The sequence below is a fragment of the Leopardus geoffroyi genome, chromosome C3 (assembly GCF_018350155.1).
Source record: "Leopardus geoffroyi isolate Oge1 chromosome C3, O.geoffroyi_Oge1_pat1.0, whole genome shotgun sequence".
Taxonomy (NCBI): domain Eukaryota; kingdom Metazoa; phylum Chordata; class Mammalia; order Carnivora; family Felidae; genus Leopardus; species Leopardus geoffroyi.
In genome coordinates, this window is record NC_059338.1 from 31,933,164 (window position 1) to 32,005,252 (window position 72,089).

General features: G+C 38.8%; 1 protein-coding gene and 1 long non-coding RNA gene across 3 annotated transcripts; one reads left to right on the forward strand and one right to left on the reverse strand.

Moving 5' to 3' along the window:
- The first annotated feature begins 13,507 nt into the window (after window positions 1-13,507).
- Window positions 13,508-38,984, forward strand: ATP6V1G3 (ATPase H+ transporting V1 subunit G3). Of its 2 annotated transcripts, none has more exons than XM_045456649.1 (4): window positions 13,508-13,660; window positions 26,488-26,588; window positions 33,555-33,754; window positions 35,044-35,285. In XM_045456649.1, exons 1-3 carry the CDS (start codon window positions 13,579-13,581, stop codon window positions 33,726-33,728), a joined length of 357 nt encoding a protein of 118 aa, XP_045312605.1. In that variant the 5' UTR covers window positions 13,508-13,578; the 3' UTR covers window positions 33,729-33,754; window positions 35,044-35,285. The 2 variants fall into 2 exon arrangements, with proteins under 2 accessions (XP_045312605.1, XP_045312604.1); XM_045456648.1 differs by lacking the exon at window positions 35,044-35,285 and adding an exon at window positions 38,869-38,984 and having other exon boundaries at window positions 13,514-13,660.
- LOC123586971 lies at window positions 37,362-43,348 on the reverse strand. The gene is made up of 2 exons (XR_006707046.1): window positions 42,684-43,348; window positions 37,362-38,916 (listed from the first exon to the last, which is right to left on the reverse strand). It is a non-coding gene; the product is annotated as an uncharacterized LOC123586971 (long non-coding RNA).
- Window positions 43,349-72,089: the final 28,741 nt, after the last annotated feature.

The window sequence follows — 72,089 nt, forward strand, 5'->3', positions numbered from 1 at the left end:
TGATTTTCTTGAATAAGAGAGAACCTCCTCAGGGGTCCTTGGTGGCTCAGTCGGTTGAGCGTCCCACTCTTGGTTTTGGCTCAGGTCTTGATCTTACAGTTTGTGAGTCGGAGCCCTGCAATGGGCTCTGTGCTGACAGTGGGGAGCCTGCTTCGGATTCTCTCTCTCTCTCCATCTTTCTCTACCCCTTCCCTGCTCATTCTCTCTCTCTCTCAAAATAGATAAATAAACTTAAGAAAGAAAGAAAGAAAGAAAGAAAGAAAGAAAGAAAGAAAGAAAAGAGGAAGGAGGGAGGGAGGAAGAACCTCCCCGGGTCATTTGCAAGCCCAGACCAGCTGAGACTCCTAGGATCATTCTCCCAGCCTGGGTCTGAATCTGAATCTGAATCAGGAGGAGGAGGAGGAGGAGGAGGAGGAGGAGGAGGAGGAGGAGGAGGAGGGAAAGAGAAAGAAAGAAAGAAAGAAAGAAAGAAAGAAAGAAAGAAAGAGGGAGGGAGGAAGAAAGGAAAGAAGGAAGGAAGGAAGGAAGGAAGGAAGGAAGGAAGGAAGGAAGGAAGGAAAATGAAACAAGAATTAGTTGAATTCTTGGAGGAGAGACCAAAAGAAAAATCTGTTAATGCTCACCTTGTGGTATGCTATAGTTCTGTATTACACATCCAATGAAACCACTAAATTGTAGACACAAATCTCTCCAATAAAATTAATTTTTCTATTAAATTTAGACTTCAATAGTCTTTCAAAGTTATCAAACAAAATTTTCTAATTGAGCTAAAGCACTAGAATCTGTTTTTGATCATATATATTTTTTAATTTTTTTTAAGTTTAATGTCTATTTTTTTGTGAAAGAGAGAGAGACAGAGCATGAGCGGGAGAGGAGCAGAGAGAGAGAGGGAGACACAGAATCTGAAGCAGACTCCAGGCTCCAAGCTGTCAGCACACAGCCCAACGCAGGGCTGGAACGCATAAACCACAAGATCATGACCTTGTGAAGGTCATGAGCTGAAGTCCGAGGCTTAACTGACTGAGCCATCCAGGTGCTGTGATCATATATTTTTCAATGTTAACTCTCTCTCGCTCCTCCACGTTATTTTTTTTTTCTCCAGCTCTTCTTTTTCCTAAATTAAGAAAGTAAAACCTCTGTCAGAGAAAATAATCTCAGAAATAGCCCACCAGATAGACTCATATGAATAAGAAATCAAAGAGGGATATAAAAAGAAACTAAGAATACAATAATCTTGCCTTTGGATCTGCTGCTCTGACTTGCTGGTTTCGAGGACTCCTTGGTTTCTTTCAGAGCTTAGTTTTTGGATTTGGGCATACTGAATTTTCCAGATTGAGTGATGAAGGGTACCATGGGCTTCGGTTTGTCTCCCTGTTCCTATTGAGATCACAGTAGAGAGAAGAGAAACACAATGAAGGTAAAAGAAATTAAAGTCCATTCTGGCAACAGGCCCAGAAGTTGCAAATGACCTAGGTGTGTGAACGCAAAACCACTGATGCATAAACTGCAATCAGGAAATCTGCTTTCTTCTGATTAAATATTTAGCTTTCCTTAATAAAGCTAAATTCTAAAAAGCAATAGATTGCAGAAAGGGCTAAGGTATATTTTTTCGGCCAATCCTAATGCTAGTAATTTCAGGCAGAACAGTCTGGAAACTCTTTCGAGTCAGCTGAGCTTTTGAACACTGGAAGCTCGGGGCCAACGGGGAGAGTTCTAAAGCACGGACCCAAATCCCTAAGTCAGTCTTGAGACTACACTGTTTTTATGAATGCTTCAGCTTGTAGATTGGTAGACAGGATCATCTTCATTTCCAATACTCTATATTAGATAGGTGTTTACTGGTCCATAGCAGCAGCCCTGGGAATCGGCTTCCAGAAATGGGAGACAGAGCATCATTTATAGGCTAGTAATCTTACTTAAAACTATACAGTCTTATATTGACAACGATCCTGTTCACTGTTACATTCTTAACATCTAGAATAGTGTTTATCGTGTAGTCATAGATAGTTGTCAAATGAATGAATGAATGTAGTGCTTGCATTGTGATAGACCCCTAGCTTTACTTTTTGTACATCATTGCATTAAATTTACAACCTTAATGCCCTGCAGGGCATTAAGTATTACTGTTCCTATTTTACAAACAAGAAGATGAACTTCAGAAAGGTTAGGCAACTTGCCCAAGCTAGACACAGCTGTCTGATTCTAAAACTCCTATAGCAATGCACCACCATCCCATCTCACCTTCAGTCTTACAATCAAGAATAATTGATGAACCATTTGATACTGGCCCTTATGGCAACAAAATAATTACCTTAAATTATTCTAAAGTATCCTTTCAAGAAAGTCAAATTTTCCTATGTTTATTCATGCATTGAGGCAACAAGTATGTGTTAAGTACCTACTGCTATATGGCAAAGACATTGCCAGGTTCTGAGGTGGTATAGACAACGAAGCCTTGAGTCCCCTGTCCTTGGAGATCTGAAGATACCCGCACATAAGTTGAAAATCTTGATGCAGAGAGCTGAGCACCATTTTTAAGAGGTGCATAAGGTATTGCAAGCATGCAGAAGAAGGAGATCTATATCCCCCTTCCTTAAAAATGTCCCCCCAAAATGACATCAATTAAAGCAGCACAAGGCTGAAAGTACTCTGGTAGATTCTCAGGCAGAGATTTGATTGAGATTATCACATGATAATGCCTGTATCTGTGTGTTACCCTTAATGCCCCAGTCTCATCGGTCATTTCCAATTTTGGTAAATTGTCACTTATCCTTCTTCCAGTTTGAAAACTCTGTGTTATTTTTTTAAGGGTTAAAAACTCTGTGGTAAAATACTCGGTTCTCAGATACTTCGTTTTCTAATCTTTTGATCATGTTTGCTGTTCTCTCTATATCCATCACATTCATTTTAAATTATGGAGCCAAAACTTAAAATCATTCCCCTAAAAAGCACTGGAGCAATAATACATATCACATAAAAGAGGAACTCTCCTACTATTCTACTCTTGTTTATATATCCCAGGGTTATGTGGATAGATTTCTATTTGTGAAAGCAATTCTTGAATAACATATCATATTCTTGATATCCTATCGAGTCCCTTAAACTACACCAAGCACAATTTTCCTATTTCCTCTTTTCCTTTTTAATCACACTTCTCCAATCCCACCACAGCTTTTGGATTTTCCCTGTCTTTAGAAGTGTTCACATGTTGTGGGTTTTAGGTTCACTTCTAAGCAAATTAAAAGTAGTTGAAGAGACGAAACTAGCTAAAGCAATCACACAAATAATATGAAGATTCTAATTAAACAAGTCACTAATTCCAGTGTAATTTCTTCTTATTTGCAGTAAACAACCAAAAACATTTGTTTGTTTATACTAAAATATCCGCCCTACTTGATGGACCTTCCATTGTGTGTTTCCCATCATGATAGTCACAAAGCAAGAATGCGTTATGGGAGCTTACAGTTTTAAAAGACTGGAAACTATTTTGAAAAATGATTAAATTATGATTACTCCAACTGTCAGTAAAACACTTGAGATGTTTTTCATAGCTATAATAGTTAGCAGGAAATACAGAAATGCATCCCCATTCAACTCTTTCCTTAGGATTCATGTCTAATTTGTAATTGTAGTTCACTGAAACGCTAACAAAAAAGAAGATGGAGACAAAGACAAAAAGGAAAATTAAAGAAGAAAAAGAGAGAGAGAATGAGAGAGGGAGAGAAAACCAGAAATAAAATTATGATAAAAGCACTTTGTATTATTTAATGCTTCTGTCACATCCTGTGCTGCACATACAAATACACATTTATTTTAGGTGACAAAGTTAACAGCCAATATGTGATGATAGATGATAGGTAGTTAGATAGATAGGTAGATAGAAAGATAGATGGATGCCTAAATTATCTATATCCCAGATATTCTTCCAAATACTTTTCAGATATCTATTCATTTCATCTTCATAACTCAATCACTTTACTGTTGAAGAATTGGAGGTACAGAGAAGTTAACTAACTTCCCCAAGGATACACAGCAAATAAATGGCAGAATTAGGCTCAAGAGCAGCACTGCCCCATACAAATAAATTATGAGCCACCTATGTAGTTTTAAACTCTCTAGCAGTCACATTCAAAGAAGTAAAAAATAATGGATAAAATTAGTTTTTATGCATTTTATTTCACTTGCCCCATTCAAGATACTATTTCAACACGCAATTGATAAAAAATGAGATATTTACATTCTTTGATGCATATCAAATTTTCAAAATCCAGTATGTAGCTACATTTGTAGCATATCTCATTTGGGGGTAGAGTCACACTTTAAGATCTCAATAGGCAGGTGTGACAAGTAGCTGACATCTTACACAAGGAAGTTCTAGAGTCTGGACATTTTTTCACGCATGCTGTTGGCCAGTCTCAGTTTCATTTTGGGTATGTATATCCAACTTACATAAATATACATCAGTTCTAAATAGTAATGCAAGTATTTTATGTCTACTTTGACTTGAAAGGTACATGGTGGCCACACACTGAGAATTGAATGTTGCGTACATTTGAAGAGAATGGGAACCCGTTTCATGCAGATGAGCTCAGCCACTCACATTTCATCACATTCCTCAGTTCCACTCTGCAACATGAGGCCACCTTCTTTCTCCTTTTCCCACCATGATCCATTTCCTTCTGCGTGGGTGTGCAGCTTCTGCTCCACGTGGTTCTTCCAACCACCCCTCTTTCTCTGAGCTCTTCTTGGGTTTCAGTTGGTTCTTGCCGGCTCCCTAATATCTTTGAACTCTCCCGTGGTAATAACCTCTTATGTCTACCGCAGTCAGGTGCTTCTTTGGCCAGGGGGAGATGACATCTTTGGAGCCAGAGTCTCAGAGCTGAGAGCGTCCCAGAATACGGAAAGAGTGCATGGGGACAGAACCTGTCCGGGTGAAAAAAGTGCACTAGGCAGCTCTTTCTCTAGGTTTGGTACTTGGCCCTTTCTCTTTGATACCTCCCTTTTGTTGAGGTTTCTGACATTCTCCAGGGTCCCTCGTGAGTGGGTCCATGGGGGTTTCTTCTTTTCCTCTCATGTACCTACAAAGGGGAAACAAGGCTAAAGGAACATTTGGGACAGTCCTAGAAGATTAAAAGAAAAGGTCATAAAAGTGCAGCCTCGGGGAAGCTGAAAGGAAAGAGGAACACCCTCCCGCCTCCACATCTCTCTGACAGAAGCTTCTAGTGAGGGAGGTTATGGGCAGATGGTGTGCAAATCAGTGTTGGTTCTCTATAAGACAAGCTGAGAAACACCCTCTTCTCTCCAATCTTATGATGTCCTAAGTCTCCCAGGAGCAATTTTTACCCCAGCCAAGGACTTGGGGCCACCAAGGACAGCCTCGTCAATACTTGAACAATGGTTCAACATGAGGTGTCTCAATCCCACTTTACCTCAAAGTACTAGTGTGGAAGCTACTCATTTTCTGACTCCATCTCAAGCTTTTACCTGCAGCTTTCTTCATTTTGGTGAGGGTGGTGAAAGTTAGAGAAGACAACGACAGTGGCTGTTGATGGTGGCAGCTTACAAAATGTTTGGATATACTGCCCTCCTCCAGCCACCTCCAAACAATCCAACTTACCTGTAGAATACTCAAGCTTTTCCATGCAAATCCATGGGTATTTTTTAAATTCTTAAGTCTCTTAAGAGTATGATAAAATGTTAAGGAGGAAGAATATTAAGAGTCACACTAAATGTCAAATCCTGGCCCTAACTTGACCTTTTAAGAGTCATATGAGTTTGTCTCTCATTTTACAGGTGAAGAAACAGGCTCAGAGAGAGAAATGGCTGACTCCTGAACCCATGCTCTTAACTAGTTTCATGTGGTTTATTAGTGACAATGTATAATACCAGCTAGAATGTGAGGGCATGGAAATTAAGAATACTCACTTAATGACTTGCCCAATAATTTTGGAATATATTGTAGTATTGTTTAAACCTAACTGAACTTCTTTGCAAAGAATAAGTTATACAGAAAAATTTTTAAACATGCTTTTTCTCCCGGTAGTAGAAACCAACTAGTCGATTAAAAATAATTGATTGCTCTTTCTCTTCTTCTTTTCCTCAATTCCTTCTTTCTTTTCTTCCCTCTTTTCTGCCTCATTAAGCTTTAAGTATACATTTGATTAATATGTACAGGAAGGAGAGAAAAGAGGTAACATGGTGGTGAATGCACTGTAAGAAACAGATCTCCACAGACCTCTTACACACACATTCACATTTGTTACCAGATAGATTAGTTTCAGGGATCATACTCTCCCTGGTAGCCTCATATTCATCTGCTCATGCGACAATATCTGAACATTTACCGGGGACTGTTCCAGATGCTGCTCATAAGGGAATGAATTAAATAGGCAAAATCTAAGCCTTAGTGGAATATAGTATTCTGATGGAAAGAGGTAGAGTATGGTTACGGAGTAAAATAAATAAGGTAGTGAGTATCTGGGTAGGAGAGAGAGGATGAGTCTGTAAATTTAGATCGGGTGTTCAAAGAAGTCATCTCTGAATCAGAACATGAAGGCGAAGAAGCAAGCCACATGGATACCTAAGAGTAGCATTGCAGACAGAAAAGCAAGTATATGGGTTTTGAGGCAGCAGCATGTGGCACGCAGGAGCAGGGAGGTCAGGGAACTTGAGTGGAATGAATGGTGGAAACCTTTAGATGCCTAGATAAGAATCTGATTTTGACCCTAAATGCACTGGACAGTCATTATAAGGCCTTGAACAGAGGAATGAGATTGTCCTCACTGTTTTAATAGGATTATTCTCACCGCTATATTGAAAACACATTTAAGTGGGGTCAAGAATAAAAATAGAAGAACACTTAGTAGACTGTGACAAATCATCTACTCAGGAAATGATGTGGCTTTGACCAGAGCATTAGTGGGGAGATGGAAAGAGGTCAGATTCTGAATTTATTTTGAAGGGAGAGTCAACAGATGTATTGGAAGATTGGATATGGGGAATAAGAGAAAGAAAGACTCTGCTTTGAGCAAATATGTGAATGGAACTATCATTTTTTTAAATAAGGAAAAATATAGGAGAAGCAGGTTTGTTGGGGTTCAGGAACTCTGATAGGGCATGTTAAGTCCAAAATACTTTTAAGCACCTAAGTCAATATGAGGCTGACATTCAGAGGAAGGGTGAAAAGTAGGAATTTAATTTGTGAGTCATCAGAATATAGATGGCATTTAATCCCATGAGCCAAGATAAGATCACCCAGGGAGTGAATATAAATAAAAAAGGGAAATGGTCCAAAAACTGAATCCTGGGTAACTGCAACATTTGTAAGAAAGGAAGGTAGAAGGGGAGAGGGGGAGGGAGAGAGGGAGGGAAGGAGGCAGGGACAGAAGGAGGGGGAGAGAGAGAGAGAGAGACAGAGGGAAGGAGGGAGAGAGGAAGGAAAGAAGGGAAAGAAAGAAAGAAAGAAAGAAAGAAAGAAAGAAAGAAAGAGACAAGGAAGGAGGGAAGGAAAAGAAACAAAGAAAGAAAGAAAGAAAGAAAGAAAGAAAGAAAGAAGAAAGAAAAAGAAAGGGACAAGGAAGGAAGGGAAAGAAAGAAGAAAGAGAGAGAGACAAGGAAGGAAGGAAGGAAGGAAGGAAGGGGAAGGAAAATAAGAAGAAGCCAAATAAAGAAAAAGAGACTGAATGGGAGCATCCAGAAGTAGAAAAAAAATTAAAAATGTTGGTGTCCAAGGTATGTAAAAGAAGTATTTCAAGACATTCAACTATGAGAGCATCTGGGTAGCTCAGTCAGTTAAGCATCCGACTTTGGTTCATTTAAGGATCTTGGGATTTGTGGGTTCGAGCCCCGCATCGGGCTCTGTGCTGACAGCTCAGAGGCTGGAATCTGCTTTGGATTCTGTATTTCCCTCTCTCTCTGCCCCTCCCATGCCTATTCTTTCTGTCTTTCTCAGTCTCTCTCTCTTTCTCTCAAAAAAAATTAAATAAATAAACAAGCATTAAAAAAAATTTTTTAAAGAAAACATCCACTAAGAGTAATGGGATGGAGTAAAAGAAACTCCAAAGATGCCCATGCCTACCTATCAGAACAACATGGTTATTTTATCCTTAATCTGTTTGAATAAACACCCACATACTCCAGTGAAACGTACTATACCAGTATGTGGTAGAAGAGAGAGCTAGTGGGGAAGGGGGACAATTACACAACAATCTCAGAACTTCCTCAGACTAGAACTATCCAGATTTCCCAGAGAATCCATGTTGAGAAGTAGCATGAGCTTCACTAGAAATGGGGAAGCCATTTAACGTGGCATAATATTGTGCTCTGTAGAAGCACCCAGGCTAAGTCTTAGAGTTTTGCTTAACGATTGAAGTTGACAGCTTTGAAATACCTGGAAGCCCCAGGCCTTCAGGAAAGCAGGGGCTAATCTACTTTTCATTATTAATCAGATTCAGGGGCTAAACCGAAATGGGCAAAAGAGAGAAGGATCATATGATTAGTTGAAATATGCCGAGGTGATGATACAATGGATAATAAGAGGAAGTCTGAGTAGAAATGAAACGTCAAATAAGAAAAACCAAAAAAAATATGTATATATACTGAACACTTGCTAAATGTATAATTACCGCTATTCAAAATGTTTGATATTAAATTTTTTCCAGGTTAAGTGCAAGTAAAAATAAGAAGCATTTCACTGTAATCCTTCACTTTAATTCAACATTTAAAACTTTTCCGAAGGGCACAGATTTTGTTTTTAAGATTTTGTCATTTTTAATATATTTTTTTCATTTTTCACTAATAAAAAATAAGTATGAAAGTATTTAGAAAAAGTCATCAAAGAACAGTGACCTAAATATGTACTATACTGATTTTACACTTCCTTTTCACAAAGTTACTATGAGTGATATATCCATTTCTGTACTTCATCTGAAAAGCCTAATTCCTTCCATTCCTTGGAATTTTTATAAAAATGTTTAGCTAGTTACTTAATCTATCTTTGAAAATAATATTCGCTAATAAAATAAAATAATATAATATAATATAATATAATATAATAATAAGTAATAGTATCAGTAAATTGTGTTTCTTATATGGTCACTCATAAAAATCAACAATGTTAATATTCCATTAACATAGAAACCCCAAATGATTTATACCACTCAAATTAAAGAAAATTCTGTTATTTGGTTTAATTTCTAAGTATAAAAGAATAAAAAAAGAATATAATAAACCATAAGACCAGAGCAAGTGGTCCCAAATAAACAGAATAGGAAGAAGTCTAGTTGCTTAAAATGAGCATTCCTGGGATGCCTGGGTGGGTCCATTGTTCAGGCATTAGATTCTTGATTTTGGTGCAGTTTATGATCCCAGCATCATGGGTTTAAGCCTCACGTCAGGCTCTGCCCTCAGCATGGAGGCTGCTTAAAATTTTCTCTCTCCCTCTGCTCCCTCTCCCCCACTCGTGCTCTCTCTCTCTCTCTCTCATAAATAAAAAAAAATTAAATTAAAAATAGATAAATAAATTAAATTAAAAAAAAAAAAAGCATTCCTGAGGGGGAATCATTAACAAGCAAGACCTTGGTTAAGCCAAATAAATCTCACCTTGTTTTGATATTTTTATTATCAACTGTTTGAGCATCTAGCATTTTAATTGATTTGTATTTTAATAGTTTTTTATACAGAGGGAAAAGCCAACAGATATTCCTTATTTTCTGTTTATATTTTTCATCAAGAAAAATGAAATATGGAAGGAAAGTTTTTCTGAGAATAGAAAGAGCACTGTGCAGCAGGAAGATGATTGACCTTGAGATCAGTTCGGTCCTTCCACTTAGGAACTCTGACCTTGGGCCTGTTATTCATATTTTCTAAGCCAAAGTTTCTCAACCATTAGTCTTGCTTATTTGATAGAAGCTTTGGCCTCTCTATTGGTAAAGTCAATGTGATGTGTGATAACAATACCTGTGGCCAGTGCTACTGTGAGAATCAAATGAGCTAATGTATGGAAATATGCATTATAAATTGTAAACTATTAAACCCAGTTTTGAAACACAGTTGTACTTTATTAGTGAATACAAAAAGAAATGCTTGTCCACTGATACCTCAATGCTACAAAACCTTAAAAGCACAACTCAAAATCCAGGTCATTAGCAGATAAATTTTTTCAAAATATGATTATCCTTAAAGTGTAAATTTTATCAATAAATAGACATATCAGGAATTAGCTTTGCTTTAAAAAAGGGAATAATTCAGTTATAGTAAGTTAATAACATGTAGTAATAATATAATAATAATACAGTAAATAAATATGATAAAAAAATAACCCATTGCTTGCATGATAAAGTTTAAATTCCATTGCCAGGCATCTGACTCTATCTACCACTATACTGCCCACTTCTCCTTGACTTCACCTTCTCATTTCTTTTGCAATTTAGATTGTAATCTTCTGTTCAGGATGGCTTTATCTCTACGGAACACCCTGGTAATACAATTTCAAACCCACACATTTTTACTTGTTTTTTTCTTTTCACCTAGAGCCCAGAATGGAAAAGTAGCTTCCTTTCCATTTTTCTCTGTTATAGGTGGTTTTTTCCATCCCTCCTTTTCATTAGGAGGGTAATCCTTTGTGGGTCAAGAGAAAACAGAATCCATTCTAACTCCCTACTTTGAGTTATGCCCTAAGTCTTTATCTCCTCAATAGACACTCTCGGATATTCCACTTTGCATCTTTTCGTCAATAGAGATTATGCAATGTCCTGTCTATATTTTTGTGCCCAGCGGAGACATTTCCATTAAATAAAAGAAGAAAAAACTTCCACCATGAAATTAAAAATTGTGTGTTTTGATCACAAAGAAAACATGATTAAAATTTTCTGCCATTGATATGCTTACTGAGCATAACAGACATTTAGAAGGGGGTCTAACAATATTATTGTATTAGCAGCAACTACCAACAGGTGATTCTTTTGTTCCATTGAAGATCTAGGTTATTGAAAATTGTCATGACTGTTATCTGACATTACATGCAGGATTCTGATAGGAGTATGAGAACTTTGTCAGACTAAAACTTTTTTTGTTTTTATTTTTTGAGAGCTAGCATGCATATGCACACGAGTGGGAGAGGAGCAGAGGGAGACGGAGGGAGAGAATCTTAAGCAGGCTCCAAGCTCAGTGTGGAGCCCAACCCAGGGCTCATTCCCATGACTATGAAATCATGACCTGACTTGAAATCAAGAGTCCAATGCTTACCCAACCAATTTAACCCAGGCACCCTTGTCAGACTGAAATTTAATCAAGGTATTGCTGAGTTACAAGTGATTGAATTTGTTAGTAGTACAATTAGTCCCAGTGTGAATCACAGATGTACATTTCCTGGTGGTAGGGGCAGGAAGTGATGTTAAGTATCTTTTGCATTTCACATAATATATATTTTCGGTTCTAAGCAGATGTCTGAAAGTATAATGTCCTCTAAGATGACTTAAGATACATGCAGATTCATATGATATTATTTCTGCAAACTGATTCTAATGAAAAAAAATTAAGCCCACGGGAAAGGAATAAAACTAGGCCAGGCACGTGTTCATTGTGGACGCGGGAAGACGTTGCTGGTGAGAATTTCATTAAGTACCTTGTTCAGATTATGACAGTCATATCTGTCTCTTCAAGCTTTTAGGAAACGTTGTAGTTTCCTATGCCACATGAAGGATTACTTTTGTCACAAAATCCTTCCTACCTAACTCCACTCTAGTAATCTTACTCCATCTGAAGTATCCTTTCTCAGTAATTCAAGATTGGCCCTCGTTCAGGGAAATGCAGGCAGAAAATAGTTAATAAATTCTGTTAATACAAAAGTAAAGCAGGTTTCTTATCATAATCGCCACATACCTATTCACAGAAATCATTGAAAACCTCCATTCTCTCTGCTACTAAAAGAATCCTAACTGATGCCTAAGACAAGCCCAACCTGAAGGTAACGAACTCCAGTTTGCCTTCACATGTGCTCCTATGAGTTGAAATATGTTTTCCAGACCCGTATTTGTTCAAATATCTGTTTATTCCAGCTACACCAATCATTGTAACTATGCAATAAAAATTAGACTTTATAAACTGATTACATATGAATGCAAAAAGAAAGGCATTCCTGTGAAAAAGAGCTGTTCCTTTCAGAAAGATTTGCTAAAAACGACGTACACATAACATTGTGCTACAGGCATGGACAACGAGATAACTCTAGAGTATCAGGGGAAAGTTATCATTAAAACCTTAAAAGATTTAGCTCTCAGATTATTTTACAATTATTTTTAAATCCATGCGCCTCTTGAAAGAAATTTGACCTGGTGTTTATAAGTGAAGCAACAGAGGCGTAGTTAATGGAAGTAACAATATGTGAAATTCCAATCTACAGACCATTTCAGGAAAAAGAAAAGCCTTGGCCATAAGTCAACATATTAGCTTTTCATTCTTATATAACAATTTTAGATACATATGAATGATATTTCATAGTTTTCCATTTTGATTAACATTCTCACTTGTTCCAATCACTACTGGATTGAATCAAATCAAGGTGGATTTCACTGTACTTACTATGTTAGGACAACACCCAGTATAAGCACTGAGTAATATAAAATGCATGTTTAATTTATTTTAATTTAACCTCAAAACCTACAGTTATAATTTCCCTTTATCCTGATTTTGTCACCACACTGAGATCTCCCTGAAACTCTAGCATATAGCATTACTAACTAAAAAGCACTCAATGCCCCAAAGAAATCTTTTCATTATTATCACCTGAGGCCTACAAAACGAAAAGAATAGATTCCTAGTCTATTTTGTGTGCACAAAGCCAGGACATCTCCTTCTTAGCAAAAAGTTAATAAATTTACCCAAAACAGAAAATGTACCCGTAGAAACAAGTAAAACAAAAAAACCTCTAAAACCAGAACTGCATGGACAAGAACAAAGAAAGGTCTTTCAACTTGAAAGAAAAATTTTGTGGGGCGCCTGCATGGCTCAGTCTGTTTAGCATCCAACTTTGGTTCAGGTCATGATCTCATGATTCATGAGTTCGAGCCCTGCATCGGGATCTGCTGACCTCTCGGAGCCTGGAGCCTGCTTTGGATTCTGTGTCTCCCTCTCTCTCTCTGCCCCTCCCCCACTCGCCTCCCTTTCTCTCCCTCTCTCAAAAATGAATAAACATTTAAAAAAAAAAAGAAAAAAAATCACAAATAAGTCAATATTTCTTGGAAGAAAGAAGCTAATCTGCCAAAAGTTATCTTACTTGTTTTTTTTATAAGTAGACTCAATACCCCATGAAAATCTTATTTTGTATAGAAGACTGAAGTTAGCTGAAATGACAAGTTTTCAGCTTCCTCATTTTGACTGAACTTGTTTTTCTGGATTCCACCCTTGGGCTCTCCTTGGGGCCCAGCTATCTGGCCCAATCAGGCCATTTGGGAACAAACACCTGTGTTTAGAACTCGCTGTTGACACAACAATCTGAGTTATGTGGTGATTTCTTAAAGGATAAATAGATGTGCCACTTGCCAGATTTCACAGAAGCCACCTAACTCGAAGCAGGCTGCCATGACCAGCCAGTCTCAGGGGATCCACCAGCTCCTTCAGGCAGAAAAAAGGGCCAAGGACAAGCTAGAGGAAGCCAAGAAGAGTAAGTCTCCGTCCTGCTTACTTATAAGGGATTTGTCACAAAATGATTGAGGCGGGTGCAATGAAATGAGCATGGGCCTTTAGGGGCAGACAGACTGCTTCAAACCCTGTTTCCACCACACCCTCAGAAAGCTTGGCCAGTTCACTGAAACTACCCAGTCATATGTCCCTCTGGCTACCCAGAGGACGAAGTTCTCTAACCCAGATCCTCCAAAGAGGTCATGTGCTAAATGAAATGACAGTGGACATTGAGTTTACAAGGAGACAAGGCCTTGAGGCTTGTCTCTGCACCTTCCTTAATGTTGCCACGCCTCAGTTTCTCAATATTGTGAAACGGTTAAGAGATAGACAACTTCCAGACTGAATCTACTTGTGAGTGAACGTGAGCAAATTACTTACCCTCTGTAAGCATCAGCTTTCTGTTCCTATAAAATTGTGACAGTAACAGTTAACAGTTGGTTCCTATCCCTCTTTAATATTGGCTTTTAACTGCCAATATTTTTTTAAATATTTCCATTTTATTCTCATTTTCTAACTTTTTTTTATGTAGTCATGCATTTCTATATTAGTACAGAATGATCTCAGTAAATGTCAACCCCCTTCCTATGCTCTTTGATATTCACCACAACCATATGAATGAGATGTTACTATTATTTCCACATTATGTATGTAAAAACTGAGAATTCATCATTTGCCAAAGGTCATATTTTAAAGATAGAAAATATCACGCAGGCACCATGCTTAATTCTTACTTTATTTACTCACACCAACTCTTTTGGCAAAGAGGAGAAGTGATGCTCAGATAAATTAGGCAACTTGCCTAAAGTCACACATAGTACAAATAGTACAGAGAAGATCTTAACAACTGCACTATACAAAACTTTCATAATTTCATAATGAATAAACTAACATGTTGTCAATGAACAACTCAAATTTAGGAATAAGAACTATGCTTTTTCCACTATCCTGTTTCATATCACATTATTATTTAATCTATAATAATTTGTGTCTATTAGCTTCTTCCTAATGACATGTCTTGCCCCTGCAATTAGATTCAAAATTCAGTAAGAAGTGGCCCCGTCTTAAAAATGTTGATGCAACTCTTTGGGTGAATAGAGTGATAGGAACAGGGTACGTAGTGCAAAAGCTTGTTTAGATGTATGGAATGGGATGCTGTAACAGTGCATTATAATGCAAGAGAGGAGACCAGGAGCGAGACAGTACTCATTCCACAGGGTTTTTTGATCACAGGTAAAATCATTTTTCTTTCTTAAGTTGATCTCTTGAGCGGTGGGCAATGTAAGTACCAACAGCGGCAAAAGGAGGACTTCATCATGTGGAAGGTGCTCAAAGAGAAAAGGAAGGAGAAAAACTTAAGACAAACTTTACCTACTTCTCCATTTCTTTTTCTATAACAAACCATGCAAATGACTGCAAAATGGTATGAATGCAGAGTAATTTTATAGAAAACAAAGCAGTCAAGGACCTGCTGATCGAAGCAGTGTAGAAAACTTCCTTATCTTTTATGCAAATTTTTAACCACATTTAGAACTTCCAGAACAGAAGGCCAACTTATTTTAAGATGTTAGAATTGCATTACCTTTGCTTCCTCATCATGGAAAAAGCAAAATTACAATATTGAGCACATTAATACTATCATATGATTCAGTTGCTTTTTGCCAGTGTGTCTTTTGCAAAGCCGTTCGAGAAGAAAGGCTTTGTGAATCATGCAAGTTGTTTGGAGGAGAGGACCACTCAAAACTTTCTAGACACAGATTTCATAGTAAAAATAAAAGCCAACCTTGTTTGCCTTTCGGCGAGCGAATATGCTGTCCTTGGACAATCTTCCCCAGAAGGCAGTGTTGTAAACCACATATTATCTTATTTTCATACAAAACATTCATTTGATTTGCCAGTAACTTGAAGTACTTGTGTACTTTTTCCCTTGGTCTTCAATCATAAATATTCAAGCCAATATGCAACCAGTAATCATAAGTATGCAGGCCATAAAAACATTTTGGAAAATATTTTTTCAAATGTTCTTTCCACAACCAACCTTTGCGCTGTATTTTACAGAGAATGTCAGTCTGTCCTCTTTGCCTCAGAAAGCATAGGCTTTAAGGACAGTTTTCTCCAGATAGTAGCTGCTTTCTTACGTAGCTATCAGCAGGTAACAGTTTATGGCTACAACTTCAGTTACTGCGCCCGTCATACTGACTTCTCAAGCATTCTGTAGAAAATAAAATACTACCTTTTGTACCTGCTATTTTGCCACCTTTCTCATATTTCACTGGTTTTGTAATTTATTAATTTATTTAATTTAGTAAATATTTATTGAGTGCCTACTGTTTCCAAGCCATTTTGTTATATACACTAATGAGTAGACCTAGACTCTTCCGTAAACAATTCTAGTGAGACAAATGCATAAATGAACATAAAAAGGAGAAAGGAATAATGCCATGAGAGGTACAGATAGCCATCATTTTTGTAAACCCATATATTTCACTTTTTTCCCCCCAAAAAGCAATTCATTTGAATATCTGACAGAATAGTTTCAGATGAAAACCAATACATCGCAATAGTGGCCACCATCATGGGAAGTCTAGGATCACTTTCTCTTTGTTAAATCCATTTATGTGAAAGCTTCTCAGAAATCCGCACGTGGAAGGACTCCTTAATATATATGTAAAAGAAAGAAAGAGAAAAAGAGAGGGAGAGGGAGACAGGGAAGGACGGAGAGGGGGGAAAAAAACAATGGCCATTCACATGTTAATCATTTTAGAAAAATGCAAGATTAGTAAGGTAGTATATTTATATATAATGCTGCAAAAATATTAATATATTCCATTAAAAAGGACTGCCTTGGAGCTCAGTGAAGTTGCTGAGGTATAATACAATATGAGGTATAAATGCTTTGCCTTAAGGGATATAGATAAGAGTTTGTAGACTTGATGTATCAGGAATTCTCCTGAAGGTTGTTAGGTCTCTGGAAATGAAATATACAGGTCTCTGCTCTCAAGACACTCACCGATCACGAGAGAACATTGTGGCTGGGCTGATGTGAGGGAAAATGGTGAGCAGACTCAAAAAGTTGGGCTGTGAAACAACAGAGTAGAAAAAGCATTGGTTTTTTTCTTATGTTTCCACATCTCTGAGTTTGACTCTTTTTTAGATAGAAATACAAGATATATATATGAAATATATAAATATCAGATATATATATGTTTATATATATGCCATACGTATGATAGATAAATACATAGATAGATGATAGATAGATGGCCATGATGTTTTAAGGATCAGAAAACTATACCTAAGATAGAGTATAATCAAAATAGTTATTTTTATTTTTAACTAACATAATATGTATACTTATATATTACTATAAAGAATAAAAATAAGAGAATGGAATAAAAGATTAGGACGATCTAATTTTTTTTTTTAACAACTGCTGCTAGTTCTGGGTCAGCTTTTCCTGTAATGAGGGAGAGTTGGACTGCCTCTAGTAGATGGCTAGAAAAGCTCAGATATTGGCCTGTGTTTACTGATTATATTTATCAGTTAAGACACAAATTTTTACGTGCAAAATAGTCTTTCTGTTAGGTCGATTTTAGATGGAATCACAGTAGTTTGGCACTATTTTAAATTATCTTACTTGAAATTAACACCTTCTGCCTTAAAAATTGTGCATTAATCAAAACATAAAAGTGAGTGTGTGGGCCCAAGGCAAGTTACATATTTTACAACAGAACATCAGACCTGTCCTGGAGTTCCAGGTATGGGCAACTGAACTACTTTCAACAGAATTAGATTAGAAATTCAAGCTACCATCATCAATAGGAGGAAAAAAGACTTGTGTTCCTCTGAAATATATGGTATTTTTACTTGCAATTATGACTTGTTATGAGATCAGCATTTATTCCGTTTGCATCCATTGAAACTTGGAAAACTCTACAGCTCTTTTGAAATGCTCAAATACACGTGACTCAGCATCACATAGAGAATCCATAATCCCTAATTATTTCCAAAGATGAACCATAGCCTTTCTCACAAATAAACACTCAGTCTATCTACTTTGGCAGCTGACAAAAATAGTGTTTAACTCAAAATTAGAACTTGTATTACAGAATATAGATTGGAAGATGTGGTAAACAATGTAAATGTTCAAATCTGAACATGAGAGAAATTGAACAAGTAGGTATATTTAAAATGTTCTAAAAGCAATAGACAATCTTAATAAAAGTGAAGGACACACCTAGAATTTTCTGCCAAGATGGTGTGGTCAGTGCTCGCTTTCTGGATCTGGTCTGCCTGGTGGCAAATCCAGTTTTGCCTCCTACTGGGTGGGTGAATTGGCCAGATTATCTTTGAACCTCACTGTGTCTCAGTTTCCTTGGCCTCAAAATGGAGATAACACTATCTGCCTCATGGAATTTTCAAGATTGCCTGAGTTAATATGTATAAAGGACTTAAAACACTACTTGGCACATAGTAGGTGTTCAATAAATGTTAACTATGAATATTCTTCCACTACTTAATAAAAAGAATTCTGTCAAAAAGTACAGCAGAATAATAGAGCTCCACTGATCTCTGAAGCACAATCTTCTATGAGGGCCTCTCTGAATTATACTTTAGCGCAAAATAAATAGTTAAGACAATATTTTGACGATCTACTTTGATGATACATCAGCTAATATAATAATGCAGATTCGTTTGTGTTGGGTCTATAGGACACCAACCATAAATATTTTTTTAAATCATCTAATTGCCTATTTGCTTCCAAATAGACAGATATTCCAAATTATTTAAACAAGCACCTTGATTTGATTTAATAAATTCTTCTCTATGCAAGTGAATACTTTGGTTCATGAAGACATGGCTTTTAATAAACTAATAAAATAAAAGTTGTTATATTAGAATTTCATGGCCCTGTCTTGTGTGTTTTGTAGGCCTGTAAATTTTTTCTCTTTTTTTTTCACAGTCCACAGACTAATGGGGTATTTGTAAGTATATTGGACTTTCATTTCTTCAAGTGGGACATATTAAAACAGCCACAGAACATTTTCATCTAGGAATAGCAATTGATTATATTCAATCCAGAATCTACACAAAACTACTAACGATTTTTTTTAAATAAGGAAAATACAAGTACAAAGAATTGCAAAAGAAATACCAAGGAAGCAAAGATATGAAATGAGAGATATGAAATGAGAGAGAATTCGGCAGAGAAACTGTGTAACCAAAGGAGCTCTGCTGCTCTGTTTTTCTGGTGACATGACTTCATCCAATGTTTGTAGCAAGTGAGCAAAATAATGACATTCTTTGAACCAGGTTGGTTTTATCATACTATTCACAATCCCCAAAAGCCAAGGAAGGTTGTTGTTGTTTTTCTTCTGCACAACAGAATAAAAATGGCTATTCGTAACAGACCGCAATCTCCATTCACAAAGTGCTCTTTGTTTTCACATCAAGTAAGGTAGCCTCTGTTCTGTTCATGCATATTTTTGTCAGGTGGCTCATTCACTTGGATGTCTACTCTCCCTGCCACGCACGTGGATACCTGGCCTTGCTTCCAGTGGTCAGCTGGCACTTCAGTCTATTTCTTGTGCGCCCCTGTATTAGTTTCCTAGGGCTTCTGTGACTATTACCACAAACAGGATGGTTAAAAAAAAAAAAAAAAAAAAAAAAGACCAGAAATGTATTCTCTCACAGTTCTGGAGGCCAGAAGTCCAAACACAAGGTGCTGGCATGGTTGATCCCTTCTGGAGGCACTAAGGGAGAAGAATCAGTCATGCCTCTCTTCCAGCTTCCAGTGATTGCCAACAGTCCTTGGCCTTCCTTAGTTTGGAGCTGCATCATTCTAATCTTTACCTCTGTAAGTACAGACCTTCTCCCTTATGTGTCTTCTCTGTGCCTCTGTCTCTATGTCCCAATTTCCCTCTCCTATAAGGACACTCCTATAAGATGTAGGCCCCATCTTAATTCGGTATGACCTCATCTGAATTTGATTGCATCTGCAAAGACCTTATTTCCAAATAAGGTCACCTTCACGGGTACCAGAGGTTAGCATTTAAACATATCCTTCTGAAGGACACAACTGAACTCACAACATCTTCTGTCAAATCCACTTGACTGTCTTGAGCCTTTATCTTCTTTGTTCCCTTTTGTTAAAAGGTGCCTGTATTCCTTGTGTCTACCTTTTTTTATTCAAATTTCTCTTCATTATTTTTTTTTTATTTGAGTGTAGCTAACACACAATGCTACATTAGTTTCAGATGTACGATATAGGGATTCAACTTCTCTATACGTTACACTATGCTTACCACAAGGGTAGTTACCATCTGTCACCATACAACGCTGTTTCAATATCATTATGTATATTCTTTATGCTGTGCCTTTTATTCCTGTGACTTACTCATTCCGTAACTGGAAGTCTGTCTCTCTCATTCCTCTTCATCCATTTTGCCAATCCCCCCACCACTCTTTCCTCTGGCAACCATGATTTTGTTCTCTGTAGTTATAGCTCTAATTCTGCTTTTTGTTTATTTATTCATTTGTGGCTTTGTTTAGATTCCACATATGAGGGAGATCATATGGTACTTGTCTTTCTCAGCCTGACGGATTTCACTTAGCATAATACCCTCTTCAACCAGATTGTTGTCACTGTAACTCCACCAAAGTTCCCTTTGCCGAGACCACAAATATTGTTAACCTTTTTATTAATTAGATATCTCGGTCACAACTGGATCCCTCTTTCATCTTTGAAACTTTTCCTTCATTTGACCTTGGGACACCACTTTCACAGTTGGCTATCTGTCATCTTTCTAATCTCTAAAGTTGGAGTCCCAATTTGAACCTGTTTTCTTCTATATCTGTAGATACTGCCTATGTGATCACATCTAACCCATGGCTTTAAAAACCAGCTCCATAAATGATGATTCCTAAACTTGCTATTTCCAGCCCTGGTTGCTTCTTCAATCTCCAAAGTCATGCGAACATCAGCCTTCTCACTACCATCGCTAGTTGTTTACCAGGCATCTCAGTTAAACTGCATCCTTAACTCTATTCCCAAAATCAAATATTGGAGTCATCATTGCCTTATCTCTCTCTCTCATGTTCATCCATCAACTCTGCCTTCAAAGTATATATAGCTTCTTGCTACTTCCTCTGCTACTTTACCATTTCCGGCAATCGTTAACATTTATCTGAACTATTGCAATAGATTGCAAACTGGTCTTCCTGATTCTCTCTTGCCCCTACAATCTATTCTCACCACACCGGCCAAAGAAATTCTTTCAAATCATATATAGTGTTATGCCCCACCTTTGCTAAATACCCTTCATGAATTTAGCATCTCAAGGACCAAACAAGCCTTATCGTGCCCCATGAGCTCTGTGTGACCTGCTGTCACTGCTACCTCTCTAGTATCGTCTCCTAACATTCAGTCATCTTGTTCTCTTTCTTCCAGCCATGATAGTGTTTTGCTTCTTCTCGAGCATGTCACATACCCAAGGTTTTTGCATCTGCTGTTGCCTCTACTTGGAATGTTCTTTCCCTTCAGATAGCTGCATGGCTAATTGTCTTATTCTTTTAGGTCTCTGTTCATATATCACTTCATCCCAAAGACAAGGCTTACCTAAGTTAACACCATCTCTCTATCCCTTAGGCTCCTTCTTTCTTCTTCATAGCACTTATTATCACTATCATATCATAAACTCTGTTTTCTTTTTTTTTTTTAATGTTTATTTATTTTTGAGAGAGAGAGAGACAGAGCATGAGTGGGGGACGGGCAGAGAGACAGGGAGACACAGAATCCGAAGCAGGCTCCAGGTTATGAGCTGTCAGCACAGAACTCAACACGGGGCTCCAACTCACGAGCCATGAGATCATGACCTGAGCCGAAGTCGGATGCCCAAACAACTGAGCCACCCAGGTGCCCCTAAACTCTCTGCTTTCTATCTCCACCTAATACGTTCAAATTACAAGCTCCATGAGAATAGAAAGTTGGTCTGTTTATGGTTTTCACTGCTGTATTTATAGATCTAGAAACAGCATGTGGCACAAAGAGGATATTCAGTAATATTCGTTGCTTAAATGTCTCTTTTTTCCATTCTCTGTAGCATTTGACATTGTTGGCCACATCCTTCTTGAATGTTTCTTTGATTTCCCCTACTCCTCTGACCGCTAACTCTCAGGCTTTTCCTGAGAGTCCTCCTCCTTTTCTTATCTCTTGAATGTTGGCAGCCTCCCGGTTTGAGACCTTAGCTCTCTTTTCTCCTCATTCTGTACACTCACCCTTGGTTGCAGTCCAAATCCTATCCCTATGACTAGCACATGTACAAACCCAGACGACTGGCATCCATTTCAGAACTTGCTTCTGGATCCAAACTTGTCTGTCCAGATGCCTTAACTATCTCCATTTGGATATCCTCAGGGAAGCCCACAGAGGCTTTTCTAGTGACAGCCTCAGGACTTTTCCTCAAACTCACATTGTATTAATTATCTTTGTTCTTAATCAAAGTTCCCTAAAAACTGGGCTCATTTTCCTAATCATGATTAAAAATAATCAAATAGCTGTTCTTTGTCAAGCATTTTAATTACATTTTTTTTTCCTAAAACATCTAATGACTTATTGCGGTAAATTATTAAATCTGTTTTATAGATGAGAAAACTCAGGCGCAGACACACTAATTTGCTTAAGGTTACAAAGCTTCTAATATCTTACTGCCGTTGTGCCTAGTGTATAATTTTGATTCTCTTCTGAAATAATAATAGACATCCCATCATCCTCATCCCTGAACAAATTCCAAAACCAATATAACAATCCAGTCAACAGAACAGGGTCTCTGTGTCTCAAGGGCTCATTCGCATTTGGGACACTCAATTTACATGGCCTCTCCTAACCACAAAACCAGGGAGATCCCATCCTTCACATTGCACTCCCTCCTCCCAAATTGAGTTTTACCTGCCCAAATTGAGTTTTTAATTCTTTTCCTACAAATCACCTGGAAATCAATTCAAACATCTTTCCCCCTCTCTTTCCCTTCCACAAAATTTCCCGTAAAATATCTCAATCAGGGCATGTTGAATGTAGGGCATATTTGCATGACAAGCCACATGTCTAAAAAATGAATACCTTTATTAAGGTGTAGCCATTTACAAAGAGTGTCCAAAACTAGCTTAGGAAGGGTCTCTGTGCTTTGTTCTAATCTCCAAAATGAAATATTCATCCCCATTGCCGTCCTGCCTAAAAAGTCAGCTCAATCATCCCCTCCTGAGAAGTCTCCCCTGACCCCGTTTGGCAGCCTCCTCTGACCCTCATTCTACATATCTGGGTCCAGTTGTTTATATTTTGACTTACCCTAATAACATAATTTTTAAAAACTTTTTTTTAACATTTATTTATTTTTGAGACAGATAGAGACAGAGCATGAGCAGGGGAGGGTCAGAGAGAGAGGGAGACACAGAATCCGAAACAGGCTCCAGGCTCTGAGCTGTCAGCCCAGAGCCCGATGTGGGGCTCGAACTCATGGACCGCGAGATCATGACCTGAGCCGAAGTTGGACGCCCAACCGACTGAGCCACCCAGGCGCCCCAAAAAACTTTTTTAATGTTTTATTTGTTTTTGAAAGCAAGAGAGACAGAATTGGGGGGGGGCGGGGCGGAGAAAGAGGGAGACACAGAAAACGCAGCAGGCTACAGGCTCCAAACTGTCAGCATAGAGCCTGACATGGGACTCGAACTCGTGAACCAGGAGATCTTGACCTGAGCCGAAGTCTGACGCTTAACCGACTGAGCCACCCAGGCGCCCCTGCTTACCCTAATAACATAAGACATAACATGACTATTGGGATGGATGGCAAGCACTGATTGTCTAGAATTTAAGTAATGAGAATTTCCATAAATGTGTGATTTTCAATTGCCATGGAACAAACAGAACCAAAACATATGTTCCGTTGTTTTCCTACTTGATTACATGTATCCTTCACAATTTTATGTATTTTGCATTTTCTTCTTGGAAGCCAGAGCACCATGTACACATTTCCAAATTACACTGTATTCGTGCAAGGACCATACCATGTGCATTTCTCTATCTTCTATTTGTAGTCCTATGCAGAATGTATAGTAGGTGTTCAATAAACAATGAATGAATAAATGGATGGACAAATCAAAACCATCCTTTCCTGCACAACTCTGGAGCACCTGCTTTAGTAGTATAAGATAACCACGTCTTCTAAAGCAAACAAGTCTTGGGCCTGATAAGCCTGTATGACCTTGTAGGAAGTTTGGGACCAAATATTTGATTGTCATATTTAAAAGCTGGACTGTTCCATATGAGTGTCCTTATGTTTGATACAGACAGTATTGAGAAATAAGAATATAAACCTAAATGCTTCTTAGGTCCCAGAATACTTTTAATGCTTAAGAAGATAAGGCATAATATTAAAATTTGGAAATCTTCCTACACAGACAGAGAAGAAAGCTAGAGGTTAATGGAAGTTGATTTCATGCATGCATTTTGCTTCACCTCTAGTCAAACAGCAGGCTTTAGGCTCCAGTTTCTTCCACTGGATTAAATCAGGTGTAGCATATGCAGGCTCTCACACAGCGGCAGCTGCTGAGTCTGTCCAGAAAATGGCTGTGCCAGCAGCAATTTCCCTGTGGCTCTCCTATTTAATTGAATGAGAACCAGCAGGTGACTGGTGCCATGACGGGGGAATCACAGACACACTCTGAGCCTGTCACTGTATGATGGAGCTAATATACAGCCTTTTAAGTAGAGCACTGGATTCTGCTCCAGGGTAGGGCACACAGAGCTTTTCCTATTATTATTATTATTTTTTTTTTTTAATGTACTAGAGTTGTGACTTTGAACCCAATATTTTTATATATTATGTAATTAACGTGGAAGAGTAGTGACGTCTCAGGTCATTTGTTTTATAAGTGATTATGAATCCTACAACCCATTATTACCAACAAAACGTTAATACACGTTAAATATATGTTTGTCCTAATGTTAATGACAGCCGCGATAAGAAAGAAGGCTGAGGATCAGGGGATAGTTTCCCCTATCAACATATTGTGCAGTTGTTCCGTGAATAGTGTTTAGCTGCCACAAAATGGTTAGAAATGTGGAGAATTAAGGAAACTGTAAATACAAAATGATAATGAGCATTAACTAAGTAGAAAAAAAGTAAGCAGTGTTGTTAATGTTCCGTTAAGCCTCAAGCATCGGAAGAGCACTAATTTTCACCAGACCTTGGGTTTTATAGAGAGTAAAGACGTAGCTAAATGTCTGCTCTGCATGAGGCTTACTCAGTCCCATTCAAGGACAATAGGCATTAAAAGAGACACGTCAGTTTGTAACTCGGGAAATCTATCTTCATTCCGCATATATGTACAGTAACTGGCAAAACACCAGATGCTTAGCAGGGAGAGAGCTTCGGGAACCATTTACACTCAAATGCTACAGAGGTATGTAAAAGTGAAGGCATATAAAAACATGTATGTAGGGGCGCCTGGGTGGCGCAGTCGGTTGGGCGTCCGACTTCAGCCAGGTCACGATCTCGCGGTCCGTGAGTTCGAGCCCCGCGTCAGGCTCTGGGCTGATGGCTCAGAGCCTGGAGCCTGTTTCCGATTCTGTGTCTCCCTCTCTCTCTGCCCCTCCCCCGTTCATGCTCTGTCTCTCTCTGTCCCAAAAATAAATAAACGTTGAAAAAAAAATTAAAAAAAAACAAACAAACATGTATGTATGTGGATGACAGAAGTTTATGTTAAGATTTTCTTTCACGCTGCTTAATGAGAACACGCTTACTTAGTTCAAGGTCTGCACAATGTAACAAACAGTTGACAAAAATTCTAAGCAAAAGCTTGAGACACTATCAGAGAAACTGTTAAATAAGCAAAAGAATGAAGGCATTTAACTGAAATTGAAGGACAATGGGTTCAGATAAAAAAAAAAATTAATACAGTTGGGAGTTTCTTTAAAGTTTTAATGACCACAAAGCATTAGTACCTAACCCCCTGAAGGTGCTGGGGGGCATAGCAGCAATTAATATTAGTCTATAACCACCCCCCCAAATTTACTCTGGTTGTCAAAAAAAAAGTCATGTGTCTAGCTAATGATCCCCGCAGCACTGTATTTGTCTGAAACTTTCATCTACATTGCTGTCTGCTGGCTTAAGGCTTACACCTTTGCTCTTAATAAAAGAAAAGAGAGCTATTTAACTAAGTCTCCTAACCATTAAACACAATTGGTTTTACAGCCACTTTCAAGTCCCCCTCAGAGAAAGCTACTACAAAAAAATACCTACTTTGATGTGCTGTGGGGCTTAATCAGACATTCTAGAGTCAACAAATGCTAAGAAAAAAATCCCAATAAAATGCTTTAAAAAACTGTAAGTCAGTTTGATAGAGTCTGAGTTGCATGTTTGTAGTGTTTTTGGAGATCTGCCAGTGTTAAATCGGATCCAGTTGGTGTGGACTGAAGTATTCCTGGCAGCAAATCAGGACAGAAAATCTGACCAAATAATGTCTTTCCGAGTAAGTGACAGCTAAAATCTGTTCTCTGGCTGTTACTGCTGTGAGTAAATGGGCAGATATTTTATTTAAACATGTAAGTGTGAAAGAAAGTTGTCATTTCCATGCTCTAAAAAACGCAATTGAAAAAGTAAGGTGTTTTTCAATATTGTTCTTTAATGAACTTCACCATTTTAGAGAAATTTATCAGGAAAACAATGTAGACCTCACCTATTTTATTTTTTTAGAATTGAAGTTTGAAATTCCGATTAAAAAATTCATTCCTCCTTTGCCACTGTTAATATTCAGGGAAAGAGAAGCGATTGAAGCAAGCTAAGGAGGAAGCCATGGCAGAAATTAACCAGTACAGAATGCAGAGAGATAAGGAGTTTCGACTGAAACAATCTAAGGTAAGTAAGAAAGTTAGCACAGCTTTTCTATGTGGTATAGATTATAATACATTAATATTCAAGAGGTGTAGTGCAGAATATCAAGGGGGAAAAATACAACGGATTGAGCAGACACAGTTCAACTATGCCTGAACATCAGACTAAATCTTATACGTTACAGAATTACTGATTTTACATGTTCACTTTCCAGACTTTTCAATTTGCTGTCTAAAGTATCAATCAATAGTGAATGTCTAATATGTAGTCCATATTAAAAATCATATTTCAAATATTCAAACTGAAGGGACTGGTTAAAGTATTATTCCCACCACAGATGATGAACACATTTTATTAAGAAAAACACTTCAGAAAACATATTTTTTTGTCTACTAATATTTACCACTACAATCAATAAAAAGTGTTTCACACTGTTATAGAATGAGTTTCTTGGTCAACTTTCTTTGGTATATTCAAGATTTACAAATGACCAAAGTAGATATGGCAGATTCAGCAAATTGCTACAAAGTCTTCTGGTATTTTTTTTTTTATTATTTCCTTTTCAATTGTCTGACTTCATTCAACAAATGTTTCATGAAAATATTTTTAAAAGGTTTTTCCTCCACTAGCACTTTAAATATATCTATAGTTTACAGTGAAAAAAAAAAGTGCATGAAAATTTCAGAACCAACATCCTCCTTTTCCTACTGCAATATGACTATAATTTTTTTTTTAATTCTGTGTGTTACAAGTAAAGTTTATATGATATAAGGGTTTTTCCTCCCAATAGAAACATAAGTAAAGGCTGACATTGAAAGATGAACTTCAAGCACTTTGGAAATCCCCTTACTTACAACTTTTATTTTAGTGGGAGTTGATGTGGGGCTGGTAGAGGGTCAGGGAAATCGAATCCCATGATAGGAAAAACTTTTCCAGGGGGCTCCTTCTTAAAAGAAAAAGTCCTTCCCAGAATGAAGTGGACCACTCAGCAAAAATAAATTCTTCTCATCAGTCTTTCAAAAACAGAATCATAAAATCCTAGGTCTATACATGTGTATACAGCCCCCCGTGATTGGCCCTTGGCTATCTCTCTACCCTGTCGGTTCTGAAAATGTCATGCACCCACTTTTTACTGTGAACTGAATATATTTTTTAAATGCTCGTGTAGGGAAAAGCATTTCTTTATATTCTTATGAAAGATTTATTGAAAGAAACCAGCCAAATGAGAAGGAAGTCATAAGGAAATACCAGACCACTTTTCAGCAATGTGCAACAAGATCTGCTTTGGTCATTTGTAACGTTTTCTACTACTTTTGTCTCCACTTGGTCTCTTCCAGCCATATCGGTCTTCCTGTTCTTCCCCAAACAGATTGAACACACAACTTCCAACTGTGCCTTTGCACATACTGTATTTGCTCCCTGGAATCATTATCTTCTAGACATATTCATCCTTCTTCAATCTCTGTTCATTTGTTAGCTCATCTTTCAGATCACCTTATTTAAAACTGTGTCTTTCATTAGAAAAGAAAGTAGTTTTCCATTATTTTCATATCATGTAACACTACTAGATACATCATATATTTACATTTTTTACTTATTGCCTGTCTTTTCTTCTGAACTATAAACACCAAAACAATAAGGTCTATGTGTTGTTCTCTGTTCTTTTCCCCAACAATGAAATAGTGTCTGTTCCATAGTAAGTACAATAAATATTCATTGAGAGAATAAGTAACTAACATTTCTTCTGTGACTTTATCTTTCTTATTGAGTCCTGTCATGACCCATAACATATTGGGACCTGAGAAAATAGTTACCCCTAATACCAGTCAGCATTTATTATTTTATGCAGGATATTTCTGATGTACTTATATTTCTAAGTCATAACAAAACTGACTGTAATTTTAGAAAGTAACTGGGTTAAATCTCTTGAAATGTTACTTCTTCAGAAGAGTCTCATAAGATGTAAATCTGGCTCAGGATATTTGTTCTCTGCTTTGGAAAATAATTAAAACTCCTCATTGCTCTCATAATTAGAGCTCTAAGCCAATTTTACAGCTAGTTGATCAAAAGCTCACATCGAAAGGTCAACATGTTTAGGCCTCCACTAACTTCAAGCATATTGTAAAACCATTAGCACAGATATTCCTTCCTTGGCATGACCTCCATATGTCAGACATATTGCTATTCCAGTTAAATCTCATCATCATTAACCCAGGGCAAGTAGGAGGTCTGGGAGGAGACCCAAGAAGCCAGTTTTCTGCCTGCTGTGGGTGAGACACCTCGATGTTACTTTTTTTAGTTGTGTCTTAGCTCTTGTTAATGTGTGTGCTGTTTCCATTCCCCTGACATATCAACAAAAGCAGGTATCCCAATGTCGGTTGTATAACAACAAATATTGTTTTATTGAAGATTTATTTCTCCCTTCCTTATCATTGCTACCAAATATAACATCTCCTACTAAAGAAGATATGACATTGCTAAAAGGAATCGGACCACAGTGGAAACATTAAATCTATTATTAATGCAGAAGTTAGAGGAATCATGAATCCCAACAGGGGAAATGAAAATAGTCGCCTGGAGCATAATGATGATTTTTGTATCTTCATCTTTCTTCCTGAATTCATATCATGAAAACATTTTGTTTTCTTGAAGCAACCGTATATTGAGCATGCCAAACAGTGTTTTGCTTATGATAGTGGGACCTGAACTTCTGCTTTCCCTTAGACAAGAACATTTGAACAATTTATAAAGAAACGTACTGAATGTTGAAAGATTTCACCACCATCAGTCATTTAGCTGTAAATCTATATGTATCAGTCTCAACACTGAAGTTTTGAAAATCAACAGTGAGAAGTCCTTAAAGGGTGCCCTTTGATCAAATGTACCCACCCCATGTCACACAATGATCAACTTCTAATTTCTGTAGTGTCCTAAGCATTCAGATAGAAGGTTTCTGCCAACGAGAGCAATAGAACACAGGTAATAAGTTCTCTGTAATATCTAGAGATCTGATCGTTCTATTCAGTTCAACAAATATGTATTGGGCATCCACTTTGAGGTGTTTGAGGCACGTGTAATACATCAGTGGACAAGATGCCACTGATCCTTTGTGGAGCTTATGTTCATTTCTTTACTCACCTGCATGGTTTAAATCAACACTGTCTGCAGATATAAAGGTATGGAATTCTTTCCATGGAAGGCCGTTTAAAATAGTATATGGTGCCAGAGGGGAGGTGTGTGGGGGGATGGGTGAAATAGGTGAAGGGGTTTAAGAGGACACCTAATGAGCCCTGAGTAATATATAGAATTGTTGAATCACTATATTGTACACCTGAAATTAACATAAGATTGTATTTTAACTATATAAGAATTTAAAATAAGGTAAAAAATAAAGTAAAAACAATAGTGTATGGTTAGTTATTGGTATAGTAATGTCTAGGGAACAATGTAGAAACTCAAATTACTGTGCATCAAATAAACTCAGAAAAAATATTATATTTAATTATGCAGGATGAGACATGAGATTATGAGCCATTTTTAAGGGTATTCCAATGTTTCTGAAAGTGTATAATGGCTTTAAAAAACTAGAAAGTACAAGCAACATAATCAGTGAAAAATCATAATAATAATCACTAACATTTACTGATTAGTCGCTCAGTGCTAGGCTCCTTGCTATGTACCATCTCTACTATAATCCTTTCAGAAAATTATCATGTTGTCTTAGAAAACCACATTAAGAACACAACTAATAGTAGTAGCTGTCATCTGTGGATTAAACCTGCACTGTCAAAAAGGGTGGCCACCAAACAGACACATGAAAAGATGCTCAACATCACTCATCATCAGGGAAATACAAATCAAAACCACATTGAGATACCACCTGACACTGGTCAGAGGGCTAAAATTAACAACTTAAGAAACAATAGATGTTGGCAAGGATATGGAGAAAGGGGAGCCCTCTTGCACTGTTGGTGGGAATGCAAACTGGTGTAGCCACTCTGGAAAACAGTATGGAGGTTCCTCAAAAAATTAAAAATAGTTACCATATGACCCAGCAATAGCACTACTAGGAATTTATCCAAAGGATACAGGAGTACTGATTCATAGGGGCACATGTACCCCAATGTTTATAGCAGCAGTATCAACAATAGCCAAATTACTGAAAGAGCCCAAATACCCATCAACTGACGAATGGATAAAGAAGATGTGGTTTATACATACAGTGGAATACTACTTGGCAAAGAGAAAGAATGAAATCTTGCCATTTGCAGCAATGTGGATGGAACTGGAGGGTATCATGCTAAGTGAAGTAAGTCAGTCAGAGAAAGATATGTTTTCACTCATATGTGGAACTTGAAAAACTTAACAGAAGACCATGGAGGAAGGGAAGGGGAAAAAATAGTTTCAGAGAGGGAGGCAAACTATAAGAAACTCTTAAATACAGAGAGCAAACCTAAGGGTTGATGGGGGCGAGGCAGGGGAGAGGGGAAAAGGGTGATGAACATGAGGAGGGCACTTGTTGGGATGAGCACTGGGTGTTAGAAGTAAGCGATGAATCATGGGAATCTACTCCCAAAGCCAAGAGCACACAGCATACACTGTATGTGAACTAACTTGACAGTCAATTCTATTAAAAAATAAAAAAAGGTGGCCACTTCACATATAGCTAATGAAACTTGAAATGTAGTTAGTCCACATTAAGATATTCTGTAAGTATAAAAGACATACCAGATTACAAAAATTTCATAGGAAAAACAATGGAATAATTTTTGTGTTGCTTGTACATTAAAATAATAATATTAAGAATATAAGCTTAAATAAAAAATATTATTAGGGGCATCTGGGTGGTTCAGTTGGTCGAGCATCCGACTCTTGATTTTGTCTCAGGTCACGATTCCAAGGTCATGGAGTGTGGAACCTGCTTAAGATTCTCTCTTTCCCTTTGCTCTTCTCCCACTCACACAGATGTGTGTTTGTGTGGCGGGGAGGTGAAGGAGCGGTATGCACACACGTGCACACGTTCTCTCAAAAATATATATATTACGAAAATTAATTTTACCCAGTCTTTTTACCTTTTGAATGTGACTCTAGAAAATTTAAAATCATTTGTATGATTTGCTTTGTGGGTCATATTACATTTCTATTGGACAGCTTTGAAATAAAGAACCTAAGGTTGAGGGGCGCCTGGGTGGCTCAGTCGGTTAAGCGACCAACTTCGGCTCAGGTCATGATATCACGGTTTGTGGGTTTGAGCCCCGCGTCGGGCTCAGCGCTGACAGCTAGGATCCTGGAGCCTGCTTCGGATTCTGTGTCTCCCTCTCTCTCTGCCCCTTCTGCACTCATGCTCTGTCTCTCTCTGTCTCAGAAATAAATAAACATTAAAAAAATTTTTTTAAATAAAATAATAAAATAAAATAAAATAAAATAGAATTAAATTAAATTAAATTAAATTAAATTAAATTAAATTAAATTAAAAAAAAAAACCTAAGGTTGAAATAAACTTTTCCAAAGTCCTACAGGATAGTGCAGAAATCTAACCTAATAATAGCTATTTTAACACTGCTCCAAAGAAAAAAATGATAATAATTTTATAATAGTTTTTCTTTTAAATATTTCAACACTTAAAACATTGAATTTAGGACTTTTTTTAGTGGGGTAGAATCTCACTTAATATAGTAGATTTAGAGGAAAAAATTGATTTTGGTAGAATTATTTTGGTAAATAGTTCTCTTCCATTTTTAAACTTCTACCTAGCAAGAGAAATTCAGTCCATATGTCTGCTCCTTGTATGCTCACTTATCTCAATGTTATTTTATAAAAGTTACTTGATGTCTTAGAAGCTATATTTCCTTAAAATGATTTTCTTTGAACTGGGAAGCCCTTATTGCATGGTATATAAACAGAAAAGAACTTGAACCTGATAGCTTTCAATTGTGTTTGATTTCAAGTTTAGGACCCAGAAAGATAATGTGAATTCTAGAATTTAGAATAGTCTAACAACCCTGAAATAGAAGTCAATCATTAGTGGAGTCTCTTGGACTGAACTTAATGCATACCTTCCTTGTGTGTAAACATTCACAGAAGAGAAAAACAAACAAAAAACAGCTGTGTTGCCTTAACAATACCATGTTTAAGAAAGGCTGAGTTTACAAAGGAGATGAATTAGGAGTTGATTGCTTTACAAAGGGTAACTTTTCAAAGGATTTAACTGAAGAATTCCTTTAAATTAGTAACTCCCCTGGTGAAATTATATTTTGGTCAAATCTCTTGGAGATAAATGGCAATACTGGGAATCACTGTCAATAAAAGAGCAACCGGAAAGATATATTAAACTGTATCTAAATATATAATGTAAGTAAATGGACAAGTATATCTTAATAAGAAAGAAATCCACTTTATATTAAAATTTTCAAAATTATCTATTATCCAAAAAGAGATACGTATGCATGTAAAAGTACCTTACTGGGCATATCGTGACTATATCTTCCTGGAAAACAACAATTAATCAGTTCAGATAATATATTTAAAAAATTGGCAAATCAGTCATTTGCTCTTTGAAAACCAGCACAAGGGGTTTAATGATGTCTTACAACTTTACTTTCCAGACTTTTAATTCAGAAAAGTAAGCAATGGGGAAGATAGAGGAACTGAATGGCAACTCTTACAAATATATGAAAAATGCAGTACAGGAAAAACCTCCTGAGTATGGACGATGATTGTGAATGTGCCTCCAATTTGTACTGTGTGGGGACCAGCCTAGAAGTAGAAGTAACTGACCATGGCCACCTTTCATTTTTTAGGAAAGTTTATCCATCCCACTTATGGTATTGGTGATCGTATCCATTCTCTGAGAAAGTTCTAGAAAAATAATACGCAATGTGTACACTCTAGAACAATCTTTAATAAATAGGCCAAAACAAGTTTAAGTAGTAGACCAGTTACACTTTACTATGGATAGTGTGGTGAATTCTGTCCGTTGTATTTTGTCAGGTAATGGGGTCTCAAAGTAATCTCTCAGAGGAAGTAGACGAGCGAACACTCGGGAAGATAAAAGAATTGAATGGAAGCTACAACAAGTACATGGAAGTCGTGCTGAAACAGCTTTTGAACATGGTTTGCGACGTGAAGCCGGGAATCCACGTAAACTACAGAGCTACCCACTAAACGTGCACCCTACTGCTCAATAAATGGTATGTGCATGAAATATGAAATGTAAATCTTAAATTCACTAGACATTTACAGATTTCAATGTGACATAATTCACACATAAGCACTGAATTTAAAAGCAAACAAACAAAAAGTTGTTATATCTTTCTTGGTAACAGGCGTGACTTGTCATTTAACGTAAAGTAAATCAAGCCGGCAGAGTAACATATTTTTTGACACTTGGCAGAAAAATGTGAACCTGGCCACTTTTTAGCGAGTATGAGGTTTAGGGGGAAAAAAAATGCTTCTTCTGAGCAATTTAGAAAATGTTTTCTTTGTTGTAGCTGTTAAAAGATCATTTTTAAAGAAAGATTTCTATCTCAGGCAGATACAAAATGAACAGATGTCAAGGATTTTGTTTAAGTCATTAGTGAGGAAACCAGTCATTAATCAATGAGGAAATCAGTAAGATGTTACCACTAATTCAAAGAACAGTAAGAATGTCATAGATACAGAAATGATAGAAAAATAGATAAATGATAGACAGATAGATAGATAGATAGATAGATGATAGATAGATATAGTGGCACCTGGGTGGCTCAGTCTGTTGAGTGTCTGACTCCTGATTGCGGCTCAGGTCATGATCCCAGGGTCGTGGGATCAAGCCACACCTTGGGTTCCACTCTGCATGTGGAGCCTTCTCCACACTCTCTCTCTCTCTCTCTCTCCCTCTCTCTCTCCCTCTGCCACTCTCCCCCTAAATAAGATAGATGATAGATAGATAGAGATTAGAGAGAGAGAGAGAGAGAGAGATGATACAGAAAAAGACATGAGTTGGTTATGTAACCATTCTCTCTGCCTACCTTCAACTAACCAGATATTCTTCTTTCAACTATCATTTTTTTATTTTTATTTTTTTAATGTTTATTTATTTTTGAAGGAGAGAGAGAGAGCATGCATGAGCGCTAGTGGGGGAGGGGCAGAGAGAGATGGAGACACGGAATCTGAAGCAGACTCCAGGCTCTGAGCTGTCAGCACAGAGCCTGATGTGGGGCTCGAACTCAGGAGCCATGAGATCATGATCTAAGACGAAGTGGACACTTAGCCAACTGAGCCAACCAGGTGCCCCTCAATTATCATTTTTTAAAAGAGAAAAGTGAATGATAATTAAATGAGCTGTTAGTATAGGTGTTTAGGCTTAAAAACAATCAATCAATCAATCAATAAAACAAACAAACAAAAAAAGCCCCAGGTGATGTAGCAGGTTAGTATGTATTATGAATTGAATGTTTGTGTCCCTCCCAAAATTTATATGTTAAAATCTAATCCCCAGGGTCACCGTATTTGGAGGTGGGCCATTTAATGAGTAATTGAGTCAGGAGAGTGGAGCCCTCGTGATTAGAATTCGCGCTCCTATAAGAAGACATCAGAGAGCTAGTTCACTCAGAGAGGAGAAGTTGGCAATCTGCAACCCGGAAGAGGGCTCTCACCAGCCCCTGACCATGCTGGTACCCTAATCTCAGACTTCCAGCCTCTAGAACTATGAAAAATAAATTTTCTGTTATTTATAAGCCACCCAGTGTGTTTGGTACTTGGTTATAGCAGCCCCCGCCCCAAACCGATGCAGACAGTATGCCATTAGCCCAGCCGCCTAGACGGTAATCACTAAATTGTTAGGTACCGGGCACTTTAAGTACAATGTATGAATTATCTTGATCCCATTATTGTGTGTTGTGTTAGCAGGCATCCCTGTTTTACAAAATGGGAAATAGCAACTAAGGAACTTGTCCGCAGTTGCTTGAATGACAGTGACATGGGACTTCCAGTCTGGCCAATGACTCCAATGTCCTCACCCTTCATTACTTACTCCCCGAAAAGTTTCTATATTTATATCATTAAGAATCTCTGAGTACTCTGCTTTTCCAAGAATATATGCAGACAAAATTTAGTCCCAGTTGAAACAAAATTTAACTGGTAAATTTTAATCATTACCAAATTATTCAATTCCAAATATAGACTAAAATTATTCTAATTGATCACTGTTTTAGATTAACCTACACTAGATGTAGGTCTCCCTCTAGCAGACAAAATTAAAATTTTACCACATAGTCTTAAATCTCAGAAACATTCAATTTTATATTGACATTGGGCAAATGGACGAAAAATTTAATATCATTTGTTTTTCCCAACTTGTTGGGCAAGGAAACCCAAACAGGTTAGTTTTTTTTTAATTTCAAATAGATTTCTCTATTTGCCAGAAAGACAACTGATTCTCCAATTAATGACCAGAAGGGTATCAACCTTTCCTAGGAACGATGTCCTTTAGTTTTGGGGGGTAGAGGGGGAACCAAGGTAAGACATCAAGTAAAGTTGCCTCCCTCAAATGAGGACAGCCACGGAGGATTTCCACTTTAACACAGATTTGGAGATTTTGATTACTCCTTCAGAGGTGAGTTATGTAAACAATGACCAAAACTGCACTTTTGAAAAATTGCCATGTGAAAAGATAATTCTAAAAGACAGCCTTGCGATTTGCCTTACATATCTTACCCCATGAAAAATATCTTAAATACCTTATTATGAAAACTATCGAGATGTCAATTTTCTGTGTAAGAAAAGCTTGAATATGTAATCTGGAACACACAAGTTGATAATAAATTCCTGAGCCTACACGGGATGGTTTTCTTAGGCTTACATGCAATAGAAATACACTGAAATCGGTAGAGGATTTTTCTCAGCAGTAAAGGAGCTACGAGAGCTGGAAGACAGTGGTGAAGATTGGGTGTCACTAGCCTCTGTGTCTGGTCCTGGCTGTGCCCCACACTCTCTATGTCCTGTTGGCAACTTACTCAATCTCGCTGGTCTCAGATTCTTTTTCAATGTTTTAATAGACAAAATGGCATTCAACTAAATGATCTCTATAGGCCCTTCAATATTCAATTCTACATACTAAATCAGACCATTTGCAAAAGTCAGTACTCATTACCTGTAGTTTTCTCACTTCTGTAGTATTTGTTAATGTTTTTAATGACCCCAAATCTATTCTCAACATCTGAACTATTTCCGAACATCTCCCCAAAGTGTGCCACTTTGGCATGTGGGCTATTTTGAGCTGAAGGCAACCAAGACCCAGCAGACTCAAGAAAAATCTTTACCTCTCCCTTAAACTACCTACAAGAATTTGAGAAAGAGAGCTATTACCAAGAGATAACTTTTGCATCTACATGACCTATCTGTGTGGCAGGACAAACATCTAATTACCAAACATCTGCTCCTTTTATTATCCTGTGAATCACCCTCCTTCTTTTTGAAACTCCAGGCCCTTATCTCATCCCCTCGTGTAAGATGGCATTTAAGCTTCAATTGTCCCACTGTCCTCGGGTCTAATCTTCTCATGGGCATCCTGTATGTGTGCAATTAAATTTATTTTCCTTCTGTTAATCTGTCCTGTATTAATTTGATTACTAGACTATCCAAAGAACCAAAAAGGATGGAAGAAGCAAACATACTATGTTGGCAGGAATATGTGGTGATCTCCAGCATTCTTAGCTCTGTAGCTCTGTAAAAGTGTAGTTTTTACACTCAAATATGGTTTCACATCTATGCCTAACTGAATGAGTCATTTTTCAAGAGCTCTCACACTCCCACAGATGGCTAAGCTGCCAGGTTTTACTTTATTTACATATGAAAAAGGTTTTACATATTTCAGAGACAACTCACTTATCTATGACAGCTTCCTCAGTCACAAAAAAAATGTTGCCTTTTTTTTTGCACAGGTACTTATCCTAAAATAATTTTCCTGTTCATACAGGTCTTCACACAGAAGTGGAATAAAGTAAGGATGTGTTTAATCGTCCTTCGTCCTTCTTTTGATCGTTGGCACGATCAGAAACTGCAAAATGAAAAATGACTCCATTAAGTTCTTACTTATTTCCATTGTACCTAAAAGCAAAGCCATGCAATTTACAGGATGTAGAGGAATAAAATGGTTTCTAATTTGTTTCTCTGTATTACACACAAACACGCACAAAGTCAAGAATTGCCACCAATAGATCAGCACTATTATTTTCTAGATGAACAGAACTAGGAGAATGGAGTTGGCCAGTGTATGAAAACCTGCCAATTTCTAAATCTCCAGATGAGGCCACTCTGGAAACATCCAATCCTCAACATGGAAAAATCCAACCCAGATCAACAGAGGTCAACAGAGCCACATTACCCACGGCGACCCATAAACACATAAGTGAGAAAAGTGAAGACCATATAAACCACTTAGAAGACCTATAGTCTCAAGAGCAATGATAAATTGTTATTTTAAGCCACGAAGTTTTAGGGTGATGTGTTATGAAGCAATAGCTAACTGATATCCCCATTAGCTATCGCTTTAAAAGAGGAGGGAGGACAATAAGACAGATATGTGACTGTCAGACTCAGATCTGTGAAGGAGGCCTTTGAGGAGGAAATGCATGGTGAGCAAATGAGAGACACCAGCTACAGGCTAACTAGAAAACTACGAAAATGGTCAGAAATGGGGCTACCACATGAGGGGGAGATGTGGCAAACATGTGTTTTTGTTTGGATAGGAAATGCGAGAGCATATTCGTACACCAATTGAAGTTCTCCCAGAGAAGAAAATATTTCTCTAAGGAACAGAAGAAAACTATTGCGGAAGCAAAGTCCCTGAGAGGGCAGGAAGCATAGGATTCCCATCTGAAGTAAAAGAGTTGACCTGACACTAACAGGAAGATGACATACAAGTGGAGTTTGACATACAAGTGGTAGGTAGGTCTAGCAGTAGGGAGATGAGAAAGTTCCCGTCTGATTGACTGGTGTTTTCAAAATAAATGTGAGGGAAATGATTAGCCGAGAATGAACAGAAATTTCAGGAGACTTATCCAGACAAGAGAAGGAGTGAATGGTTGTTTTTGAAAGTGACCAGATGACTGTGCTGGGGAATTATAATACGACTGTCAAGCAGGGTTGAGTGTCCAAAGGAGACATATTGTCGTACTTGTAAAATGAAATAAAGTCAGTTGTGTGCTTTTGTCTGGTGATGGGGAGCTGCTCAGATACAGGCATGGGGGAGGCAGAGTCTGGTTCCACCTCTCAACTTCTGAACTGAGACCTGACATCAGCTCCCTTGTTCTTTTTCTTTCAGCTCTCAAGTTGAACTGGGATAATTCTCCTCAGAATGGATACTGTATTCCTAAATTTAAAGAGAACAAGATCATTGGAAGGAAAGTATGATAAAATAAAGCTAAGAATCTAAACACAGAGGCCATTAAAAATGTAATGATTCTGGGTCACCTGGATGACTCAGTCAGTTAAGCATCCGATTCTTGGTTTTGACTCAGGTCATGATCTCACAGTTCATGAGTTTGAGCCTTATGTCAGCTCTGGCTGCCAGTGTGAAGCCTGGTTGGGATTCATTCTCTCTCTCTCTCTCTCTCTCTCTCTCTCTCTCTCTCTCTCTCTTCATCTCTCAGTCCTTCTCTCTTTCTCTCTCTCTCTTTCAAAATAAATAAACTTTAAAAATGTAATGCTTCTATTTCATCAATGGGAAGAAGTGTAACCGCTGTTATTTCTATGTGATTGTCCCATATCCCATCCCCCTACCTCCATTCCCTTGGTGCTGCCGGATGTTGGCACTGCAGGAAGTGGTTAGGGCAGTGGGTTTCTTTTCTCACTTCTAAGAGTAGCATGAAGGAGCTACTTACCAATGACATAACTGGGAGATCTTACATCCCGTGCAGTACGAATCATTCATTCACTCTTTCATTTATTCAATTAAGATTGTCGAATCCAGGGGCGCCTGGGTGGCGCAGTCGGTTAAGCGTCCGACTTCAGCCAGGTCACGATCTCGCGGTCCGTGAGTTCCAGCCCCGCGTCAGGCTCTGGGCTGATGGCTCAGAGCCTGGAGCCTGTTTCCGATTCTGTGTCTCCCTCTCTCTCTGCCCCTCCCCCGTTCATGCTCTGTCTCTCTCTGTCCCAAAAATAAATAAACGTTGAAAAAAAAAAAAAAAGATTGTCGAATCCTATTATGTATCACACATTTGAGATTGGTTTTGGAAATATAGTCGTGGACATTACCATACCTGACCGGTCTCATATTCTTATTCCTGCCATCTCCTGTGACTCAAGATCTCACTTCCAGTTTAAGACCATGTAACTTTTGAATGCACGAGGTCCCCTGTGTTTGATTGTTTAAATGAATTGGACCTCTCCTATGACAGTGTGAAGAAAAGCATATTTACTATGACTGCTATCAAAGGAGGCAGTGTTGTTAAGGGCATCATCCCTGGGACCAGGCTGTCTGGATTCATATCCCAGCACCATCAGTTATTAACTCCATGACCTTGAGCATGTTACCAACCTCTCTTGTTTTAATTCCCTCATCTGTAAAATGGACTATGCTAGTTTTACCACAGAGTTACTCTAAGTATTAAATAACTACGTGCCCATAACATGCTCTGAATGTTACCTACCTAGCACATCATGAGTGACATACATGTTTATAATAATAATGTCAGTTAATATTATTGCAGTTGAAAAAGGAACTACACACAAAAAAGCTTATTTAAGGATAGAATGAGTGTAGAAGGGCGTGGGAAGGTAAGGAAACGCAGAACATCAGTGTAATTTACTTTCGCAGCCAGTGTAAGTAAACTATTACCTCCTTTTTGAAGTAGAGCAAGTCTTAACTGTTTCTATTTGGGTAAATAGGATTCAATGGAACAGAAGTTTAACGAAGCCTGTTTTACCATGCTAGCACTTCCATTGAAAAATCATCTACAACTGCTAATTTGTTATCATTTTTATTAATGTGTAATCAATTAATAAGAACATATGTGTTCCACAGACAAACCCCAAAGATATTTAAATAGAGCTTACAGGAACATGAGAACCTTGCCAATATTATAAAGACCTGTTTCCTAGTGGAATTCACAGTTTCTCGTCACAGTTCAGAAAGATGCTTTCCTAAGCAAAAATGCAAATATGTCTAAACACCCCAAATAAACCGCCGGCACCGAATGTGATACACGTTTCAGTCTACCCAAGAGGCAGAAAGTTTCTCACGGTGACAACCCAGGCATCAGCAAAGTTTGAAAGAGCTGTGACCTTGCCAACTGAAACTCGCACATGCCGCCCTTTATGAAAAAACTTCCAAAGTTGTCTATGACCACACAGAAAGGAACCAGGAACACTCAGGCAGTAAATATGCACCAACACACCGCCACTCCCTACCCCAGATGTGAAATAAGTAAATGGGTCTGGTAAAAATTAACCGGTGCCACTCTCTATACCGCAAGTTAAAGCCTTGCAAATGGTGAGGAAGTCAAAGCAGCAGTGTTAGCAAATGAAAGAACAATGTTAAGGCCCGTTATTATAATAATGTACTATACACTTTGTCTAGACTTTCTCTTGTTTCCTTCTTAACCTGGCCAATCCTACTGGGTTGTTTTTTGGGGGTGTTTGTTTTTTGAGAGAGACAAAGACAGCACAAGTCAGGGAGGGGCAGAGAAAGAGAGGGAGAGAGAGAATTCCAAGCAGGCTTTGCACTGCCAGCACAGAGCCCGATGCAGGGCTTGAACCCGTGAACCGTGACATCATGACCCGAGCCGAAACCAAGAGTCGGACACTTAACCGACTGAGGCACCCAGGTGCCCCTAGGTTTTGTCGTGTAGGGTTTAAGTAGGGTTTAAGGTTTGACTAATTTGGGAAGTCTTACCCAACTCCCCTAGGAAAGGGGCCATGACTTCCTTGGTGATTTTATAGCTCTATTATAACACTTGCCATATCGGAAGATACTTAGTCACACGTCTCCTCCTAGACTGTGAGTCCTCAAGTGTAGAAACTATGTCTTACTCATCTTTATCTCCTAAGGCCTAACTCAGTGCTTGGCACATTGTCTTTATTAACAAATTTAATGTCCATAAGCAATCAGTAGTTAGGTTATGATGTGGGAATAGTGTCTCATGAATATTGCAACAAGAATCTCACAGCATCAGAACTTAAATCGGTTTTCAGAACCTCCTACAGGTCTGCCAAAAACATGAGGTTGATGAGGAGCTAGCCGGGTGAATATGGGGTGGTGCAGGAGGCGAGGGTTCTATAACCAGAGAGAAAACATGTGCGAAGGCCCAGAGGTGGAGAAAATAGGAGGCAGACATAGAAAGCCAGCGTTTAGGGAGAAGAAGACTTCAATTGCCGTTGAAGAGGTTCGAGGAGGGGCTTTTGAAGAGTATTTTAGGCCACGCGAAGTTGTTGGATCTTTACTTGAAATGGATGGGGACGGGGCGCCCTGGTGGCTCAGTTGGTTGAGTGTCCGACTTCGGCTCAAGTCGTGATCTCACGGTCTGTGGGTTCGAGCCCCGCGTGGGGCTCTGTGCTGACAGCTCGGAGCCTGGAGCCTGTTTCAGATTCTGTGTCTCCCTCTCTCTCTGCCCCTCCCATGCTTGTGCTCTGTCTCTGTCTCTCAATAATAAATAGACATTTAAAAAATTACAAACAAAAGAAATGGATGGAGAGCTTCAGAGCAGCTGTGAGAGGCAGAGCAACATGCTTAGAATTATTCACGTATCGAGCAGGTTGCATCCAGCAGGTCTGAAACGGGGACGGGACTGGAGACCAAGGCACTTCTTCAGAGGCTATTGTAGGAATCTGGGAGGGTGATAAGCAGGTCCTTAATCTACAGCAGAAATGGACATAAGAGGATAAAGAGATAATAAAGAGGTAGGACTGTGAACTAGCTGAATATGAAAAAAGAGGGGGAGAGCACAGAGAGAAGAAACAGAGAACATGACAGAATGCTAAAGGCCATGATATTTTAAGGAGAATTCAAGGGATAAAAGACTGAGCACTGAGAAGAAACAGTCCTTGAGGACAAGGAGGACAGCGAGACATAAGCAGTCCTGCAAAAGTGGGCAGAGCATACAGCCAGGCTCCCTCATGCCAGACAGACCCAGGTGATACCTGTTTTCTTGGTGAACTATGAGTAGCTCCCTCTTCCACTTCCACGGTTGTCCTCCTATGCAGAAGCCGAAACTAAGTAGAGACGTGACTAATTTACTGAGTATGAAATCCTATTGAACTCCAAGTTGTCTCCTTTGACCTGCCACAACTTCTGCCTCCCCCCTTCTTCCCACCAGAATCTTGCCTCCCAGTTTTTGTCTAGCTCTTTTCATCTCGATCCCCTAATACCTTCCAGCCCAGGCCATTGCCTCCTCCCCCAACCCCTAAATAGTACCAAACAACACAGGCTGGAGACCTGGGAGGGTCGGGGGATGTGTCAAATAGCTTTGCAGGTTCTACATACCCATTACTCCACAGGAAATACAGCCGACTTCTGACATACGTGGGTGGACTCTGCTCTGACCTGTGATAACCTGGAGGCAAACCACGCCACCCTCAGCTTTCTCAAGAGAGCTCATGGCTCCGAGCATCTTAGGGGTTTTATATTTTTCCTGAATATTGCTGGAGTCAAAGCGATTATTCATGCCCTTACCTGCAGCATTTCCTTTGAAAAGTTCCTTTTGCACCTGTCCCTCCCCCCAGGTCTCTCTGGCCATTCCTTCAGGCAATCATGCTCTGCCATCCCCAATAGCACAGAAACCAGCCACCTAGCTTTCCTTCTGGTATTTCCTTTCTTAAATTGTCTTCCTTTCCCTCCCTTCCTGCTCACCCCTCACATTGTATATTCCCTGTGTAACAAGGGTAATTAAATAGAACATCAACTTCTATCTCCAAAAGTAATATTCTCATATCCGTCACATTGCTCAGCAAAGAATCATCCAGCTACCAGGAACCAACCTCCGCTAAGGCAGTAGGGGATTTTAAGTGACAAAGCCCCTAACCTTAAATTTGTTACGCTACACAAGTTCCCAGGATAATCCATAGAATATTCCTTCTGCAGGATGCAACAAATCTTAAATTCCGGGAAGGAATGGTAACACTGGGTTTTAAATTTATCTTCTTAAAATAGTGGATTTGGGGACACCACTATAGAGAATTTGATTCAGTAGGTCCGAAGTGTGGTCCATGAACCTGCTTACCAGGCGCTCTTGGTGATTCTGATGCAGGTGATTGCTTGGTGATGCTTTCCTTTGAGAAATGTTTGTAAGACTCAATTATTGACTACCATTTCAGTGAAAAATTTGAGTTCCAATCCAGATGCCAGAAACAATCTGAGGAAATTCAGCCCCACAAGTGTGGCAATGACTTCTTCCCTTTCCTTATGGTAACAGCATTATTTCTGAGCATCAGAGGCAGGAGGGAGAGAAAGGAACGAGCTAGACACATTTCTCATTTCAGTGGGGAGGGCTTAGCGTTAACATCATGGACATTAGAAAGAACCAGCAGAAAGGGAATAAACAGTTTCCATTTAAAGGTGTGTGGGAGGTTGCTTCCATGCATAGAATTTTCATATTACTGAACATTTTTTAGTTCAGAGAATATGTATACTGGGATTAAATTTTTACTCCATCACACTAGTAGTTGTCATTTTAAGTAGATGAATAGAATTCAGGTAAAAATAGAGAGCACATGATGTCAGAGTAAATAACAAAAGGATAGCATAAATCAGACGCAAAATCTTACGAAAATACACTGGAAAAGACATCAAGATATCATGTATCCAAATACATGATACCTGAATAAAGGTAGTATGAGATAATGCTGGGCATTTAGACTCTGGAGCTGGACAGCCTGAGTTCAACTCCCAGATCCAATACTTACAAACTGTGAGAATGTAATGCTTTGGATTGTTTTTTATTTATAAAATGAGGCTAATGATAATGCACCTTATAAGACTGTTGTAAAATATAAAATGCTTAGATAGTGCCTAGAGCATAAAATGCACTTGAATAAAATAAATAAAAGGTATTACTATTAAAAAGTTTCATATTTGGGGGGATTTGATTTGGGGGTTTCAATTTCTCAAAGTATGAAGTCAGCAGGGCAAAGAGGGTAGATGGAAGGAAGGGAGGGGGGAGGGAGGGAGGGAGGGAGGAAGAGAGAGAGAAAAAGAGCACGAAAGAAAGGGAAAGAAAAAGAAAAAGGTTAAAGAGGTAGAGATTATGAAAGTAGAGGGCAAAACCATGAATAATCTGAAACTGTTGTTAACTATGGTGAGAAGCTACTAGAAATGTTTTATAGTCTCCTTGTGTACTACAAGGACTTCATTCACCAGGGGCTTCCAAAGTCAGAAGTCCAACAATTTATCTGATGAGCAGAAGCATGAAAAAACATATATATTTTTAAAATTTTTGAAGTGGGTTGTGCCCCGTAGCTCAGTAAAGAGCCCCTCTAACAAGGATGGGAGGAGAATGCTTCAGAGTTTGGAAAACTATACTTTTCCCCCAACCTTTTTTTAAAACCAAATGTCATATCTTAGAATTTTAAGAAAATGATAAGAGAAGAAAGGACAGAAAAGAAGAAGAAGAAATAATAAGAAGACTTGGATAGAAGCATAATCCATATTTGGCCATTCTTGCTTACCTCTTAGTGAGCTACTTCACTGAACAAACATTTGGATATATATTTTTATATGTGTGCATATAAGTGTATATATATTCCCCTGGATTCTGATTCCTCAAGTGCAGAAGCTATGTCTTACTGATCTATATATATGTTTTTTTTTCCCAATCCTAGTCTTTAGTACCATTATTTCTTTCTCATTTACTTGTCTGTTTTTCTTCAGCAACTACAAGTCTGCAGGTTCTGTGGGGACATGAACCACGTTGGGCTTGGTTGGACTTTTGCAGTATAATATGGGCCTGATTGTAGCTCTAGATTTGAAGACTGTTGGCTATCGTGCTTTTGTTTGTGGCAGCAGTAAATTCCATTTAAATTGGTTCACACAATAAAGGGGACTTTTTGGCTTAAGATAACTAAAACTTCCAGCAATGGAGCTTAATTCAGATGAGGCTTGATCTGATGATGACATAAAGATCTGGTTTCCAGTCATGGCATGAAGATCTTCACTTTCTTCTGCTTCACCTGTGATGGTGAGGGTTTCATCCTAAGAGTGAGCACAGTCTGTTTGCAGATGACATGATCGTATATGTAAAAACTCCTAAAGATTACACACAAAATAACTTAGATCTAATAAACAAATTCAATAAAGTTGCAGGGCACAACGTCAACTGTATTTCTATCCATCAGTAGTGAACAATCCAAAAAGGAAATTAAGAAAACAATCCCAGTTACAGTATCATCAAAAAGAATACAGTACTTAGGAATTAAATAATGAGGTGAAAGACTTGTGCGATGGAAACCAGAAAACATTTATGAAAGCAATTTAAAAAGATATAAATAAATGAAAAGACATCCCTTGTTTATAAATTGGATGGCTGAATATTCTTAAAATGTCAATACTAACCAAGGTGATCTGCAGATTTCATGAAGTTCCCTTCCAAATTCCAATGACATTTTTTTGCAGGAATAGAAAAATCTATCCTAAAATTCATAGGAAATCTCAAGGGAACCTGAACAGCCAAAACAACACTGAACAAAGAGCAAGGTTGGAGGGCTTACGATTCCTAATTTCAAAACTTACTGATTTCAAAACAAAATGGTAATCAAACAACATGGGACTGGCAAAAAGACATACACCCAGATCACTGGAATATATAGACTCTCTCTCAGAGAAAAGCAAATTAAACCCACTGTGAGTTTGCACCTCACACCTGCTAGGACGGCCATTATCAAAAAGCAAACAAACAACAAAACAACAGAAAAGAAAATAAGAAGTGTTGACCAGGATGTGGAGAAATTAGAACGCTTATGCATATTAGTAGAAATGCAAGGTGGTGGGGCGCCTGGGTGGCGTAGTCGGTTAAGCGTCCGACTTCAGCCAGGTCACGATCTCGCGGTCCGTGAGTTCGAGCCCCGCGTCGGGCTCTGGGCTGATGGCTCAGAGCCTGGAGCCTGTTTCCGATTCTGTGTCTCCCTCTCTCTCTGCCCCTCCCTCGTTCATGCTCTGTCTCTCTCTATCCCAAAAATAAATAAACGTTGAAAAAAAAAAAAAAATTTAAAAAAAAAAAAAAAAAAAAAAAAAGAAATGCAAGGTGGTGCCAGTAATATGAAAACCGGCATGGAGTTTCCTCAAAACATTAAAAATAGCATAGGATCAGCAACCCCATTCCTGCGTATTTATCCTAAAGACTTAAAAACAGGATTTCAGAACGATATTTGCAGTCCCATGTTCATTGCAGCATATTCAAAGAGGCAAGAGGTGGAAACAACCTCAGTGTCCATTGACATTAAAGGGATAAAGAGAGTGTGGTATCTATGGACCAAGAAATGTTATTCAGCCTTTTAAAAGAAAGAAATTCTGTCACATGCCACAGCACAGATAACTCTTGAGGAAATTTAAATCTTGAGGAAATTATGCTAAGTGAAATAAGCCAGTCACAGAAGAACAAATACTGCATGATTTCACTTATATGAGGTATCTAAAATAGTCAGACTCATAGAAGCAGAGAGGAGAATCGAATTTGCCAGGGGTTGGAGATGAGGGAATGGAGAGTTGTTATCCAATGGGTACGGGGTTTTAGTCAGTAAATTGAAAAAGTTCTAGAGAGCTGGTGTATAACAATATACAAATAGGTAACGAACTGTACTATATGCTTAAATTTTATTGAGGGTAGATTAAAAAAATAGACGCTTTGGTGAAGAATAGTATTTGTATAAATTTAGAGACAGAAAAAATAAAGTGCATGAGACGCAAGCCAAGCATGAGTGTGTTAAATGTGGGACGTTGAAAAGAGAAAATTGAGTGAGAAAGAAATTGAGGTGACACTATAGATGTACGTTGTGTTGAATTATTCATTATAAAATAAATAGCACGTGTTTTATTTTTTAGGCCTTGAACTTTTGCTTAAAAATAACTTACCAGGATTTATACTTAATTGTATAAATAAAAGCGAGTGGTACAAATAAAACCTCCAAAAAGAAAAAAAAAACCTAATAAAGTTTTCACAGAACCCGTCTACTATTTAATTCCTCTTCTTCCTCCACAATTAGATTTATCCTTTGGCCTGTTATCCATTTGTGTGTGTGTGTGTGTGTGTGTGTGTGTGTGTGTGTGTGTGGTGTTTATTTCTTTATTCTTAATATTCTCTCTTTGTCACTTTTCTCCCTTTTACATTTCCTTTACATACTTTTTTTTGTGATACATTTGCCAACTGTTTTTCTTCTCATCCTCAGTGGTTCCAAAATCTTTTGCTGTAGACCATTAACGGCTCTAGGTGGAGAAGTAGGAGGCAAAGCTATGTTCAAGGTAGGCATCTCTTAATTGAAATCCTGGCTCATCAAACTGTACAGTTAGCCCTCAGCAAGTTACAGCACCCTCTGGGAGACTCAGTCTGTCCATTTTAAAAAGCAGAACACATAATGCTAACTCACAAATTTCCTGCAAACATTAGATAAAGGAAAAAGTAAGGAGCCTACTACACAGCCTGGTACATACTGGCAGCTCAAAAGATGTATTCCTTTTCTTGATTTCACTTTCCGCTGAGAAGGCAGCACCCCCCCCCCCACCTCAGAGCTCGAACATTTCACAAGACATTTCTGCTTTCTCTGAGTTCCATTTCCATAAAGCTTTCAAATACCCTCCAGTCCTTATCCTCAGGTTCTGCGTACATTTATTTTTCAAAGTATCACGTTCCTTGATCGTTCTCTGTAGCTATCCAGATTTTCCTTTTCAAGTCGTTGACTTTTATCCTCCACTCTGCCTCCTTCTTTGCCGTGTCCTTTCCTTGGGTCGCCAAGTGCCCTTTTCTTTTCAGAACATCCTTTTCAACAGAATATTCTATTTCTATTGGTCATATTACCTAGAAAATGGAATACAAAATTTGACCCGGGGTTGTTGGAATCTTCCCCTTTCTTAAGGTGAATCACATTATAGTATAAAGCAATTGTAAATTATGCTTAGCATTCCTGCCAGATGTGTCTTCTAAGAGGTTCTTACAGCTATGCAGGACCACCAAAATGTCTCCAGTACCCGTACAGAATAATCATAGAGGCCAGACACAAAGAAATGTACAAGGAAATTGGCTTATTTTTTTAAAGAACAGTCTTTCTATTTTCTATAACAGAAGATGAAATTCTTGTTTTCATCTTGTTTTCTTCTTTTTTTTTTGCTATAGTCATCTTATATTGTTTTTAAATCTGTTTATAGAAGTAATGTTCTTTTATTTTAACTTACTAACTTCCTCTTGCTATGTTATTGCTCCTTAATTCAAACAGCAAAATGTTTCATTAATAGCCTCCATTGATATCTTTAACAGTGTAATCTTTTCATTTCCTCCAATGTTTATGGCTTTAATAGTGTAGTATATAGCTTTAATGGCAAGTATTGCTTGAATAATATTTTCATTTTTCATCATTCATTTTAGCTTTATGCTTTTACTGGATTTTCTTTATTCTCCTGAACAGCATTACATATTTGCTCATTTCCTATTTTTCTGAAGAAATGTCATCCTTTATTCAGGAACTTAGCATTCTCTCTGTTTCACAGGTGAAAACTTCAAGGCTCCCAAACGTTAAATATCTGGCACAAGATGCCACAGCTATTACATTTGCAGAGGTAGATTTTTTAGTGGTTGTTTTTTATTTTTGAGAGACAGAGCACAAGCAGGGGAGGAGCAGAGAGAGAGAGAGAGAGAGAGAGAGAGAATCTGAAGCAGGCTCCAGGCTCCAAGCTGTCAACGCAGAACCTGATGTGGGGCTCAAGTCCATGAACTGTGAGATCATGACCTGAGCTGAAGTCGGACACCTAACCAACTGAGCCACCCAGGTGCCCCTGAATTTGCAGAGCTAGAATTTAATTTCATGCCTGCTGAAACATGGGAGGCCTGTGGGGACAGTGCTGGAGCAGAGGAGAAGTGGTGATGCCCCAGCAAGAAAAGAAAGGCATTTAAGGGAAAGTAGCATTTGAGCAGCCCCCAAAGATCAAGAAGAAATTTGCTGCTATAGGTAGCAAAGGTATGTCAAACAGAGGGAAAAGTCAGGCCTTGTCATCAAGTTAAGCTCCACTTCATAGAAATTTTATAGGCAAGATCCCATAGAAAGTTGAAAACTCAATATTTTGACATTTTTTATATTCACTACATATATTCTCTTCAATTCTTATATTCTCTACATTTATTATGTTCAATTTTTACATTCTTCACATTTCCTTTTAAATGTATCATTGTCTAGCAATGGTGCCAATCATTTCACCTTTTCCCCCTTTACCTGCCACTGAAAAATGGAACTGAGGAAGCTTTCCCCGCTGGTGATCAAACGTGCATGGAGTCCAGTGGGATAACTTTGGACCAGAGAACACCTCACCTCCATCAAGTCCCATCACAGCCCTCTTGTCCTGACCTGTGCCTTCTGTGTTTTTTTCCACACTTTTATTATTTATGTATTTATTTTTAATTTACATCCAAGTTAGTTAGCATATAGTGCAACAATGATTTCAGGAGTAGATTCCTTACCCATTTAGCCCATCCCCCCTCCCACAACCCCTCCAGCAACCCTCAGTTTGTTCTCCATATTTAAGAGTCTCTTATCTTTTGTCCCCCTCCATGTTTTTATATTTTTTCTGCTTCCCTTCCCTCATGCTCATCTGTTTTGTATCTTAAAGTCCTCATATGAGTGAGGTCATATGATATTTGTCTTTCTCTGACTAATTTCGCTCAGCATAATACCCTCCAATTCCACCCACAGAGTTGCAAATGGCAAGATTTCATTCTTTTCCATCCCCGAGTAATATTCCATTGTATTTGTATACCACATCTTCTTTATCCATTCATCCATCGATGGACATTTGGGCTCTTTCCATACTTTGACTATCTATTGTCAATAGTGCTACTATAAACATAGGGGTGCATGTGCCCCTTTGAAACAACATACCTGTATCCCTTGGATAAATACCGAGTAGGGCAATTGCTGGGTCATAGGGTAGCCCTATTTTCAATTTTTTGAGGAACTAATTCATTTCCTTCTCTCCACTTCAAAGTGACATTAATTCACATTGTCTCTTCTCTCTGAGCGGTTTTTTTTCTTGCTTTTGAGCAAGGTGCTTAAGAGCTTCTCCATCATTCACAGTTTCTCTTTCTTTGTCAATTTTTTTTTTAGTTTAATTTATTTATTTTTGAGAGACACAGATACAAAGGTGGGAGGGGAAGAGTCAGAGAGAGAGACAGAGAGGGAGAATCTCGAGCAGGTCCGCACTGCCAGCACAGAGCCCAATGCAGGGCTTGAACCCATGAAACTGTGAGGTCATGACCTAATCTGAAGCAGAGTCAAATGTTTAACCGACTGAGCCACCCAGGCGCCCGTCTTGGTCTGTAACTGACCATTCCAAATGCCCCAAGACCCCCGGATTCTGTGCCTCTTCTCTCCCTGCTCAAACTCTTTATCTTCATGCGTCACTTAAACCTTGTCTTATGAGTAGTTCTCTCCTGTTGCTATTCCTGATACACCTTATGCAATGAGTGTGTATCAGCCAGTGCAGTCTATCAATCTCCAGAAACTATTCAAGCTCATTTTGTGCTTCACAGTCTTCCACTTTCCTCCCTTCTAGAATGTTTTCTACCTTCATAGTCTACAGGGTAGCATTCCCTACCACCGTTCTCTGGTCTGAAAACATGCAAGATTTCCCACATATTTTTGTTATTTTAAAATTAAAAAAAATGTGTTTTTACATTTATTTATTTTTGATAGGCAGAGAGAGACAGAGCACAAGTCGGGGAGGGGCAGAGAGAGAAGGAGACACAGAATCCGAAGCAGGCTCCAGACTCTGAGCTGTCAGCACAGAGCCGAACGCAGGACTCGAACTCACAAACCGCGAGATATGACCTGAGCCAAAGTCGGACGCTCAACCGGCTGAGCCACCCAGGCGCCCCTTAAAATTTTTTAAAGCTTATTTTTATTTATTTATTTTGAGAGAGATAGAGAGAGAGCAGGGGAGGAGCAGAGAGAGAGAGAGGAAGAGAGAGAATCCCAAGCAGGCACCATGCTGTCAGTGCAGAGCCAAATGCAGGGTTCAAACACACAGGCTGGGAGATCATGATCTGAGCTGAAACCAAGAGTCAGAAGCTTAACTGCCTGAGCCACCCAGGGACACCCCCCTATTTTTTTAAATGCTTATGTATTTATTTTGAGAGAGAAAAAGATAGAGCATGAGCAGCAAAGGGCAGAGAGGGAGGGAGGCAGAAAATCTCAAGCAGGGTCCTCACTGTCAGCATGGGGCTCAACCTTGTGAACAGTGAGATCATGACCTGAGCCTAAATCAAGTGTGGAACACTTGACTGAGCCACTCAGGTGCCCCCAAGACTTCTCACCTATTTTTGATGTCTTCTCCTTCTAACAGTAATTTGCTCACCTTCTATAGATTTCTGCAATGTTTCCAAGATTTGGAAACATTAACTTTAGGAAAGGAAGAATGTTCCATTATTTTTACCATCTCTCTTCCTCTGGCCTCTTACTCCTATTAATTACATGGCCTCCTTTCTTTTGGTAAAAAGAAAAGGTCTCAGCCTTGCACTGTAACACTCGTTATTTATATTACTTTCTTTGAGACTCCTGTCATATCAAGTTTTTCTTTACCCAGTACATTTCACTTTAATGCAATGTTTTATTCAAAACGTTCTGAAATATTGAGTTCATTTTTGGGCAATAGCTCAACCTAAACATTCCCTTACTATCTCTAGGAAATTATAGTGAAATTAATAACAAGGGCAGCCCTGTGCCTCTCTAATGAATCACAGGTTTGGCTCTAAGTGTTCTACTGTGATTTAAATGGTCTGGGATATTGGGAATGTCAATGGTTAGCTTATCTTTTATATGTCTTTCTACAGACATAACTATAAAGGTTGAATTAAGGCTGATTGGATTCAGGATTAAAAAGCACATTTTGAAAGTGTGAAGCTTGTCTAGAAAAATCTTGAGATGAATTCGGTGAAGGCTCCAAGTGTTAAAATGAAACGAATGCTATTAACTCTCTGATAGGTGGAGGTACTTAGCTGTTAAAAAAAATCTAAATCTGCCCTGTACTACTCCTCACATTTTTAAAAATTCTTTAAAGATTTATTTTTAAGTAATCTGCCTACCCAACATGGGGCTTGAACTCACAACAGCGAGATCAAGAGTCACACAGTCTACTGACTGAGCCCAGTCAGGTGACCCGTAACTGCTCACATTTTAAACAGGAATTGTTTGTCATCTGCTTTGTCATTAAGAATTTGGCAATTTGAGCAAAATGACATTGTGTAGTTATGACAGCACACATGAGTACACACACACACACACACACATCACCTCCCAAAACTTTGGCTTGTTTTAATAAACACAAATATGAAATAAGCCGAGAGATCTGGAACAATGATAGTACCCAACTTTTAACATATTCGTATACATAAGTAGTTATCAACCTTGGAAATATTTAAATCTGTATATAACATTTAGACTATTTTCATCACTATTAACAATTTCTATCACGGTTTCCCATGCCCAGTGGAAATACCTTCCCATGTCATTCAAAAAACGACTATTCACATTCCAGAGTCTAACATTCCTTCATTCTGAAGTCACATCTGTGTATGTATTCTCAGTCCAGGTTTCATATTTAGTTGCCCACTCGGTACAAAGAATCCTGGAGTATAAGTCTGCAGTTCCAGTCCTTGTCTGACTCACATTTTTGACAATACTCACAAAGCCACAGTAGTATCACCCTCACGTACATCACTTACCTGTTTCCAGTCACAGAACCAAGTTCTTTCCATGCACCATTTTTTTCTGTCTTCTTATCAACCTAGGAGGTTGATGTCAAAGTTCGCTGTCTCCAGACAGAGGTTACAGTCACAGATGTTGGTCCTTCAGCCTACAGCCAGCTGCCACCCTTCCTTCTGTTCTCTGTAAGTGGCTGGAGAGATGTCCTAGGCTTGCCTCTGCTCTGGAGTTTAGGATGAAGTTTCTCCAGCATCATCTGCAAAGTGATCAAAAGAAGGTGCTGGCAACTGGCTTGCCACCTTCACGTTATAGACCAGATCTGTTGAGATCGCCTTTCTCCCCGTGTTAGAGATGACAAAACTAAAGCCCAGAGAGGTAAATGATGTGTTCCAAGTCACAGAGCCAGTAACTGGTAAAACAGGGGCTTCAACCCGAGTGTATGTAAATCCAAAGAATATCACGGAAATTGTCTCATTCGCCGTATGACCTTGCAATTTTACTTTTCTCACTTGGAACATTGGTACTACCAAAGGAGCTTCCCTCATTCTCCCTGACCTTGAGAAAATTCAGCGTTTGAGTATGGTAGGAGCTAGGGTAGGCATTCTACCATTCCTTAAATGCCTTACATATGCACCGTATTCTGGTAGTAACCTGCTCAGCAGGGGCCCTTCATTTTTGGCCACTTAGAAATCTTAAATCCAGAACCTAGGTCTAAAATACATGTTAGTCTTTTGAGTCAAATTACAAGAAGACCATATTCTGCTGCTTCCAGAGCTTGAGAGACTGTATTGCTGGTTGCCATATTCTTAAGTGTTAGAATATTTTCTACTTGAAGCTGCACTAGCTCCATATTTGTAAAATTTTAGGTTCAATTCTCCAAAGGCTCATTTTCTTTCCACTCCTCAGGCATGAAGCTTTACCCTCGGCTCAAGCTCCATAGCCCTCCCTCTCTCTGTCTTGGGCCTGGGTCCCATCTACAGAGGACCTATTATTCCCATTTCCTTTGCTTTTCCCGGCATTCAATTCTATGATTCTTTTCCTCCTCTTTGCTTTTCATCTCGGGACTCAGACAAAGCTCTCTCGTGAAGTGCTCTCTATCTTCATGAGCTATCTTCTTCCTGCTGCTCTCCCGGAACAACCTCTTATTTACCCTCCGCTATTGTGTCCATTTTCCTTTGTTTTCCCACCACAGCTAGAATTCTATATTCTCTATTTCTCTCTCACTTCAAGAAGCCTCTTCCCGGGTGCTCTTTCCCGTCACAGCCCCAGAGCTCCATGAATTCAGGTGGGTTAATGTGACTTGTTCCAGTGTTTTCTGTCAGACCCTTTCATCCCAGAGCCAGAAGAGGGCACAGCTGCTTCTGAATCTCTTTTATTATAACAAGCTATGGGGAGATTTGCCCTTCACCGTGAAAGTTACAAGCAGTATCATTGTGACAAGGGACTCTCCGATGTCCTTGCTCCCACACCCAAATCAGTCCTTGAGAGCAATGATGATAACTTCACGAATCCTATAAAAGGCTGAGCACTTCCCTTGACTTAACTGAAAAAAGCTACTTGCAATTAGCTGCTTGCTGTCTGTACCAAGTAAGTTGCAACTTACTTACCCCTCTCTTTCTGAAGCTCTCCTCCTATCCTGAGGCTTTCTCTCCCAGGTTCCCAACAAATGAAGTACCCCAGGCTGTGTAAACTTTTCTATATTCTCAGAAGTGCACTCCTACTGCAAACTCTTTTTCCACATTCCCAGGTTGCAGCTGATGTTAGCTACATATAGATGATTTAACCAATCTTAAGGGTTAGAAGTCTGAAAGAGAAACTGGTTAGCCAAACCCTCCAGAAAGAACTATTGAGAATTGCTTTGCTATCCTCGAGAGGCACCCCCCCCCCACCTTCCTGTTGGGGCTTCCTGTCTCTTTCCACACTCTACTAGGCAGCGATGCCCCACCATCTTTGGACTCTTCTATTCTGTGTGTCTACCATCCCGTATTTATCAGCATTCTGCGGGCCGGCCCAGGAAATCAGGATGATTTGAGCCTAGAATTATGACTCATTGAATATGCAATCTCTAGTCCATTCTAATGGAAGGAGGGGTGGGGGAAGGAGAGAAGATAAAGAGCATGGAAATTCGAGGATAGAAATTGAATTTTTTTTCCCAGTTAAAAAAGACTTTTATTGTTTCTGAGAATGTCTTTTCTACTAAGTTCATTTTAGAGTAAAAACTTCTGGCTTTGATATGCCATCCCAAATGCTTCCTGAATCGCAAAGACGTAAATACAACTCCAGAGCACAATATTATTCTGTGACAACTGTAAGTGATAATACAGTAGTTTTTAATAAACTAATTTATTAAAGACATTACATATTAGAAAGCAAAAATTGAACATAAAAAGCGTTCTCATATCTGTCATTTCATAAGTCCTTTGAATTTGTCAGCAAGCGATTGAAGCTTATCTAAAGCATGAGAACAGGAGTTAAGGTATTGGAACTGTGTAAAACTTAAACTGTTTCTAATTTGTGCCATACTTTTGACAGTTATTTTATATGTGCTTTTGGGGGGTTTTTGTATTTGAGAGAGAGAGAAAGAGAGAGAGTGCAAGCAAGGGAGAGGGGCAAGATAGAAAGAGAGAGAGAGAGAGAGAGAGAGAGAATCTTAAGCAGGCTCCAATGACTTTTGTGGATTTTTTTAAAATACAAAGTCTTTATTAAATGTTTAAGATAAGATTCTGGAAGATTATTATTTTGGAACGGTCCTAAGCCCAGGGTTGTTTCTCAATATATCAATTTGTAGTTGATAAAAATTTATAAGTCACGATAAGCGCATGTGCAAAGCATCAGTGAACTTATTCTCTGAAAGTAGTCAGTTGGTTTAGCAAACAATTGTTCAGCCAATCTCATTCTGAAGCTCCTGTTGAAGCAAATATCCTGAAAACATATTGGATTAAGCACTTTGATATGTGAAATATTTCAGTTCTTTAAAGCTTTCCTTGAGTAAATGACACATTGTAATCGAATTTTGTGGCAACATGCAGAGATGAACCAATGGCATTAGCCAATTTTTCAGGCATGCTATACTTTGTATAGCCAGTGTTTATAGGATTCCCACCATAGTGGAACTTGTGCATCTCCCTTTGCCTTCCCATCATCCCCTGATTTCTGTAGGTTTACGTGGTTGACGAAAGACCTTTCAGACACAACTCTAACGAAGACAAAATTGACACAAGTCAGCCAACCAATGCTTTTAAACCGTGGTCAGAGATATTGGTGCCAGGTGGTCATGTGACCCAGTCCTGCCCCATTAGCATGAATCTGAAGATTGTTGAACATTGTATGTTTCAGCAGACATAGTGCCAATAACCTCAGCAAGCACTTTGCTACCCTGAGGCAAGTCTGCCTGAGGATGAAGCAAACACACAGTGAGAGAAAAACCTAGAAACCCTCAGAGAAACAGGTCAAAGCCACCGTGAGGCTCACCCCACCTCTGGATTTCTATTTACATAACCAACAAATGTCCCTGTTTAAAAACTGGTTTGAGTGTGGCTTCTCTCATTTACAACCTAAAAATGTTTAGCTGAGACATCTCTGCTGTGCTTTGAACTCTCCCTGGAAAACTACGGGGGCTACACAATGCCACACTCGGGAAGTTTGGTCTTTGAGGTGCTATGACCTATACATGTACAACAGTAGCTTACAGTCATGAGATAGAACAGAACGCACAGCTGTATTAGTCAATGATGAAGAAGTCACAAAGATTCTCAAAAAGAAAGAGATCAAGAAGGGCTGTCTCAGAGTGTCTTCACAGGTCTGGGCCTCGAGAGACGGGTGAGATTTGGATATAAAAGGTATCCGCCGAACTGGACAAAGTAAGTGAAAACACTAGGCGGGAATGGGCATATCTCTGCTTGGGAAAGAGCAGGACATACGGTTAACTGGGTCACATTACAGAAGATCTTGAAGGACAGCCAAGGGAATCCAAATTTTATTACAGAGCATGAATGTGTCTTAAATTTATATTTCCTATATCTACTTATAAAAGGTTTACACACCCACTGTAGAGAAGTCAGGGGGGGAAATAACATAAAAAGGAAGTAAAATTACTCTAATAACATCACTTAAAGAGAACCGTTATTTTCTTTTTTTGATGTTTATTTATTTTTGAGAGAGAGACAGAGACAGAGCGCAAGCGGGGAAGGGAGAGAGAGAGGGAGACAGAATCCAAAGCAGGCTCCAGGTTCTGAGCTGTCAGCACAAAGCCTGATGCAGAGCTTGAACCCATGAACCATGAGATCATGACTGAGCCACCCAGGCTCCCCAGTAACTGCTAGTTTCATTTGAACATATTTCATTAATCTTTTTCTATATGAGTGCTTATATATAACAAAATTGAGATCATATTGCCTATGCAGTTTTGTATCCTACGTTGTGAATAACTATGAACGTTCCCTTGTGTAACTGTTGGATCCATTATTTTGTCATGTTCTATTGTTAGAGAAGTGGAATTATAATTTTTTTTTGTAGGAAAATGTTATGCATGGAAACAGTATTTAAGAAAGGCTTACCTTCAGGAGTCTGGATTGTAAATAAAGAGTAGGGGAAAATCTTTCATTCAGCTAAATATCTATCTTCATCTCACTAGGAAAGACTGTGAATCAGGACTAGGCTGAGTATTGAGAGAAAAAAAAGGATAGATGTTGACGAATTTTGAATGATATTGTATGGCCCTAATAGGGGAATAGTCATGATAGACAGAAATAAGTTAAAGGGGCGCCTGGGGGGTTCAGTCAGTGAAGCGTCCAACTCTTGACTTCGGCTCAAGTCATGATCTCATGGTGGATTTGAGCCGTGGATGCGTCTCTCTGCTGTCAGCACAGAGCCCACTTTGGATCCTCTGTCTCCCTCTTTCCCTGCCCCTCCCCAGCTCGCGCGGGCATCCTTTTTTTCTCTCAAAAATAAATAAACATTAAAAAAAAAAAAAAAGAAACGTTAAAGACGGTTAAAACAAAACTTGAATAAGAAAAAGTTAACGTAATTATCAGGAAAGGATAATCTAAAAATAGAGCCTTTGAGGAAGATAGTTGTATGTTACACATACTCAGAGTGAAACCATCTCAAAACAGCCAAGTGGAAACATCTATCAATTTGAAAACTAGTCTCAAAATTAGTGGGAGAGCCTGACCAGAAATCATATAAATAGCTTATTTTATTTAGCACTGACCATGTGGCAATCGCTGCTTATGCACATTCCAGATACCGCCTGTATATTACGCACAAGTGAGACTCAAGAGGAAAGAGGTTATGTGTGGTGCAGGCCACCAAATGGAGTAAAAGACCAAGAAATGGGGCATTGTGAAGTCTGACGACAAGAGAAAATGAAGTCACTTTAGGACACCTAGATGAATGAAATTAGCAGCAATCATTTTGTGTCCACGTATCATTCAGGACATAAAATCAGTAGTTCCCAAAAGGAAAGTCAAGGTGACGTGGAGAAGTCAGACGAATGAATGTCGGGCACGAGAAACAACCTTGCTACAGAAGGCAATTGGTCCAATAACGACAGCCAACCTTTACTGAGTGCCGAGCCTTGCACCAACTGGTGTACATCCTCACAACAAATTTCAGATGCGGGTGCTCATAGGAGTGTCTTGAGGCTGTGAAACAAATGGCCGCAAGCCAGGCGGCTGAAACACACAGAAATGTATTCTGTCGTAATTCGGGAGCCCAGCAGTCTGAGGTCAAGATTTCAGTCAGCTGTACTCCCGGCAGGGCTGGAAGCTCTGGGGAGAATCCTCTTTGCCTCTTTCCGTTTCCGATGGCTGCCGCAGTCCATGGCTTCCATGGCTTGTGGTCACCTTATGCTGCCTCTGCCTCTTCCTTCACATCACTTGCTCCTGTGCTGTCTGTATCTGCTCCTCTTCTAGGTCTTCTAAACATACTTGTTGGATTGAGGGCCCAACTCAAGATGATCTTTTCCCAAGATCCTCAATTTAATTACAGCCACAAGGATCCTTTGTCCAAATAAGGTAACATTCGCGGGTTCCAGAGATTAGGATGTGAAAATAAATTTTTGGAGACCACCATTCATCCCATTACAGTATTATAATCATCTTCATTATGCGGAATGTAAACTAAGGCCTATAGGTTCAGCAACCATCTCACATCTATACAGTGAGGACAACCATATTCAAACCCAGGTGGTCTAACCCTTGCGTCTGTGATCTAAACCACTGCACTGTATGTGATACACAGAGTATAGGGGATGAAATAATGTAGAATAGGAGTCAGAATCAGAGACCTAAAAGAAAATGCTTCTACTAATATCAAGACAGAGAAAATGCCCCTTGACCATAGAGGGCTATGGGCTTCACCAGTTTGGAGTGAGCATATATTGTTGAACATCAACATCAGACTGCATGTACATATTTGTTGCCAAAGTGAGTTGTTTGGTAAGCTGCTATAATTTTGATTTCACAATATGGGACTTGTAACTAATCTTTTTTTATCATCTTTTACGCCAACTGCTCCAGTTAAAAGGAAAAGATCCCTGAAATAGATGGGCCTCATTCACTATAATTGTCATCCAAAGTTTAATCCATACAATGGGAAAACCAGGAAAGGAATTCTCCATCAGAATGGTGCTTGGACAATACAGATGGGTGTCTGAATAAATCATGTGTTATATCTATACATTTCCTGGAGTTATTGCTGGTGCCTTATTAAATTACACACTATTACATTGCAAGATATGTGCGTGTGTGTGCACACATTTAATCCTCCAATTAGACTGTAAGATCCTTGAAAGTCGACTTCTATCCTCAGTAGGTAGGACAGGGCCTTGCTTATAACATTAAACCAATAAACATTTTTGAGAGGCTAATTTCTCAACCTATGCAAGTATCTGACCTAGCAAATATCACACATAAGTATGATATTTAGCTCGTATAAAGTTGTTTTGCTTTCCTCTTTAATTGTCCTTCACTCTACAGTAGTAGAAGATAATTCGAACCATAAGAAATTTCCCTACGGAATGGTCACACTGGCTGTGAATACATGATCCAAACATCATTACTGCAAAATTGTAGTAAATATGACCTTGAAATATTATCAGTAATCAGTGTAGCATTTCCATGCCAACTTGTTAACTTAATATATTTGGGGGAGTGCCATTCTTCCTTGATAAAGAGGTGTTAAGACTGTTAGGAAGATCTATGCTGACCTTTTTTACGGTAAACATACTACCATATGTGGCTCATTCTTATATCGCAGACATATTGATTTTTCTCTTATTTTCCCAGCTTTTCAACTATACAGACTATTGCTTTCTTAAATCTGCATGTCAAGGAGATATTCTTGACCATCCCACCTCAAATCGCTCCCATTTCCAACCACCTAGTTTTCTTTTCAATCTCATTTTATTATTTAAAATCAGCTTGGCCATTTCCAACCTCGCTTGCACTGCCTGCCTTCCTTCCACCGTTACCTTTATTCCTGGAGTGTAGAATGGTGTCAGGCACATAGTAGGTCCTCAGTAAATATTTGCTGAATGAAATAATGAATCATTGAATTCCAACTCTTACGTATAATTAAAGTCCTCCATTGAACTCAGACTAATAGTATAATCTGCTCCTTGGCAAATACAGGAAAGATAGAGAAGAACCCAGGAGAGCTTTAAATTACACTGCAGTTTTGGCTTTTATTTCTGGGAGCATTTTTTCTACAGGCCAAATCTTTTACTGGAAATACTTAGACCCCTCTACTATTTCAGAAAGTAGCAACATAATTTTTATATCTAAAGAAAACAGTTTCCTAATAACGTTAGTCATGATGTTTTGCTCAATGCTACACAGTTCGATGTAACAAGCATCACATTATAACCTATTAATTAATTCCTATTAATTAATTAATTAATTAATATAATTCCTATTAAATGTTTAATGTTTGGGGTTAACCAAAATCTATTAGAAATGATTCTGCCATCTAGCATAACGTAAGACTCTGCAATCAAATCAAGGCCCTCCTTCCCATCCTTTTCCATCCTTTTCCTTTGCTAAACTATTTATTGCTGTCTAACAGTTGGAAGTGAACGGTGACTATCCATATTATTGCTGTAACTGTGAAGCAAATAACAGGGTTATTCTCTGACTGCCACCATCCCTCACACACAGATGCTTCTCTTTCCATTGCACAAAGGAATTGTCCAGAAACAATGGCTAGTTACCTGCTTTGTTCAGGCCTCATGTCTGACTCCAGGAAAAAGCAAAGGTGTACAAAAAACAGAGCTGAGTGTCTAGGACAGATGCAGCAGAGAAAGTGATCACTGTGGTGTACAATGTACAAAGTATAACCATAAAAATATCCCCATTGGATTAGAACAGATGAAGAGCATTTAGCCCAGCCCGGTTGGGAAGGGGGGAGAGGCAGATATCAAATATGATTAAGGTCCACCTCTGGCTTCTTCACTTCTCCCTAAGAGGAAGGTTTTGTCTATTTAAAAGTACATAACAAAAAGTCATGTTTGTGGATATTAGCTATTGCTTATTCTCACCCAGTATGCAGCTAGGATGTTTTTCCCACCAGTTCGCGTAGCTATAGATACTGTTTTTCACCAGCTCATTGTCAGAGAACTGAATGTAGTTCGCTTATTCTCCACAATCCCTGGGAGAGAGACAGTATCCATTTTCACTTATCTTTAATATCAGTAATGACTTTGTTGAAGGATGATGGAAGCTAAATGTGAATTATTTCTCATCTGCCCTGACTTGCAGCCAGAGCTAAAGGCTAGGTTTCCGCTTCACTTATTCTTTTAATAAAGATTTTTGAGTTCCTATTCTGTGTAAGCCATGTGAAGACCTGAGGCAGGCACTGCTTGAGACACTGGAGATAGCCACGTCCCCGATCTCCTGAAGATAACATTCTGGGGAAGGCTGGGGGTAGTGGGAGACGGAACAAATATACAGGGTAATTCCAGCTAGCAATAAGAACTATAAAGACTATAACGCAGGAAACAGTATAGAGCTACGTAGCTAGAGGGCTCAGGAAAGGAGCTTCAGCAGAGGTGAGTTTGATTATTGCCTGAATGGCAGAAGGATCTATCAGGTGAAGAACTGGGAACAATAAGCAAGTTCAAAGGTCCTGGGGTCAGGAATAAGAATGCTTTGATTGAGTGATTGAAATAAGACTGTTGTAGCTGGGCTGTGCAAGTGAGAGAGAGACAAAGACAGACATAGAGAGACAGAGAGATATATGACAGGATAGTGAAAAGGGGGACTGACACCAGATCTATTTTTTATCTCAAATTCAATAATGGATTACAACCCCTTTATTCATGCCTGAGTCCTGATCCTTTCCACCTGGGCAGGTCTTCAACAAATATTTGATGAATGATGAATACATAAATAAACAAATAATTAAATGAATGAATGAAGAGGTGAATGAGTGGATGAAGGTATAAATATATGAAAGAAGTATACTGAGTAACCAGGCACTTGCTTTGTCCCACAGCTAAGACTTAAGTCACCTGGCCACAATTCCTTAAGGCACATACTTAATATCTACCCAAAAGCTATTTTCTCTTCTAAGGACAGAAGCCAAGTACCTATGGCAAGACTTAGGAGAAGATGCTGTATGCCAAAAACTCTACCAAGGTTGCAGTCATAAAAAAAAAAAAAAAGTAAACATTATATGAAAATAGAAATATAAAACAACTTAATCCTTCATTTTGTATAATTCTTTAAAACTTGCATAGTATTTTATATGTATGTTTTTATATGATAAAGATAACCCTGGGATGTAGTATTCTTTTTAATATTTTTTAATGTTTATTTATTTTTGAGTGAGAGCGACAGACAGAGCATGAGCAAGGGAGAGGCAGAGAGAGAAGGAGACGCAGAATCCAAAGGAGGCTCCGGGCTCTGAGCTGTCAGCACAGAGCCCGATGCTGGGCTCGAACTCAATAAACTGTGAGATCATGACCTGAGGCAAAGTCGGATGCTTAACTGACTGAGCCACCCAGGCGCCCCTGGGATGTAGCATTTTTATGCTCATTTTACATGAGGAGAAAACAGATCACACACAGTCCAAAGAGCTGATATGCAAATAAGCTTAATGAGAGCCTGGCTGTTCAGTTCCATCCTCAGAACAGCACGCTCCCAGGGAGTGGAACCACTGGTGCAAAATCACCTGTCTGCAGAAGGAAAAATAGCATCCTAAGAGCTCATGTTTCTAGAAAGTTTCCAACTTAACAGGCCAGCGAATTAAAATAGTGGCACTAAAACTCTCTGTTTCCCACCTTGAAATAGTTTCCCTCCTCAAACTTTTTACTTCCCTCCTTCAAAGAGGAGAGTCTCCTTGTCTGATTATATACTTTGTATCAATCCATTGCAACTGTGTGCTGTTCTTCTATGCAAAGACAAAGTCAAGAGAAGGAAATTCTAGCTGCTGGAAATATATTGAGACTTTTTTCTTTATTTGTATGAATGCCCATAAAAAGTATTGAACTGTGCATGAAAAAAAAGCTGTATGTTCTAATTGATGATGTGTCAAGATGTTGGAAAAGCATCAGAGACAAGAGAAAACATTGCACATATTTGATCGAACCATATACATATGACTCTTGTTCGTATTAGGTACTATGAGCCTTGCAAAAGCAAGCACCAGTGTTACTGAATGTAGCCCTAGGCCCCGAGTAAGCTTTATTAGATGCTCACTCTAACTCCTGTTCTAAGTATCTTCCTTCATAGTTGATTTTTTGTAAAATCACATCCTCAAAATCACATGGAAAGCATTTATTTTGGTGAACGTTTAGTGAGCTCTTACCATACACTAGTTACTATATGAACACTTTACATGATATCTAATTCAATCTTCACCACAATCTTACAAAGTAGGAATCACAGATATTCCCATTTTGTAGACTGTTGAGGAACCAAGGCACAAAAATGTTATGAAACTTGCCCAAGGTTACACAGCCTCTGCTGTAGTAGATAGAACTAAAACTCTAGCAATCGCCTGCTTGCGTCTTTTTTTTTTAAGTGTATATTTATTTATTTTTGAGACAGAAAGAGACACAGCGTGAGGGGGGGAGGGGCAAAGAGAGAGAGGGAGACACAGAAAGTGGGCTCCAGGCTCTGAGCTGTCAGCAGAGAGACTGACACCAGGCTTAAACCCACAAACAGCGAGATCATGACCTGAGCAGAGGTCTGACGGACACTTAACAGACTCAGCCACCCAGGTGCCCCGCCTGTTGCATCTTTCTTTAAACTCTTCAGTGAGGGCACTCTAATTGAACCTTGAATGTCCAGAGATAAAGTCAGCTATCCAGTGAACCCACAGATGATGCTTACATTTACAAAATGAATATTTTCCAGATCATGCTCCTTCCCTAGAGGTTATATAGAATTGCAGGTTGACTATTTCGGTCCTCAACGTGTGCAAAAACACCTCTATTTTTCTACAATCCAATTTAAATCTGATTTGAGCCACCTGTCTTCCTAACAGGATCTCAATCTCAGTCAACATGGGTGTTCCCTTTTCTCTGAAGTTAAGGCTAAGTTTTCTCTAGTGTCGAAGCAGTAGGGGGAGGGACATCCGCCCAGCCGACTGCATTTCCATCTGTTCCTCAGAAGCCCACAAGACTTCCTACTGAGTCACCCCTTACTTACGCTCCCCAAGACAGCTCTAGATCTTACCCAGCTGCTCACGTCTCCTCCATGAAAGCATCAGAACTGCCTACTCCTGAATACCCTAAGAGCCATGGTAGGTCGTATGGTGCTACCCAAGGCCATTTGTCACACACATGTTATTTCACTGACACATCCTGGAGCCACTTCATGTCTAGGGTCTTCTTGTACACCAGGGCTCTACCCGGGAAGAGAAGCACCAAACGCCTCTACGATTAGATTCCTTCAGACCCCTTCAGGGATTTTTTTTTTTTTTTTTTTTTTTTTTGCCCCAACCTGGGAAAAGAGCTAAGGTTTGGTGAAATACAAGCCTTGAGTCTTTCCCAAAGACTCAGACTATCAATGCTTCCCTTCTTAGTGTCTCTTTTTCCTCCCTGACGCACCTTGTCCAGACTTGGTGATATGCCCTGCAAAGACATCGCATATTCTCCAGGGTTTTGTTTTGGGAGATTTGTTTGTTCCTGTCTATAGTCTTTGTTTTGTAAACTCAACAACCAGGTAAAAATTTCAGTGCAAAGTTCTCACTGGTGCATTGCTCTTTCCTTGAGGCAATGCATATCTAGCCATTGATTCCATGAAAGGCCAAAAAGTAAAAGAAAATATAGGAGAAATATATCTTTATATTTCAAATATTATACTATGACACGGAAAGATACAGTTGGCCATCCCTCTAAAAGAAGCTCTTGATGAATAGCCCCACCTGAAATGATAGTGTTTACCAGTATCTCACCCTTTGAAGAAATAGCAATATTTTTTATATTTTTCTAGACAGAGATACTAAAGGTCTGACATCAGTTCCAGTGTGTGTATACGTGTGTGTGTGTGTGTGTGTGTGTGTGTGTGTGTGTGTGTAAGGGGGATGGTTTCCCAACCACCAAGAAATTCTTGAACACTGGCAGAGGAGTGTCTTACAATACAACTCAGCTATGACGCTGTCTATATATAGACAGCAATCAGATCCCACAGGTTTGGGGCTCAGTCCTACAAGACTCCTCACCCCACCCTCCATCCTCTCACACACACTTCAGACACAATTCACAATTCCAGGTCATCACCTATGCTTCTGGGCGACCACCTACAGACTATAGGTTCCCACACCTCCTCCTTGAGTTCAATTACTTTGCTAGAGCAGCTCCCAGAACTCAGTAAAACATTTTACTTACCTACTAGGTTACAGGTTTGTCATAAAAGGATAGCTCAACAGCAACCAGATGGAGGGGATGCAAAGGGCGAAGGAGCAGAAAATTTCCGTGCCCTCTCTGACTATGCCATTCTTCCAGCACCACCATGAGCTCACAGCCCCAGAAGCTCGCCAAACCCTCCCTACCTTTTGGGTTTTTATGGAGGCTTCGTGACAAAGGCATGATTGATTCCATCACTGGCCACTGGGGATTGATTCTACCTCCAGCCCCTCTACCCTCCCCAAAGGAGGAGTCTAATGGAAGTTCCAATCCTCTTTATCCATTCATCATACACAATGGAATACTACGTGGCAATGAGAAAGAATGAAATGTGGCCTTTTGTAGCCACGTGGATGTAACTGGAGACTGTTATGCTAAGTGAAATAAGTCATACAGAGAAACACAGATACCATATGTTGTCACTCTTATGTGGATCCTGAGAAACTTAACAGAAGACCAGGGGAAGGGGGGAAAAAAAAAGTTGGAGAGGAGGGAGCCAAACCAAAAGACTCTTAAAAACTGAGAACAAACTGAGGGTTGATGGGGGGGTGGGAGGGAGGGGAGGGTGGGTGAGGGGTATTGAGGAGGGCGCCTGTTGGGATGAGCACTGGGTGTTGTATGGAAACCAATCTGACAATAAATTTCATACTAAAAAAAAAAAGGAAGTTCCAATCCTCTAATCATATGGTTGGTTTTTCTGGTGACCAATCCCCTATCCTTAGGTGACCCAGAGACATTTCAAAAGTTACCACACTATCATAACAAAGGAATCTTTGTCATTCTTCTCACTTAAGAAATTCCAAAGGTTTTAGGAGCTCTGTGCCAGAAATGAAAATGAAGACCAAATATACATTTCTTATTAGAAATCACAATATTACAGATACAAAAGAGGAAGGGAGATGGTAATACCAATCTTTAAAACAACTTATACAAATGTGACCTCATGATGTATTATCTTTAAAATATCCACTGCCTGCTTTTCATTCAACCCACAGAGTATTTTAGGGAATAGAATATGATCTTCCTATATAGAGTTAAAAATGTACTCATGTTCTCCTGAGTCTATACTCTTGGTTGCAATTCTTCTTCTTGCCAAGGTAAATTCATCATTTCAAGAATTCCCTGATCCTTCCCTAATCACAATATTCCCTAAACTCTCCTATCAGAGAGTTTATCTACATCATACAGTTATCCTTTGTGTTGGTAACAGAGAATGACCACCAACATAGTTGACAAGCCATATTCTTGTTTTCTTTTTCCTCTTTCTCTCACAATGAATAATGATGTGATGTGATTCATGTAACTAATCTGGCCCAGAGTCAACAAAGTATTTTGGGGGTAGGATGCTTTTGCAAGAAAGAGACTAGTATTTACTTGGAACTTTCTCTCTACCCAGCACCAGCGCAGGACCACTACATAATCATACTTTCTAATTTAATTTTGAAACCGGATTGTAAGGTAGGTATTGTTATCTTCATTTTACAGATAAGAAAACTGAGGAACCATATCACGGTTTCACAATCAGTAAGGTAAAGGCCTTCAAAATCATGTGTTTTAATGTTTTTTCCTCTTCCTCAAAAGGTAGAATGTCTGTAGAAGAAATAGTGAGAAGATATCGAAGCGTGTCACTTGTGTGATGGAAAGAGGAAATATGTCCACAATGAGCCAAAATATGGGATACTTTGAGGGAACATGAGAAAGAAACTTAAGCACAAATTTGCTGCTAGAGGTACCAGATGTCTTCAAACTTACATTAATTTGCATTGTATTGTAACAAATGAAAGACGAGAAGACCCGAGCCCCAGGCAGTACAATGACTGAGAACCAAGAGAAGGAAGAAGATCCAAGAGATGTCAATGATGTGGATGGATGCAGATGTAGACCCTGCGTTGCAAAAAGAGCAGAGAGCCACCAACAGGCTCTGGCTTCCTCACTTTGAATATGACAGTCTTGACTTAGGTTTCAGTTGGATCCTACTGGAATGGGGGTCCTTTCTTAACAATACATCTAGTCTTCAGTTTCTCTTCTTTGTTAAATTTGGAAGTACTACACAGTTTTGTCTAGAACAACCAAACTCATGTTTACTACAAGGTAAGCTTCAGTGAATGTTCACATGCCAACAAAAATCAATCGTTTTTCGTTTACCTGTTCATCTATAAGTACATTGGAGTGCTAGTCTCAGATGCCAGCCCTCCCTCAATGAGATGAGGCACTTAGCTACATATATTTATAAAACAAAGTGTTTTTGTCTTGGTCCTCTCCATGCTCTTTTGGTGGTTGTGCACGTGCATGTGTGTACGGTTACACATGCATTCTGTTCGCCTGTGTTTTATGCTAAAGAACTTATGTCACCTCACCTGGATTCTTTACTGTGTCTATTTGGATGCGCCAATAACAAAATGCTATCAGTCTTTCAGTCTGCAATTACCAGCGTTCTTCCGCTATCGTATTTCCATTACTTTAGCTTTTTATTTTTGTTTTCCTATGTTCTACTGCAGCAATCTATGCACATGGGGAAACCTGAAACTATGACACATTCTTCCAAGCATGCACTGGGAACGATCTCTTCACACACTACTATTTTAAGCGGGTTTTATAGGCTGCCATGAATTGTGATAGGAGGGGAACAATTTCAGGATTCATGTTCTCTCCATAAATCCCTCCATGCAAAACAGAAAGAGAGAGAAGAGCGAGAGAAGGAGAAGAAGGGAGGGAGGGAGAAAACATAATTATTTTTCTGTTTGGTACTGTTAAACGCTTCTTACGCCGACAGTTATAGTTAAGGCAATCTGTATTAATCCATTTGAATTTTCTCTCTAATCATGACATGCCAATGTATTTATAATAGGAACACACAAAATCAAATTCCTTGAACATGGTTAGACTTAAACAAATGTTAATTTTTTAATTTCCTTTGGAAAAAATGTATCTAATTGTCTCCTTTTAGAAATAAAATTTTATTCTATAATAAAATTAAGAATAAAATACTATCTTTTAAAAAAGTACAGAGAGTTGGCCAATTCTAATTATGTATAGAAAAACTAAAATATGATTAAGGAAAAACAGATTGCCAGACAGGTACAGGCATAAAACTTGGCTCGGTGTTCATGCTGATACTTACACAAATCGCATGCTTACGTATGTTATGCAACTTCTAAAACATATTTGATTGACGTATAATACTAACTTGTCTTCACTTTAATTTTGAAACATCTCTTTATATTTTTTAAATTCATTCATTCAACAAACAAACCATTCAACGGATACTGCACACACGTTCTTTGCTAACCTCCAGGTGGTACAGCGATGATTTCCAGAATCTTCCACAAAGGCCAGAATGACATAAATGTAATAGAGTTTTTAAATATTCAGGCCCAAGGGTGGGTTTAGATGTAGTGGAAGGTTGATATTTTCAGGAAAGCAGGAAAATACAATTTACAATAACTCATGTTCTTTATTCTAGAGCTACAGAAAAACAATTACTGTATTACCCCATTTGGAATTGCAAGTTCCTGCTGTCTAATTTTTTGTGGTTGGAATTCACTGGGCACCAGCTCATTTTTTTTGCCAGCGCGGCTAAGGTATTCCGTAGATTTCCTGTGAATGCAAGTTTACACTGTGCTGGTGGAGTGAGGCTCCAGGCGGGAGGGCTGGCCGGGCGCGGCATGGACAGAACTTGTGGACAGAACAACAGCTAAATCAAAGGCTTTCAGTGAATGATAAAATGTCAGTGCGGTCAAACAAATATGTTCTTCTAACTGCTGTGGCAAATATTTTCTTCCTCCTGACTGCCAGCTCCTTTCAAAGATGACTCCCAAAGGCTTTTTCCCCATTGTTTAGGCTTTGTGTGGGGCAAATTAATTCATGAATTGTTGTTATTAAAAATACAAAACAGGGCAAAACAAAACAAAAAAATACCCATTTCCCCAACCGTCCTCAAAATGCCCACGGGAGCCCACCCAATAGAATGGCCTGAAACAAAACAATTTTGTTCAAAGCCAGTAAGACTGGGCAAACCTTGCAGGTCTGCCCATAGCTACCTGTATCACGGGGAGCCGCAGAGAAATATTCGAACTGGCAAACCGGGTACATTTCACTGTTTTATAACAATATGTTTTATTGTTCTCTCGCTAAGTTCTTTGCCAAGGGCAAGGAGCACTGAAGCAGCTGGCGGTAGCCGAGACACAGCCGTCAGCATGAGCCTTACCACTTCTGGCATTGCTTTTTTCGCCAAGAGGCACCACGATTGCTTACCAATAAGTCGTGATGAGTTGATAACGCAGGTAGACGAAATCATAAATATTTCAGCATCTAAGCATGTTTTTCCATCCAGAGCAACATAATACTGCAAGGGCAAAGGATTCTCCCCTACCAATTAGAGAGAGGTGGGAACCGCTATTAGAAAATCCATTGTGATAAAACTACTTTACATGGAATACATTAAATGGCCGATCTATAATGGTCAAAACAGAACACTCCTTAAAATTAAGCTTCATTTTAAAATGTTTTAAAGTCTAGGCTATAGGAGCGTTTTTTTAATTATGAAATACTTATAAAACATGAATTTGTTTCTGGGGAGCATTAAATCCAAAAAGTAAGTTATCTGAAACGAATCAGAATAGATAAGAAAAAGAAAAACAAAATTGGTTGTATGTGACTAGCCGCAATTGACAGACTGGTGCTCAGTATGTTGCATGATCTCCCTACTGAATTTGCATTCGCCCCTTACATTACCGATTTTCATTAAGTGTTTGATAATTATTAATAATCTACTTAGGAATATGCCATAAAAATATATTGTTTACCATAATTCTTCCATTCTTTAGGGAATTATGCGGGCTACAAAGCCTTGTATAAAATGCTGCATGAAGCTTTCACAGCCTGCCTCGCTGGTACCCACCTTGAGCCGCCTTCTCTCCCTGTCCAGGGCACTTAATTCTCCCTTCTTCTCTACTCCTTTTCTTACTGTTCCATCCAAGCTTTCAAAACTCCGCTAAGGGAACTAAGGACACTTGTAGCTGTGAAAGCTCCGTGGAAGATAGGAGACAGGTTGTGGATGCCAACCCCGCAGCTCACCGTACCTGGGGCTAATAATACCTCACAGTGCCAGTGGAAGAAGAAATAACACATACAAGGCTTCTAAGTGAAGAGAAATACGTATAAAGATACTTCAGGAACAACAACAACAAAATATTGTAAATATGTCGCCTACTTGTGCCTTGATCAGAAATGCTCCCGAATCAAGAGGCTCTTCACTGTGTGTTTCCTTCATAAATTCTAAATCAAGTTCTGAAACTGTCAGAACAATTTTCTATGGGAAGGGAGGGCAACCAAGGCAGAAACTGTTTGATAAACAGAGGTCGGTTTGTTTTCTTGAAGAAGAAGCAAAGTCATTTGCTTTTTCTCTTCAGCGAACGTTTTCCTTTCTGGATTCTCATTCCAAACAGACTCAGGGAATATATTTTTTCATAAGTATATGGAATAAAATAATATCTGTCTTCAGATCCTTCTACTGTACCGCCCTATTCGGATGGAAGGAGACCTAATTTATCGAAGGTTGCAATTCTCATCATTTATCAAACGCAGTTTGGTTTTGCTTGTGGGTTCATTTCATGCTTAATACTTTTAAAAGAAAAGAGACATATGTTTCTGGTTATGTTTTGGGGGTTCTTTTCAAGCTGGACTTGACTCAATGATTTCCCACACCAGTTAAGGATCGTGAAAAGTCAATACCCAATCGACTATGAGTAATAACCCAAAAACACAAAACACTAGCCTGAATCAGCCAAGTGACTTGTTTAAAC

Excerpts from the sequence above, each read along its gene's own strand:
- ATP6V1G3 (XM_045456649.1), top strand. The coding sequence starts at position 13,579 with ATGACCAGCCAGTCTCAGGGGATCCACCAGCTCCTTCAGGCAGAAAAA. Across the intron at positions 13,661-26,487 it reads GCTAGAGGAAGCCAAGAAGA|GGAAAGAGAAGCGATTGAAG; the intron begins GTAAGTCTCCGT and ends GTTAATATTCAG. Across the intron at positions 26,589-33,554 it reads TTCGACTGAAACAATCTAAG|GTAATGGGGTCTCAAAGTAA; the intron begins GTAAGTAAGAAA and ends GTATTTTGTCAG.